A 72,089-nucleotide genomic window follows, 5' to 3' on the forward strand; every position below is an offset into this window, starting at 1 on the left:
ATAAATATTTACTCTATGCTGAGAGGATCAGGTCTTGCTTTGGCAACCTGAGAAAGGTTTCAGTGTATTTAGCTGGACGGTTTTTTCCATGTTTTGTTCAAAACTGTGGACTCCATAATAAAAGAAGCAGCAAAACAAGCACTCATTAAATTACTTAAATTATGCATGTCACAGCAATGAATAATAATTTGCTTGATAAATAGCAGAAAATATTATGTGGATTAAAATGATAAAGACAATTTCGGTAATAAGCTGGGAATAATATATAACTTGAGACACCAGCGAGCTGTCCTTCAGCCTAATTTGGCTTCCAGCTGTGGCCTATGTTTTGAGATGAAGCTATTTATTTTGAGTAATTTTCATAAAGACTCAGCCAAAGATGTAATGTAATGCCATTGCATAGCAGCTGATCTTTGAACTGCTCCAGAATAAAATACTATGCCATTTGCAATGATCTATAGTAGATGTTTCTTTCTATCACTTTTTTCCAGCTGCTTTAAGTGAAAATGTTTTCATGATCCAAATTAGGATCCCTTTTGCTAAATAATGATAAACATGGTTTTAAAAATAAGGAAACCCACAGACTGAAAAGTAATATGCCTTGTCCACTTCTTGTGTTTGTTTCAACTATCGTGTTTTGTCACGTTCAAGGACAGAGTGGAAGCACAACATATATATCTGTATGTATTTATGCATGTAGCCAAGAGTTTATTGATAGTATAATTGAAATCTTGACAGTCTCATTAAAGTATCATTAATCTACATATAATAGTTACAAAAATAAAGAATAATAATGCAGTTAAAATTATTATACACACTCTTTGTTTCTACCCTTTTTCTTCATGTTATGCTAAACTTCCTGGTGCTCCTCTGGGTCTTAAGGTTGATGGTTTCATGCTGATGTTGGCAGTGAGAGTGGGTTCAGCATCTGGAGTCCTTTGCTGGGAAGAATAATGTGTCCATGTTGATGGTTTCTTCTTCACTCTAGGATCCACACAAAGTTATTTTTATATGTTTACTAGCATACTTTTACACATACTTCTTTTTTGCTGCAGCAGCTCCAGGTTACATGTGAATTTGCTGTATAAAGCGGCTTTTACCAATATTAGACATAGAACAACTTCTTTTTACTTTTTGTTGCCCTTAAAACCAGTTTTGCCCAGCCCTATGTCTGTATTTCTTTAAATGACCTTGGGTGAGTTCTTTATAGCTGTGGGGTCACCAGTGCCAAGCCTGTGCCCCATCTCTTGTCACTGCATGCCTGTTCTCCTCTAGGCCCCATTATTTGTCTCTACTGCTGTCGTACCAGGTCTTTCTCTACACTGTGTGGTTAAGGTTAGGGTCACAAATACTTCATTCTTCACAGATTCCCTGCTTGTTGCTGCTATCTGTGTAAAAATACCGTTGTACCACACAAAGATACACAAAAATAAAACACATCAGCCATAGACACCTGGTCAGCTAGAGAAATTGCTGTTACAGTTAAACCAAATGAAAACAAAGCTGGAGGCAGGTCAAGAAAAGTTCAGACAGAGCAAGCCTAAAAAGCCTCCTTCCTGAAGTCTTCCAAATTTGCTACAAAGGTTGTGGCCTGTTACTAGCAGTGGCAATGCTGTATTACAGGGCTATCAGTTACAATTTCCACCAGAGAATATGCAGGTTTGCTGACCATTGACCATGATACGATTCAGTGATTCTGGAGCTCTGAGTCAGTTACAGTAAGTTCTAAAATTGCATTAGCTCTGGAAGTACAAGAGCTTTCACCTAGAATGTGAAGTACTAACACACCCTACATTAAAGACTAAGTTTGGAAAAGCTTCATCCACTGAGTTAGGGACTTGTATTGGCTGGATTTAAATGGCTGGATATAAATGCCCTTTGGTATTGCATCTGATTTCAAAAGGAACAGAAGTGACAAAATCTGTATATTTGGTACCTGGTCAAGAAAATGTGCCTTGATTTATATCTTCACAAGGCCATACGCATCTGGATATAGACCAGTGGAGGTACCAGAATTTTGTTCCATAGAATGACTGTAACAATTACCAGGGAGGTATCCACACCATTTCCTCTAAATAATGGCCCAAACATTCAGCCAGAATCATCTAAGAGCTAATAAATTTTGTTCACAGGCAAATGCAGTACTGTTTCTTCAGCAGCAGCCTGCAACTGCCCGTGCTGAGTCCCACATCAGGTACAGCCTAGGAGCCGTTGGAGGTGATTATTCTCTATCACTCAAGCAACTGGCATCTATATTACTGCACTGCCTAAGTGTTGACAGACCAGATCAAACACAATGGGAGTCACCAAGGTGGTTGGGGGCTGGAACACAGGCCCTGTGAGGAAAAAATGAGGGCCTGGGGCTAAATCAGCTTGGAACAGAGAGGGCTTTGGTGTGGGGGTGTTGGAGGCAACAACTTATTAGCAGCCTACCCATACCTCCACGGTTCATTACTGAGGTGCACTGTGGGACCACAACAGGCATTGGTCAGAGGGGTTCCTACTGGATAGAAGAGGGGTGGGGGTGGAAGGGGAGGCGGGTGGAATTTAGGATAACTAAGCAATGGAGCAGGTTGCCTAGAGAGCTTGTCGAGTCCATATTTTTATGTCTTCAAGACCTGGCTGGAAGAAGGCCTAAAGCACCATAGTCCAAATGCAAAGCTCACTCTTCTTTGAGCAGGAGGCTACACGGAAGCTCAGATAAATGCCTTCCAGCCTGGATGGTGTTGTGATTCTGGGACTATGATTTCTAGTTATGCTTTCCCTTGAAAGCATTGTTTATAATGGCTTCCTGTGGATGAATACCTGGCTCTGGTGGACACTTCCTTCATAGTATCATAGAATTGTTAAGGTTGGAGAAGACGCTTAAGATCATCGAGTCCAACCGGTAACCTATCACTGTCAAGTCCACCACTAAACTATATCCTCAAGCACCACATCTACCCTTTTTTTAAATACCTCCAGGGATGGAGACTCCACCACCTCCCTGGGCAGCCTGTTCCAGTGCTTGACAACCCTTTCAGTGAAGAAGTTTTTCCTAATATACAACCTAAACTTCCCCTGGCGCAGCTTGAGGCCATTTCCTCTTGTCCTATCACTTGTTACTAGGGAGAAGAGACTGACCCCTGCCTCGCTACAACCTCTTTTCAGGCAGTTGCAGAGAGTGATAAGGTCTCCCCTCAGACTCCTCTTCTCCAGGATAAACAACCCCAATTCCCTCAGTCGCTTCTCATAAGACCTGCTCTCCAGACCCTTCACCAGCTTCCTTGCCCTTCTCTGGACAAGCTCCAGCACCTCAGTGTCCTTCTTGTACTGAGGGGCCCAACAATGAACACAGGATTCGAGGTACGGCCTCACCAGTGCCGAGTACAGGGGCACGATCACCTCCCTGCTCCTGCTGCCCACACTACTTCTGATACAAACCAGGATGCCATTGGCCTTCTTGGCCACCTGGGCACACTGCTGGCTCGTGTTCAGCTGGCTGTCAACCAACAGCCCCAGGTCCTTTTCCACCAGGCACCTCTCCAGCCACTCCTCCCAAGCCTGTAGCACTGCATGGGGTTGCTGTGACCCAAGTGCAGGACCCGGCACTTGGCCTTGTTCAATCTCATACTGTTGGCTCCGGCCCAACGATCCAGCCTGTCCAGGTCCCCTGTAGGGCCTTCCTGCCCTCCAGCAGATCAACACTCCCACCCAGCTTGGTGTCATCTGCAGACTTACTGAGGGTGCACTCAATCTCCTTGTCCAGATCACTGATGAAGATATTGAACACGACTTCATTTAAAGTGGAAGAAATTTTCCTTAGCAAAAAAATTATATATTTATATACTTATATATATACTTTTTAATATATTTATATATATATATATATACACACATATATATACACTATACTGTTATATACACACATATATATACACTATACTGTTATATAAGTATAGTAACTATCTTAATGGACTCCTTGAGTTTCTTTTTTTCTGATGCGTAGAACTGGAGATTTCTGAGATATATTGGTAATTAGAGAGTTCTTTTGACCACTATATAAATGTTTAATATGTTGCCTTTTTAATTTTTTTTAAAATACATCTAATAGTACTCAACATTGCCATCTTATTCTGAAGTGTCATAAACTGTAAGATCAATGTCAGTGCCATTGAGTTGGTGAACTATAATGGTCCATCTAATGTGCATTATGGCCTATCAAACCAAGGTTGAGCTATTGAGTTTTTCAGCTAGTGGATCATTTCCTCAGTAGACCACAACTTCTTCAATGCAACAAAAAATTTAAAATATTGAACACGCTTGAAAGATTGTTATGAAATGAAATAACTCAGTTGTTCAGAAAACAACATAATGACCAAAGCAATCAGCCTGTAATGTGAACATTACAGATTAATCCTTTGCTAAATTGTTTTTTTTTAAGATGATATTTTTTAATTATTGAAGAAAAATTCTTAAGCACTTGACACTTTCATTATAAATAATAATTATTATTATTACTGCATACTTGGATTGAAATTGCTTCCCATGCTTCAGACAATGAAAATCAAATTTCTGCTTCAAGTATTTTTTTCCTGGCCTCTTCTAGTCTACTATCAAAATGTTCAGAAAGCCTCTACGACACTGCAGAGACATCTTCTAGGAGATATTCCCCACCTATTTATCTTGGTGTGGGGAACCTGGCAGAACTCCTTTGGAACTGAACACAGTTCCTGAGTTCACCATAGGAATCAGACACTGTGAAGGCCCTCCTTTCCCTTTGTCTCATTATTCTGAATAGTCCATCAAAACACAGAAAGAAGAAAAAAAGTGATAATTTCACTACCTTTTGCCAATTGTATTTATAGGTCATTACTGCAAAACCACAGTTCTGTGAATATCATAAGCGTATTATGTTCACCAGTTTTGCAGACCCTGTTGATACTGAGTGTCTTCACAAACATTTTTCTGCCTGAGTTACATATATCATAAAGGAGGTTTTAATTTAAGAAAAATACTATTACACTGTTAGCCATTATTGCTCAATGAAGAACATGGAAGGTCAAAGCATTGCTCTAATGCAAATGGAATAGTAAGGCACAGGATCTGATTCTGCCCCATGTTACACTAGGATGACTTGTTTGACACCAGTGGTACAAAAAATTAGAATAGTATTTAGGTGAAAGTATTCAAAATCTAATTACAGAGCACTCTAATGGTGTTAAGGAATCAAATCATTGCACTGCTAGAACAGTCCCAACTCTAATTTTTCTGCAAAGTGCCCATTATATAATTGGGTAACTGATGGATCCTATAGCATTCCATTTTCATTGTTCCACTCTGCTCAATTTTAAATGATACCAATGAAAGAAAATCTGCCTTAATTTCTGTAAAAATGCTTTACTTGTATTATTTTTTCAATAAATTTAATACTAGTTTTCAGTACTTTTTCATAATGAATTTACAGGGCCAGAATTTTCCTTGTATCTCTCTGTAATCTTGCAAGCCACCTCATGATCCAGTGAAGCCAGCAAAGATTCACTTTTCTCTGAATGTCAGTAAGACTGTAAACAGGACCTACAAGAACTCACAACCCATGGGGTCATAAAGCCTTCTTTTCTTTGCTTCAGTCCTGGAACAGAGTCTGTGCTGAAAGATCGCATGTGTCCTCTATCACTCCTGTGTCAAGCAGGCAGCTAAATGCTGCCTTTCTGCTCCTTTCCGTGCTATGGACTTGCATACACGGATGATGACCATAAAGTTTGTGTGAGGTGGGGTTGTCATGAGTACATTCTTTGAAATAAGAGGAATTTCACTGCCTAGTGGAAGGACTTGCTTTATTGGATAAGTTTTGCCCTGTTGAGTGGAAGCTCTAGTCAGGAGTGTTGGCAACTACCACATGACGCCAATGCTCCTGACTTCAGGATGCCCATGCTTTGTTCTTGACTTTGTTACTGATTTCCTTTGATATCTCAGGCACATAATTATGCAAACTTTCTAAATTAATTTAATTCTGCATGCTTTAATTCTCAGTTTTGAGTGTTGAAATTGAAATTAGTTAGGGTCTGATTTTCAAAGAGATCAAGAATCCATCACTTCCAAGATTAAAGTGAATTAACACAGCTGGCAAAACAAATCATTGGCAAAGACAGCGTATTGCCTGGGTTCCTAGGCAGTTAGTTCATTTCTGTTGAAGTGGTTTGCTACAAGCAGCAAGAGGTGGATGCTTGAAACTGAAATCTTCAGATCAAGAATTAAAAATGTAAGAAGAATAAAGAATAAACAGACAAAGTTTGCTGAACTCTTTGGGGAGGTAAGCATATAAGCTAACTGTGAAGGGTTGCACAAGGTTGTTGCCAAATGACTAGCAATAAAATAGGTGGTGACATTCAGTGCAGAGAAGTGTGACGTCATTCAAATCCAAGCAAAACATAGCCCAACATTCCTTGGATGGTGATGGGGTCAAAACTGTCTATTATATGCAGGGTTGAAATCTTTGAGTGATGACATAAAGTTTTATGAAAATATTTAGTTACAGTTAAAGAAAATAGAGTACTAAGTAATTTCAGCAAAAGAATCCAACCATACCACCATATATAGTACCTGCATCTCTAAGATCAGGTCGGTTCTGATATCTAGTTCAAAAGCATATAGAGAAGGTGAAAAGGCAAAGGATGGTTAATTGTGTGGAACAGATTCCAGAGGTGGAATGATGAAACCTTGTGATTCCGGTTCTGCTTGTGTGTGCAGGAAGAAGGATAGTGTAGAGGACTTTAAAATCATGAATACCATGAAGAATAAACAGTGACATGTTATCTACTTCCTTCTCTAATAGAAGAAATATTGGATATAAAATGTAACTATCAGACAGAAGGTTTAATCCACAAAAGATATTTCTTCACATTCTGAGTAGGTAAGCTGTAAAATACTTCACTGAGAGTTTTGATGGCTGCTAAAAGTTTACAGTTGTTCCAAAAGCCATTGAACAAACTCAAGGAAGAAAAATACATCAGGGACTATCAAATACAAACAAACACCTCTGACTTAGGGTCCTAATCACAAAGGCTAAACATATAAAATATTAGGGTTTTTTTAACTCTTATGCTTATGTATAGGTAGCTAGTATATAGTTATCACCAGAGAGAGAATACTGGACTTAGTGTAACTCAGTATTGGCATTTTTATTTTCAGGTAGGAGGGCAATATTTATTTCATTGTAGGTATATTTTATGTTCTTTCGTCTCTGGATCCTTTCATTTATATAAAAGTGAAACCATAGATTTGATTCAAAGGCCATAAAGGACAATATGCACTAACTGAATTTCCAGTCCACCTTAATTTCCAAAGAGAAGAAAGAGTGACAGAGGTTGAAGGTCAGGAAAAGACACATAGGGAATAGGGAACGACCTTACCTTACTTCACAAAGCTCAAAATATAGAAGTAGGAATGTTCATTTAAAGTTATAAAGTATGATAACTTAAAGGCTAATCTTAGGAACACATGATTTTTGGCATGATTTGGCACAAGACTGGCCAAGACCAGACCGACAGCATTATGTTAAATTGCTCATTATTAGGGTGTTACTCCACAGTTTTGATGAGAAAACAATGCACTCACACTGAAATCATAACTGAACTCCATAACAGGAAATAGCAACTGTAGTACATAAAGCAGACTTTTCATGGCAGACATCATGAAGAAAAATGCCTGCTGGCCTGTCAGCTTGATTTGAAAAGCCTTGGAAAGCAAGTATGCAGCATTTCCAGCTGTAACTAAGTCATCATAGTTACTGAAAGATTTCAGAAAGGCTTTGGTGAACTTCTGTACCTACATACTTTCTCCATTCCACCAACTCTACAGTCTTACATATCTGGTAATACTCTGGAGACAAGAGAGGTAAGAAGGACAAAAACTGAAACCTATATGAGATTTAAAAGGCAAAAATTACCACTCCTTGGTCCTGCCAATGACTCTGAAGCACATTTTTTAAGCTACACACAAAAGACTGCATACCTGACTCAACAATAGTTGCTATGAGCAAGGTTTAAAAATTAGTTTTGTTTGGGAGTTGACTTCAGTCTTCCACAAAGTGAAAAAGACATAGTAGTAACTGATGGTATTTGGTTTTCATGATAAGGTTCTCTAGCAGGAGGGTAGAGGGGTGGCTTCTGTGAGAAGCTGCTAGAAGCTTCATCTATGTCTGACAGAGCCAATGCCATCTGGTTCCAAGGTGGACCTGTCACTGGCCAAGGCTGAGCCCATCACCGATGGCGGTATCACCTCTGTGGTAACATATTTAAGGGAGGAGTGGGTGCAGGAAACCTGCATAGCAGCAGCCAGAGACAGGAATGAGCATATGTGAGAGGAACAGCTCTGCAGACACAAAGGCAGGGAAGAAGGAAGGGGAGGAGGTGCTCCAGGCTCCAGAGCGCAGATTCCCCTCCAGCCCATGGTGAAGACCATGGTGAGGCAGGCCCATGGAGGTTACCAGAGGAACAGATATCCACCTGCAGCCCACGGAGGGCCCCACACCAGAGCAGGTGGATGTGCCTGAAGGAGGCTGCGACCCCATGCTGGAGCAGGCTTCTGGCTCCTGCAGACCCATGGAGGGAGGATCCCATGCTGAAGCAGGTTTGCTGGCAGGACTTGTGACCCTGTGGGGGACCCACGCTGGAGCAGTCTGTTCCTGAAGGACAGCACACCGTGGGAGGGACCCACGCTGGAGCAGTTTGTGAAGAACTGCAGCCTGTGGGAAGGACACGTGTTGGAGGAGTTCATGGAGGACTGTATCCCCTGGGAGCGACCCCACGCTGGAGCAGGGGAAGGGTGTGAGGAGTCCTGCCCCTGAGCAGAAGGAGCAGCAGAGACATCGTGTGATGAACTGATTGCAACCCCCATTCCCTGTCTCCCTGCATCACTGAGGGGGAGGAGGTAGAGAAAATTGGGAGTGAAATTGAGCCTGGGAAGGACAGAGGGGTGGGGGAAGGTGTTTTAAGATTTTATTTTGTTTCTCATTATCCTACTCTGATTTGATTTGCAATAAATTAAACTAATTTTCCCAAGGAGAGTTTGTTTTGCCCACAGCCATAATTACTGAGTGATCTCCCTGTTCTTATCTCAATCCATGAACCTTTAGTTATATTTTCTCTTCTATGTCCAGCTGAGGAGGGGAGTGAAAGAGTGACTTTGGTGGGCACCTGGTGTCCAGCTGGGTTCAAACCACCACACTGATACTGTAGGCTGTGATTAAAGTGTCAGGGATCTGAAAACCCTAATGAAAAGTAAATGTTATTTTAAGGAGTTGGAGTTTCTTTCTGCACGAATCACCAAAACAGAATGTCACCTTGGTGGCAACTTAAAATCAATTCTATACAAGATGGAAAAGCAGATACTCTAGTAACAGTAATGCGTACACTGTGTAAGGAAAAATGAGGTAAAATTATCTCCTTTTCCACTGAGGAGGCATTAGTAATGAATAATAATATTCTTTTATTTTCTCTGACTTGCTGTTTCTTTTCCCCATCTGCAGAATAATCTTGGTATTTGGGGTTTTGGTAGTTCAAATGGGACAAAACATGACTTCATTGCTTGCCAAGAGCACTGTCTTTTAGCTAGGACTGTCAATGATTCTTTTTTTTTTGAAAATTTGGAAGCATAGGAAAGAACCTCCATGTGTAACTGCTCTATTTTGGCCCTTGAGTAAACAGAGTATAACTAATTCTAAAAATCATAAATAATACTAAACAGTTTGAATCTTCTGAGATGGAAAATTCTCTCTTTTCACTTAGATCCCACATGTCTATGTACTTTAGAGTCATGAATGTATTTGACTGTGAGGGATCCCTGTGTAGATGAGACCTATTATCTTTATTATTCAGATAAGGAACTGAGGTGGAGATTAAGGTCAGAGTTTCAAACTGCATTATTTGGGAGTTTGTTTCCTACTGAGTATTCTTTTACATACCAATCTGTCTTTCAAGCAAGAGCCTTAGGACAACCTTTTCCCACTCTGCTCCCAGTCATTTCAAAGACTTTAAAAACATTTTCTCACTTGTTCATGGCCAGAAATCTAGTGACAAAGTGAGAGGTCTGACCGTGATTTGTTGGCCCTCATGCTAAGACCTTCAAAGAGTTATCTTTTTTTTATCCCTGTATTTTTTTAAAACAAAACAAAAAAAAACATTTTAAAAGTTATATTTTATTCACATGTTAGTTTTAAAATAAAGAACCTGTGCTTGTATAAATAAACCAAATAACCATAACATCGTACTTCTTGTGCTCTATGACTTAAATGATGTTAATACCTCCTTCATCTGCAGCAGAATTTGATTAGTACTGGTGAATTCGTATGATACCACTTTCAAAGAACATCCATAGCACAGACATATGCCAGAGAAGTACAGATGTAAATGGTAATATATTATTTCTGTGGCAAGGTTAGCTGAAAGTATAACGTAATCAAAGCAGAATATATTCCAGTGTTCTCTGCAAAGTTTTTTCTAAGTGTTTAGAAATAAGCACTTTGCATGACAAAGTCCTTTTACAGGGATAACAATCACACAATCACAGGATCAGTTAAAATAATACCGTTTTCCTTGCTAATCAACAAATATACTGCTGGCATGTGTGATCCTATAAATCTTGTTTCAAGTCATGCTATCATTATAATTTTAAGACGTCATACTATATAATATTTTACTGCAGAAGATATTGTTGCTTTAGGGATGGCCATACGCGCAAAGATTTCCCGTGTGTTGTCATAAATATTCATTAAAAAGGTTGTTCAAGCACGTCTTGAAAACTCCAGGGAAAGTTCAGCTCTGTTTGCAAGTAATCCTTTTACCCACCCTTTCACTGCCCATACATCCATCCTTGTCGTATCTTTGCAAAAGTATGCACTTGAAGTAGAGTGAGAAGAAAGAATAATATTAGTAATATGGATTTTGAGAATAATTGTCTTTTCAGTTTTTCCTAATGAAAAACAGAAATGGCCAGTTTCAAAGCTGCCTTCTCAGCTGCTGATAAGATTAATGTACTGATTAACACCTTTTCCAAGTTGGATTGGAGGTGAAAGCAATTCCATTTGGCAAAACCTCATCCCATTTGCTGACATCTTCATTAACTTCACTGATAAGAAAACCATTTCACAATAAAAATTTCTCAGGGCTAGAGATTTTATCTTCACAACTTCACCTAACAATGTTAATTCTCTGTGTGAAACACACAGGTTCAATTGCCTTGATAATTTCACAGTGCCCTGTACCTTTTTTTTTTTGGTCAAAAGGTTGACATAAAAGAAACCAATTACTCCACACTCACTACAGAAGACTGATTTTCAAAAGGACATTTCACCTTTTAACAAAAAGAGAGAACAAAGATGTAGATAAAAGTGAATGGAAGGGTCATCAGACACAGAAAGTTAGTTGAAGTACATATTGAAAGAAATAATGCCACGTGATCATATTTGGAGCTGTTCCAATTGCTTCTGTTGTATACTATAATTTCACTGGTTGCCAAACAAATACAGGCACTCTGATTTCTCTATAGCATACCATTGCATTGTTAAGAAGACAAATGTTGTGTCCCTTGCTCAGGCACACTGAATTGCAGTTTTTAAGTCAACATTTGGCAACAGACTCTCTCCAGTTATTTAAAAAGGCATACTTACTACTGGAAATAATTGCTGAGTTTTTAAGTAACAGCTTGTAATAAAAGAAGACAGTTGTGAAGCTAGCTGAATGGGGAAACTCTTGTTTCAGCCACGTTGTACCCTTGTGAAAACCTTTTGCCATGTAGATTCTTATTCAGAATATGTATTCACACAGATAAATATGGCATATCATGTCAGAAAAGTTAGTCACATTTTCCACTAAAGCTCAGGTGTATAGCTCAGTGAAAAACAGTAAATATCTGCTTACTAGGATGTAGGCTTTTGTGATAGCAGGACAGTTTACAGTCTCTTTTTTCTTGTGCATTTGGAGTTACTGTATCAGTGGCATGACATAGTCTCAGTGTATGCAAATGCAAGCACATCTATGTTCTTACTTGTCTGAAAAATGAAATTTGATACGCTGATCTTACCAGGATGTGAACTGTGTTTCATGTAATTTTATGCCTTTTCAAAACCTACTTGAAATATTGTATCAGGATGAGGGAGAGTGTTCTCTTGCTCTTGCGCTGTATATACTCTCATAGAGTATTACAGTGGTAGATCAGCTAGTCCAGTGCATAAACTGCATGTGACAAAGCAGCTGAAGATAAAATTTCTAACTCTACAGAAATGTGTTTGTTCTTTAATTCTGTACGGTTACAATGAAACAATGCCATTCCTGCCATAATTCCATGGAAGTAATTGGTCTTACATTAGATCTGATCTAATATTCAAATTTTTGAAATCTGGTATCCAGTACCTGTGAACGCATTAATGCCACCAGTAAGTACCCTTCACAGCGATCTAGCAAGTCACCTGAGGTGCAGCATGGGTAATACCTAACAGTTATGCTTTCAGCCTCCAATTTCACAGGCCTGTATGGCACAAGATGGGGTACCCATAAGCAAGAACTTCTTTGTACGAGGAAGGTTGGCTACGTACTTTCTATTACACAGCAAGACTAGACTCTGTCAGATGTGACTCAATCCACAAACTGGATTTTGTGCTCCTATCTCACAGTGTCAGAAAGAAATTTCCTCTAATTTTGAGAACTTGGTCTTCACTTTTTTAATCTTCTTAGAAATTAATATCCAGGCTTTACCTTTTGTAACAGTTTTGCACATTCAAAATGCTATCCCAGTTTGCAAAAATAGAAGAGTTTCTTGTGCCACAGACATTACCTTTTAAACGCCTGTACTGGTACCATTTCACTTGTTCTAAATAAAAACACTCTGTCTTTATCATCCAGATAAAAACTGTCTATTGAAGAGTTACCACCAGCTACAGTGGTCCCTGTCTCCTAGGTAACCTTAGATACACTGACCTAAGCAAGTCATGGTCTAGCCTAGCGAAGCTTCTGGATACCATGGTTGTAGATATATTGACAAAACACATGGCTGGCAAAGCCGTAGGTTCCATGCAGTGGATGGAAATAAACTAAATCATTATATTGCCTGTTGGAAAACAAAAGAAGCTGAAAAGAGCTGAAACAGGAAAAACTGGAGAGCTGCTAGGGCACTGGGCCTTTTTCAGCTCTGCATTGACTGAGACCAGGCAATACTGCAACATTATATCCAAAAAGCTTTATTTATATGTTAACCCTGGCAGCAGTGTGCCTGAGCTGTTTGTGGAGACCCTAGCACACCAAGCCTCTAACTCCAAAATCTTTTTATTTTATAGGTGTGTTCTTTCTTGTTTCTTGTGTGCCTGACAGATATTACAGAACCTTTGCAGTTAACGCAACCATGCAGTTGTACAAACTTGCCTCTGCAGTGCCTGCTTCTGCTTTTTTCCCATTTATCCAAAAGAAACTTAGAAAAAATAAGACAGTCACATCTATCCACAACCTTAATCCTATCTCTCTTGCTTTTTTTAGTAAGCAGACGTTAAACACTTTTCATTTCAAAGGGCATTTCACACCTTCACGCAGGTATGGAGGCGGAGTGCCGTCTGTCTCCCAGCTGGAGAGAGAAGCCGAGCCTCTGGCCTTCACCCAGGGGCAGCAGGACTTTCAACTGCTCCACTGTTTTTCTGGGATCATGTATGTCATGATCTCATATAGATAGACCAAACAATATTTTAACAACAGAGTGGTATCATGCCTCTTCAAAGCCAGCTCTTAATGTATAGGCAGAGGACACACAAAAAAAGGAAGCCTTGGGAGCAGACACCGCAGTGGAGAATTTGCAATATTAGGGAAGGGTGGGGGGAAGGAGATAAAAGGAAAAGGAAATTAAAGAGAAAAGGAAAGGGGAAGCGAAAGGGGAGGGGAAGAAGAGGGAGAAGGGAGAAAGGGGAAAGCAGAACGGAAAATGGAGAAAGGAGAGAGGGGAAAGGGGAAGGGGAGGAAGAGGGAAGGGGAAAGGGAAGGGGAAGAGGCAGAGAAAGGGGAAGGCGGAAGGGGAAAGGGGGAGGGAAGAGAAGTGAGAAGTGAGGAGAACTGAAGTGAAGAGAAGTATATATTATCTAAGATATATTATATTATATTTTATATATATAATACTTCAGATTTATAATCTGTTTTAAATATATATAGATTTGTATACCACTAATACAGAGCACCAGGGTCTTCTCCATTACCAGTGCTGACAGCCAGGGTTTTAGTGAGGGTCCTCAGAAAGGAGCCACGAGCAGGATTCCAAAATCTGTTCATACCACTGAGAGTGGTTTTGAAATTAAAATAGTTGAATATACCTGATTCTAATACCAGTTTTATTTTGGAAGCCTGGCTAAAAGAGGACTGAATGGTAATTAGTTCTACTTTTATTTGTGAACCACAGTCCAAAGTATGGGGTGAAGGAGCTGAAAGGTACCATAAAGAAAATCTTTCTAAAGAAAAACAGAGGACAGAAATCTGGTGATGTCTTGATGACAGTAAAGGTAGCAAGTTACCTGTAAGAACAAATCCTTAATCCTGGAATAAAAAGCTTTACTGAGCAATGCAAGGCTTTTTTGGATAAAACAATATTTCGTAGCATGACTTTCAACTGTTCTTTTAATATATACAAAAGAGGCTTTGCAGAATGACCATAAAAGAGTAGGGAAGAACAGAAAAACATGTGTTTTAAAAGAGATATCAGTGGGATTATTTTCCAGTGAATAATTCAGTTTCTAAGTACTAGAAAGATGAGTGATGTGGTATTTTCCACCAGAAGTTTCATGTATTTTTCCACTATACAGTGATACATAAGAGAGCTATTGCAGTTAGTAATGTAGAATACACTCCTGCAAACCTGAGCTAATAGCCTGGAACCAGGAGCGCAGTGAATCAGAAAGTAATGTTCTTCATCCATGCCAGTGTGTCTCAGGGAAAATAAGTATTTTACATTTTTAATACTTTTGGTCTGATATGTTTCAGATTTGATATAGAATACAGGTCTTACGAATAACTGAATTCACAATAGTTTCACAGTATAAGCAATGACTATTCTCAATTTAAAGCCCAGATTTGAACATTGCTTAGCCTTAAACATATCATTACTTGAGAACAAGCTTAATACTGACAAAAGATGAAGCCAGAATTCCAGATGCAAATATGCTGGACAGAGCAGATTTTAAGAGACAGATGGGGAGACAAATTTGTGCATTATATGTACCTCTTGGTCTATATTTGAATAATTCTGATTCACAAAGTCATGACAAACAAATTTACAGAAGTCAATGCTGCACATTACTAAAAGCTGAATTTGGTGAACTGAGACCAATTATATCTTCTAGCTTGCATGATACTCATCAAATTAAAGAAGTATTTTTTCAAGCAGCACCCATAGAATTGCCTGTTTGTGAAAAATAAAATAAGACACTATGGTCATACCTGCTTTAAATGACTTATTTTTATAGGTAGTTTTCACCTTCTGTGAAAGTGACTTTTGGGTGTGGAATCAGTAATTCTGATACTAGAACTGGGGATCTCTGAGTGCAATTTCCTTAGAAACAGTGCTGAAGAATAAAGCTCTACATAACTCAGATCTATCCAGAATGCTATTAACTGATACATTCACTTTGAAATACTGTGAAAATATATGAAATTATTAAGGGAAGGGATTGACAGTGCAATGCTTTGTTGTTTTAAATTATGTGAAGATGACCCTGAGATGCAGAAAATAGCAATTTTTAGTTGTTATGACTGTATTGAACTAGAGTTTTACCCAAAGATTTGTGCAGCGTGGAGGATAACTACTGTAGTTAGAATCAGGTAGAAAAAGAAGTTGAAAGCAGTTGCTGACAACAGCAGCCACTTGTTAGCTGACTGGTTTAGAAAATTATTCCAGCCTGTTGCATTTTGTGGCAACTTGAAATGCAGAATTTGTGACAAAAATCTGACTTTAAACTTTTTTTTTTTTTTTGTGAGGAAGTAAGAAGTAACAAAGATGAGACATTGTGAGATGTTTCTATTGAGCTGTAGTAACATTTGCTCTTGAACAAGTCTGTTACTGGTGAGTTTGGGTTGCTACATCTTCATAAATGTACAAAAGTAGACAAATGGCCTAAGCACAGAAACAACAGTTTATAAAGAAGTACATATCAAAGTAGCAGTTCTTCATTGCTGCTAATTTCCCAAGACTGATTTTCTAGACCGAAGCTGATGGACATTAGATAAACTTCCTTATTTGAGAGATGCCTGATATTTTTCTTTAAAATACTGACCATACATACTTTTAAAACATATTTTCTTGTGTAGAATTCGACAAAATTATCAAATTATATGATCAGATCAGGGTTTTGCTTAGTTTAATTTTTTAAACAATTGAGTTTTAAAACTGAATGACCAACCCAGTCATTTTGTCTACTAAAATGCCAACAATAAATAGGAAGAATTAATGGAATAAATCCAGTGTATCTGTTTCTCTTATACAAGATGGATTAACTTTGATGTATCCTGGTTATTATGATTATTCACTGTGTATGTTCTCATGAATGAAAACAACAACAACACCACCACCAACAAAAAAACAACCCTCTTTCAACAGCACAGTTTGACTGAGTTTTGACTCTGGTTCTGTGATCCAGGACCGTTTTCCCTTCTGGTCAGAACTCCCTTTGTCTTTTCAGACTGGGTGTCTGTTATTACTGTTTCACTTCAGTGCAACAAGAAAAATAAATAGCAAAAGACAGTTTTTTAAAAAATATGTCAATTTTGCTTTCCATTATTTCTATCTTTATTAGACTGTTGTTTTCCTGGCCTGTAACTTCAGCTCTCATAAACTGGTGCAGCTCCAGTGGCTTCTATGCTGATTTACACCAGCTGGAGTGGAGATCACAGTGGAGATTACACCACTGATCTCGCACTGAGTAGGGGCACTACTAGAAGTGCAGAGTACTTCTCTGCTACCTCAGGCCATTTCTTGAATCCCCATTTAGTGACATTAAATATTTGTAGTTACTCTCTCTGTGTAACAGATACAGCAAATCTTCATGTATAAAAAAAGCTACATCAAACCTGGAAGATAAAACAATTCCATTTCAGTATTCCAATAAATCATTCTGACACCCTATGTTATGCAAATCAATAGATTGCAAAGTAAAATTCCTGGGTTATTTCGAAGTAAACTTCCTGAGTTTTAGAGAGAATAGCATTCATGATTCCAGTCTTCACAAAGCAAATGTTTTTCCACTCTACATATGATACATTTTTTCTGCAAAACTAAATCAATGGCACCACTCAAACAATAAAGTGACAATGTCAGTACATGCTAAATTTGAGATAAAAATCAGTAACTAAATGAAAGAGATACTGAGCTGCATAAGTACAGGAGAGATGTACCTTGGATCAAGATAACAAATGACAGCTAATGAGACTGACAATTAGAAAACTGAATTTCAGATGGAAGTACCTTGAAAGGAAAACTTATTTGGGATTTGGTGAACAAGAAAAGGAAGAGTAATCTGATAAAAGGAGCTGGAGAAAAATCAGCTTTTCAAGACAGGCTACAACTGATGATTAAGACTAGTGAAAAAGTTGCATCTCTTCAGACATTTCTGCAAGCAGGTGAGCCTGCAGCAGCATGAACACACTAAGAAGGAAATCTGGAAACACAGAAGGCCTAAAAATGTATTAGGATATTAGACAGGCTCAGATACTAAATCTGATCATTAAAAATAACATATAGAAGGCAACAGACTATGTCATCAATGCTTGCCGACTATTTTTTTCTAGAATCTTACTGAGATTCTCCAGTCCTCCCTAGAAGGGTTCTGAAAAGCAGATAAAAGTTCTGCATTTTACTAGGCTCTTACGAGGCAAGCCTTAGGAAAAGTACTGCAGGTTTGCAACAGTCCCAGCTTCCAAAGCCCTCCAGAAAACCTGTATGGAACTTTCAACCCCACCATCTTTAAACTCCAAACCCAAGCCGTGTGTCCCGCAGAAGGCATTCAAGCTTCAGAATGCAGAAAGATATTTACATTTATAGCTGAGTATAACTGGGGGTTTAACTTCTGCATTAGGGTACAAAGCTGATGATTAAAATGTACAAGCTCAAATTACAGAACAAGGTTGATGACTCAGTATGACTTCTTTCATAAATACACTTAGATAAAGACATCTAACAAAAAAAAAAATCTGCATGCATTAAATAAAGAAAGCGTAAGGGCTAAACAATAGGGTAAAAAGGCATTCTTAGCCCAGTGACTAAAAGTAACACAAGAAGTATTCAGAGGAGATTCTTACTATTTTTATTTCTGATGCAATACAATAGTTTCAGGAGTAATAGGTCATGCAATTTCTTTTCTTCTCTTTTCATTCCTGTTGTTGTTGGTGTTTGTCAGGTATAAACCTGACTTTATAAACCTAACACTCTCTCATAGATCATTATAAACCCTATGAGCACAGAACAACAGTCTAAACATGTTACATATGTTACATAAAAACAATTTAGAATCATAGAATGTCTCAAGTTAGAAAGAACCCATAAGGGTCATTGAGTCCAACTCCCTGCTCCTTCCAGGACTACCTAAAACTAAACCATATGACTAAGAGCATTGTCCAGACACTCCTTGAACTCTGACAGGCTTGGTGCCATGACCACTTCCCTGGGCACCCTGTTCCAGTGACCGACCACCCTCTCAGTGAGGAACCTTTTCCTCATGTCCAGTCTGAAGTTCCCTTGACGCAGTTTCATTCCATTTCCTCGTGTCCTTTTGCTGGTCACCTGAGAGAGGAGACCAGCACTGCCCGCTCTGCCCGCTGCCCCCCTTGAGGAAGGCATAGGCTGCGATGAAGGCACCCCTCGGCCTTCTCTTCTCCATGGTGAACAAACCAAGTGACTTCAGCTGCTCTTCATGTCTCGCCCTTGAGGCCTTTCACTGTCTTCGTCACCCTTTTGTGGACTTATTCTTATAGTTTGATGCCCTTCTTTAAAATAAAATAAAATAAAATAAAATAGAATAAAATAAAATAAAATAAAATAAAATAAAATAAAATAAAATAAAATAAAATAAAATAAAATAAAATAAAATAAAATAAAATAAAATAAACACAGTAACAAGTAACTAACTTTGTGCAGTAGACACAAGAAGTAATATCTTTCCACTGGTATTACTAACCTGTTGGAATGTGACTAGATAATTATTTCCTTTGTCCTTAGGGGAAAAAAAAAAGAATAAACACAGCCTGGTTTCTGAGTCCTGCTACAACAAAATGTCAAAGAAGTGTGTTTAATGTTCTAGAATCATTTCGGTAGGAAATCCTGTTCTCATGATAGGTCTGAGAGATAACCCAGGCTATGTTTAGAATAAATTTTATTACACTGATAACTCTATGCAGAATAATCCAGGTGTTTTTCTGGGCAACAAAACAGAACAGCATGGAAGTCTGTTACTTGTTTTTAAAAAAAAGTTTTACAGAAAAAAAGAAAGTCTTTTTTTTCTCTCATCTGGAAGGTGGAGCCATCAAAGAAAACTGGTTGCACTTTACAAGAAAAAAGAAAAAGAAAAGGAAATCTATTGATTCTAACTAACAGTGCCAGCTAGCTGTTCACACACACTTAAACTAGATATGAAGCCCTTATTCTTTGAACTGAAATTTCCCATGTTGATCAAAGGACCTATTTTGCAGTACCTGCAGTATTTACTTTTTGGCAGATCTAAGATGTCTACTACAGCCTTTCAACCCCTGTCTTCACATCTATATTATTGGTAGGGACTAAAAAGTTTATTGTGATACCCATTTGTGAGCTTTCTTCAAGGGGTTAGCTGCATAAATATGCCATTGCAGCAAAGCAAAATATAAAGCCAAAAGCTGCCGTTATTTAAGTTAGGAAGGGGCTGCCTAACCAGAGATAGTGAAAGAGAAAGAAAGAGAAAGATTGTGTGAATTTAGAAGCAGGGATAAACATAATCTTTCTAAATTTTAGGCTCTTCTGCACCCCTCTAAGATTCTGTTTACATAGCTGTAAAGGTTCCAGTAGCGAAGCAACTACCAAGAGAAAAAGAAGAGAAAATTCAGTACTACTTTCTAGGAACCAACAAGCCCTTTAAAGAGGTCAGACTAGAAAAGCTGCTGGTCCTGAGGGGCACTGGTGAGTTTCGAACGTAGGATAAAACAGACTGGGGATAAGTGCCTGCCTAATCAGCCAGATTGAGGTGAGGATTTGTTAAGGGAAATGGTCATTAATATTTATTACTTATGAAAAAAATGTTAAATTTTCTTTCCCTAGATTCTGTTTTTTCTATTCCCATTGATTTTGGTGTATTAGAAGAAAAAATGTGTTAGTCTGAGTGAAAATAACCCAGAGTCTAACTTTATAAAAAGAGGACATAAGCAATGTCTGGTTTGTGATGGGGAAAGAAGATTTAGACCAGCCTTGTAGGTGGGGCTACCCAACATTAACAGCAACAGTTTTAAAGTGCAACTGTAGCTCCTTCTACTGTGTAATTAAATTTGCTTCCAGTGCATGGGAAGACTGCAGAGGTGCTCGTAGTGAAAGCAAACAAAATGCTGTGATACCACTGTTGCAACTGATGGACATGGATAAAAGGACTTTTGTGTTTTTATTTTAATTTTTAATTTCTCTTTTAAATTGAGCTACTAACAGACACATAATGTTTATTTGAAAGGTGTGTTTGGGGTATTTTTTTATACTGTGAACTATCATTCCATACTTCCCCTACTATTCTGTACTCTATTGTCCTTCCAATACTATGGACTATCATTCCATAGTATATCCATCCACTGAATTCTTCTATAAATTTTTAGATTCTTTTAAATGTCACTACTAGAATTATTAGAAAGCAATGGAAAAGACACAGGTCTGCGATCAACAATACTGTTGAAATCTAGTATGAGGTCTTCGCAGTGTGTTCAAATGAGTTTTATACAAAATAATTGTTTTCAACATTTAAAGTATAACAAAGTGCTTATGGCAAAAATGTTTGTAGCAATCATATCCTAAAACATCTGAAAAAGTTAAGATTCAAACTTTGTATGAAAGCTGCTATGTTCTTTTATGGTAATATCTTCTTCATTTGCTCCACATCCCATACACCTTTTGCTTTGTTTCTATTTCTGTGTAACTTCTAATTACCTAGGGAAATACTTGGTATTCAGATGCTTTAAAGGAATAACTGAAATTTTCTTTCCAGTTCTTCGGGGGGGAAGGGGGGGGGAGGAGAAAGACACATCAGTGGCACTAAAATAATACATAAATCAGATTTTAAAACACTTGCAAACATACACAGACATACACCATAATCTGGTGAAAGGAAAAAGGTTTTTCTTATCTGTAACTTACCATAGGTATGCTGGTGCATAATTTTAAATATGCCATGGTAGCTTTATGAATTTGAGATCTGAATCCAGTATGTGAGATCAGCCTTGGTCTTTCGTGCAACTGACTTAGAAAATTCATCATCCCTTCTAATTGCTTAAATATAAATATTGCCATATTTGGCATATTCTGTCCTGTCCCCAACAAAACTGCAGATCCTTTTAGCTGCTTGGAATTTGGTATGCAAGTGATAGGATTACATTGTTTTGTCAAAGCTCTAAATAAGAGATTATTGTCATATTTTACATGTTACTACCCTTAAACATTCAAACTAACAGCGTATTAAAATAATCAGTAAAAGATAGAGCTCTAAGTATTTCAGTACCCATTCAGCCCTTGGGTGACTATTCTGGCAAGAAATATTTGCCCTGTGTGAGTCAGGAAAGTCTGTAGCTGGCTCTTCTTGTTGCATTTCCCATCAGCAATTAAGAACAGAGGGAATTACCAAGATACTGCTTCATTTGTGTACTGCTGCTGCTGCTGCTGCTGCTGCTGCTTGGATTATTCACAGCTGTGAAGGACATCGCAAGCAAGATCTAACAACAGACCAGAACAGTAAAAACTATTAATACATTGAAAAACTCTCATCACAAATTTTTGTGACTTTTATGTTTTAACTCAGAATGTATCCAACTCTAAGGGTATGAATAATCATAACCTTAAGCTCAGGTAAAGTCATATTTCTTTTCAGTTGTATTTAAATGCACACCAGTTCCTTGGCTCAAGAGGGACTGGATTATGGCTGTGCCTGGTATTATCAGCTAGTTAGTGCCTTTGTCAGTCAGGTCCTGTCTACTAAACAAACCTGTGAGAAACAAATGACAGGAAAATCCTCTTCCCTTCTTTATAACATTTTTTTAAAATAAGCATTAATGAGAAATAATTAGACCAGAATTAACATATGGTGCTCTTTTATGAAAGATAAAATGACTCTGTTGTTGTTGTACAATCATGCTGTGATACAGAATGAAAATACACTGTGGGCCATACTTTCAGGTTGGACCCTTTTGGTAACCTATTCACATTTTCCTGTTGGGGGAATATTACTGCTGTTAAAAAGAACTGCTCTTTCAAAACCCTTTAAAGCTATTTTTCTATCTGTAGTAAAATTTAGTGAAAGTTTTCACTGAATTACAGAGCAGTGGGACAAGAATGGAGGAAAGAAAAGTACCTTGTTAAAAACAGGACATGAAAGCATGGCACAAAATGTAAAGCCAAATCATTGATGCTTCACTATGCCAAAAATTTACCTGTTGTGGTAATTATATGAGTGGCTTTTTTCATGTGTTGGGAGCTTTGCTTTCCTTTCCTTTTGCTAAAGAAATATCCAGACTTTATTTACTACATAGTTCTGCATTTTGTATGTCATTCAGGTGCTGGTAGGTTTCATGAGAAGAATCCTCCTTGTTTTAACTGTTTTAAATTATGTCCAAGAACTTGCTATTATCCAAAAGGATTTACTGAAGACCACATGAGAAGAGGAAAAGAATGACAAGCCTTTCCTAAAATATGCCTGTTGGTGCTAACTCAAGACTGAGAATTTTTAAACTAGGTAAGCAAAAACTAATCTAGGCATTTAACCCAGTATCTTTTATACTGGGTGCTCTGACCATTAGATCCTGTTTTCTTTCACTACATATAAACTAGAATACAGACCCAATCCAGAAAAGTCTTCATGAATATTTTTGGTTTTTGAAAGAATCCCACTGAAATTAAACAAGTCTGTAAGATCTTTGTCAAACAGAAACCTTACTTCTTTCCTCTTCTTCCTCAATGAAATCATTAGAGACAAATCTCTGCTCCTTATAAGAAATAATAAATGAAAATTCCTCTATACCCTCAGAGATCATAGAATCAAATAGATCAATAATTTATTTCTAATAAAAAATGGCCAAGGGTTGTCTTGCCATGTTACTGAGCTGAACAGACCAAAAGGTGCATACATACTCATCTTAACAGTGAAACCAAAAGAACTATATCTTAAATAAAGCACAGAGGGCTTCTGGCGTTGTGAGCTTTATGAGGAAGAAGAGGGAAGAGCTTCTGTTATTTATAAGAGGGGAAAAATCAGCTGTTGAGTTTGATCGTGCAGTAGTAGTTCACTGTTCTTATCTTGTCTTTCTTAGTCAACAGCAACTGTTTTTCCTCAAAAAGTATTTTCCCTGTTTTACAGGTGGAACAACACAGACACAGGGAGATGAAGTGCCAGATCCTCAGTGGCATTTAGCCACCCAACTCCACTTGATAACTGCTGATCCCAAGCACCTAATGATGCTCAACATGTGGAATAAAATTAACTGCTGCATATCCCCTGACCAGTCAGCAGTAGAGGCAAGGACTGAAGCACAGACCATCCCAGACCATGATGCCATGCTGTGTCCCTGTAAATACTCTAGTTGTTCAAACAATGTGCATGGGCAGTGCCCCCACTCTTGGTGGTCCACATGGGCCAAAGGCATGTGGCAGCCCTCAGGGCTGGACTGATGGAGAACCCTCTTTGTGCAAACGTCAGGCATTAGCATCATGGCTTTATAAACTTGTTTGGTTGTTTGCAGTCCTAAATTCCTGTTGTGATATTGCCACAAAGGTCAGTAATTGTGGGCAGCAAGTGGCAAATTTCTATGCTGTTCTGTGGTGCCATTTGCACCCAGAGCAGTAGTTAAAACAAGTAGCTAAAGTTTTAGCTGTCTTAAGTTTAAAGCAGAAACATCTGCTAAAGGCACAGGCTGCTTGCTGGCTGGGTTGACCTCAGCAGAAGGAGAGGCTTCTGTGTTTTTCACGTCATTCTGACTGGTTTCATTAAAGTCAATGACAACAGCTACTAGACCCTTGAAGAAGTGAGAATGCAGGCACAAAATGAAGTAGAAGAAACTACATATTAGAAGAAATCTCTGAATCCTTCAGCAACCTAAAGAATATATGTAATTTCCCCACAACCACCCCCCACCCTTGAGTTTGTGTTTGGGAGTGCTTTTTGCTTTTTTTCCTGTTCCCCAAATTTACTGAGCTGCAGTACAGCCTAGAACTCAAAGTAAGAATTGTCACTTTGAGAATAGAGCTGATTTATCAGAAGGAGGGTTTTGCGTTCTGCACAGAATATCTGATGAGCTGAGTTTTTCTTCTTAACCATGTCTTACAGATTATTATCAGAAGCCATTAAAAAAAAAAAAAACCACAAAAAATCAAGGACATCCAAAAGGAAGCAATCAGTTTTTATGTTTTTATGGAATAGATTTTCCTGCAAATTGAAGGAAGAGGCATCTTCTCCACATTATTATTCTTCCTTGAAACAATTTTAACATTTAAATATACTGTGCTTTAGACTACTTCAGAGTAAACCCATCCAAACAAATAAAAAACTCTTAATACCAAAGCCCCCTCATAAAAATGGTTTGAAATACTGGAAAGAAAGACATATAGCAAATGCACTAAATGAACTGTTTTGTCCTTAATCCAGTTTGTGGTTTGTAGTGTGTGAAAACTGTTAAATATATCCTTTTAAATGTTCAATTGCAATCAAACCAGCTCAGTTTAATTCTCTTGAAGAGAGATATTTTTATTTATTGAAGTAAAAGAATAAAAACATTTACATTGCCAGAGCCAAGCCTGGCACAGTTTATTGGACAAAATGATAATACATGGAATAGATATTTAGAGAGTTCCAATATCTTGTTATATAAATATTTACAACAAATATAGGGTATTTTAAGTCAAAAATATGTGAAAAAAAATTAATTTAGATGTCTCAGATTTAATTCACTGAACTTTAAAGTACAAGTAATTTTGAAAATAAAATTATTTTCAATATTAAAAATATTTTTACTAACAATTAACCATTCTTATATCAATGCTTAACGCAGCTGTAGTATTTGCAAATCTCGTCTTACATTCTTATTGCAATTCATGTATGTGATTTAAATTTTAGTATTTACAATGGAAAGGGTGCTGGTAAAAGCAAATTTTAAAAGGCAATTCCTTACTTAACCTTTGATGTGGTATAACTTTTACACTGTTCAACACCAATGCAGCATTAACGTATACTAATATTAAGTAAGAATCAGACCATTTTCTTTTCCACTAAATCACTGTTAATTTTCAACACTATATCTTTTATCCATTTTACAATGAATTAATATTGTTCCTGTGCATGAGTAGAGGAAAAAACTGCACCTGCTAACATTCTCTGCATATTCTTCTGCCCAATGCACTAGTGCAACTGTTCTACTAGAGAGACATCTGACACTAACAATTTCTTTTTACTAAGAGGAATAGTAAGTGTAGTCTGTTATGATTTGCCCTTCACAGGAGATCGTGCACATACCAAGATGTGTTGCTCTAATATAATGAAAGAAAAAGATTAAGATAATTTTGAAATGAAAATTTTTTACCTTCTACAAAACAGCAATGGAAAAATACAGGGAAAGATTGCAATCTGAGTCAATGTTTACCTTCCTCCTGTAAGATATACCAGTGAAATCAATGGGCACGCTGACGAGAGTACTGCAGACTCCCTGCACCCCACTCGTGTTTGCCATCCGGAGCTGACAAATCCTGATCTGCAGTCAGCTGAAGCCTGCTGCTTTCTGTGAGAATGGTAAGTACGTTTTGGGACTACTGAGCCAAAGAAATTATAACATTTTAATGTGAGGTGGCTCATTTTATTTCGCATTTTGGAAGGGATCTGGTGAATTTTGCTCTTTCCTTTGCTGGAGGAGAAGCCTGGGGCCAAGTTAGTAACAATGATTACAATGATTTATTTTCAGCCCCATAGACATTGCAATTACTTTCTTCTACATTTCCCCCTCTTCATCCTCTGGCTATAAGTACTCCTCCAGATATTGCAGCTGAACACTAAAAGAAGACTTTGGCCTACTATAAGCACGGACAGTTTGCAAAGTTCTCTCTTCAGAAGCTGTCATTTTTCAGGATAAAAGAAAAAAGTAGTTCCTTGAGGCTAGCAATCACCCTTCACATGCAAATTTCAGGCAGAAAGCCAACCATAATTGAGAGTCCTTTAATGAGATGCTCAGCATGATTTCAGAAGCTCCACAGTCAGGGGCAGGCAGGCTGTCATTTTAGAAGACCTTTTGGATTTGTTTTTTTCACGCATAGAGATTGATATGCTGGAGGTGAAAAGCTGGACCGTAAAATAAAACCATTTTTGGAAACCTTGGACACAAGGAATCAGAAATTTACTGCTACTGTGTTAGAAACAGTCTCTTTGATACAGAGTCACACCTTTGAAATATCTCGTTTATTTTCAGAATTATCCTGAGATTTAATGGCAATGACATACCATAAAAACTGTTAGGGAATTCCTTGTGGGACAGCTGGAGACCTCAGGCACAGCCTAGGACAAAGGGCTGAGCAAAAACTGAATGAACCTTGAATAACCCAGAGAGGCATTGTTTCCTCAAGATAAATAACAATTCTCATGCCGCAGCTTCCTTTCTCAGTGGGTTTGTGAGATACAGCTTGTATACACAGCATACACAGCTGCTGTCTCTCTCCCACTTCACTCTGAGCAGTTAGGGGTCAGCAGAGGGATGGTTTTGCTTGTTTGCTTGCAGCACTCTACTCTAGGGAAAGATAAAAGGGCTGCCGCAGAGGCAGACTTTTTCCTACTTCTCTGGACCACTCAGGTAGCATGAGCAAAGGGGTCAGCAGGGCATTGATCTCCTTTCCACCCTCAGAGGGACGTGTAGGTCAGCTTGCGTTGCGTCTCACGGGGAGCAGTTTCACAGGAAGAAAGGAAAAGCCAGAGAATGCTACCAATGCTTTTGCTAATCCTAGATTACTGTATCACATCTAGGATTTATGACACTACCAGGAAATACTATGAAATAAATGACATATTTACTGTCCTATATGAATAGGATCCATCTACTAAATACAGTGTGGCTGTAAAGACTCCTTTGGCCATGTGTTATGACAACTCTTAGCCCCTGCCAACCCTTCTATCTTAAATAGCAGAAAGAAATTGCACAGTGTAGTGACTTGCTACAGAATTTTAAAATCTGTGTTAATCGTAATTTCGGTCACAATATTATGTTATTACTTTTATTTTAGGGAACCATGGAGGCTTAGCAGTAAGTATGTTGACATATTTTAGAAAAGGAAACGGCGATATAAGGATTTCTTAAAAAGATACTTGTTTGTCTATATTCATATCTGTGAAGGGCTAGTTACTGAAAAGTAACTAGTTCACAGTATTATGGACTGCTGTCTCTGTTGCTAGCTGCTTTTTTCAAACCAACAATATGTTTGTGGTTATAAACATTACAGCTGCAAGGAAACCCTTTCTTAAGCAGAGGTTGCAGTCAATATTAGGGCCATGAGATATGTGAAATGAGCAACTACAGACACTGCTGTCTTGGGGTACCAGACTGTAATTCTGGGAAATAATATCATCAATACAGGATTCATAAAGAAGTAGTACAAATAACTACAGTTTGGAGTCCATAATCATTTCTGTTCAGTTCAACCTAGCTACACTGCAGGAGTCTCCTTTGTTATAGCTGAGCAAATTTACATAGCACCCAGGAAGATCATGGCAATTTTTTGAAGTCTGAGTTGCATTTACATGCCTTCATTGAATAATATCAGTTATTCTTCCCCATCATGTCAATTACACAAAAAGATCTCTTTCTAAGTGTGTCTTATTCACTATAAGAAAAAATTCAAGAATTGTATAGCAGTTTTACAGCACCTTTGTTCCATAAAGACTGTGCATATTTTTAGTACTCTCAGTTGGTCAGGTTTCAGATCACCCCTCCAAAAAATTTGTATGTCCATATGAAGCTCAGTCTTTTTCTTTTTCCTTATCAAAATCTCCTGCCCCCAAAATTTCAAAAAAACACATACAGATAGACAGATGAAGAAAGAAATAAGACACTTATTTTTCAGACGTTTTAACTGAAGAAAAGTAATTTCAAAATCACCACCTCCAAGGGAAAATAGATACAGTATCCTGAATTGCTGAAACACAGGACTGTGAAGATATTGTTCTTTCATGACAGGTCCTTTACATTATAATTATTGGTCTATACTGGAGATAAGTAAAGAAAAAGAAAAGCTGGGAAGTTCTTGATATAAAATTATATTTACATTGAAATATACATATCCCTTAGAGACAGCAATTAATTGTAATGTTTTGTAATTTTTAATCGATTTGCAATTAAAGTAGAACTTTCGTACGATCTATGACACTTATACTGTTTTGCTAATGTTTTGAACTGCATTGATTCTGTGTTCTTATTGATAGCCTTGGAACTTTTAATTATTAATTTTATTTTTAATTAGTTCTTCTGTCCCACAGGTAGTAAAGGCATTTATAACTAGGGAGACTGTATAATCTTACAGTGATATTGTTATGTAGTATAGGGCTAAAATTAGTTGGGTTTTACTTCATAATAACATTTTAATCCTAATGTAAATTATTTGAGTCAGTCACATAAAAAGCCACAATACGAATACACATTGTAATTTCTGCAAATAACCTCAGTAGTATTTATTAGTGTTAGTATCTCAGAGCAAAAATAACATTAAAATGCTACAAACTGACAAATATATAGTGTAATACGAATAGTGGAGGATATGCTATAAATAATTCAACTAAGATTGTGTCGGGTACTGCATGAACCACGACAATAGAAAGCCTGCAGCATGTGTTTCCCAGCATGTACGCCTTGCCGGCTCCCCGGCCACCAGCAGGAGCTGGAGCGTGCCCTATCCCTCGGCACACCCTGGGGGCATCTGGGGTGCATGGGCAGGAATGGTGTGGCAGAAAGGGCTGGTGGCAGGGGTTGTGGGAATGCATTTACCCATGACCCGACTGTGTCCATATTGACTGCCTGAGCACCAGCACTGAGACCACAGTGCCTACCTGCCTGGAGTGCACTGTGATTTTTCAGAAAGCTGCAAGCAATTTTAATTAATTTCTGTGTCAAAGTTTGAAAGTAATGACACAGGAGAACTCAGCTTTTAAAGATGAATACACGTGGAGCAACTTGAGGCCCTTTCTTCTTGTCCTATCACTTGTTACTTGGGAGAAAAGACCAGCCTCCACCTCGCTACAACCTCCTTTCAGGTAGTTGTAGAGAGCGATAAGGTCCCCCCTCAGCCTCCTCTTCTCCAGGCTAAACAACCTCAGCTCCCTCAGCCACACTTCATAAGACCTGTGGTTTTACTTCTGGGATTCGTCAGTTTTACAGGATTAGTCCTGCAGTGTCATTGTGCTTAAGGCTTTTACTCTACCACTACAGAATGATGTGTCACCACAGCTGCTGTGTAGCTCTTGTTTGGTTTAGACAGGAGTCTGGAAGCATCAACTAGACAACTTGCAAGTATCTGAGGATAATTTTTTATTATTCTGAACAAAGACTTGCAGTTTCTTTTGCTGCACTCATTATTTAATACAGTTTCAAAGAAACAAAGGTCCTTGATTTTTGGCACTGTTAATTTTAACTGAAGAAGATACCAACAGCACTCACCCAAACTGACACCAGAAGAAAAAAAATCAGCTACTCTGACTGCCTGAAAGCAAAGAAGAAATGCCCTTATTTTCAAAGTTGCATTCAGTGCAATTGTACTAATAATGCGAACCAAAACCAAATTGATTTAGGAGAGAAACTACATTGTGACTTGTAATTTCCTACCACTTTGGAGTCAATCTTCAAAAATCTATGCCCAAACAGCATCCTTGCTGATGTGCTTTGATTTGCACATGACCTTTAATATTGCTGTGCTGGTCTTCCAGGGTAAAGTTTTTTTAAAAAAACAGGTGTCTAAAGTTTGATTTCTAAATCTATATTTATGTCCCTGAATTGACAGCTTGATTTTACAAAAGCCTTGAGCATCAAGCAGTTCCCATTGATTTCATAATGGAGCAGACGGTACAAGATCAATAGGTGCCTAAATACCTTCCAGCATCAGGGTGTGTCTAGTGGCTCTGGTAATGCTGTATCATGGTGACCAGTTATTTTGACTTGTCACTACACAGTATATCTGAGATTTCATTGTTATTGTACATCAGTGTGCAGCCTAATCCTGTGATTTCAGCAATAGCCAACAATATTGCAGGACCGATCCTTATTTCCACAATAATGAGTCTGAAGTAGATTAGTTAGACATTACAGAAATCAGATCACACAGGTGATGCTTTTGTAATGGTTATGAAAACTTTCCAGCAGAAAAGGCCACTGACAACTGAACTGCACACGTTCTGAAAGACAGAAATAATCACCTTCAAAACAAAACCAGAAGTTCATCCAAATACAGATTACTGTGCTGACAGGGGCGAGTATCCAGGCTATAAATGAAAAACCAACACAGGAATGAAGTTTGGTATGACACAGAAAATAGTCGAAGAAATTTTATAATCTTTTATAAATGACATGATCTTTTTTAAGACATAGTAAGGCTGTGGGAAGAATTGAATAAAAGAGAACGAAATAACTATATAAAGGAAAATATTAAAGTTTTTTTATATACTATATACATATCTATACTAAAACATACATATACACCTACGTGTATATGCATAAATATATACTAATTATGCCAATAACTCTCTTTTAAGATACAAATGTGTGTAGAGAATTGGTACAGAAATCAAGCACTGGAAACAAAGCTGCTGTTTAAAGCACGTGGTCCTCTGTTGAAGCAAAAAACAAACTCAGTCTGAAGGTTAGGTCTAAAGCAGTTTAGACGACACTTTAAAGGAGAAGTTAGGAGTCAGGAAGTGAACAGCCAAGGCTTTGTATGAGACTGAGAGCCCTCCCCATTCACAGCTGGGATCACGCCTTGCAGCTAGGGTGAAGCTTGACTATTAACATACTCACAGATGTGTTATATTGCTGCTTGCAGCAGAAAGCACCACATCTTTCTGTAAAGGAAACTATTTATTACACTTCTTTCATGTCCTTCTTCCTGTCTACTTAGACTTCACAAGAATTCTGAAAAAAATATGGCCATCTATAGCTGTTGCTGCTGTACAGGCTCAGCAACAGGGTAGATTCAGAGCAACTAATTCTGCTCTGTGTTGAACCCTTTCCATTTAAGAATCATATCCAATATCTCTTACTGACTCTTTATTTTGATACTGAAAATATTTTTTGTACTTGCACTGCTCACACGACCGCCACTAGGAAGTGTTAGTGGACCTCTTTATACAAGCATCAAGGTTAAGTCAAAATTACTTGAAAAATAATTAAATCATAGAGTCTGGGAATAGTTTTGCTTGGAAGGAATATTTAAAGGTCCTCTGTCCAATCTCCCTGCCATGAGCAGGGACATCTTTCACTAGATCAAAGCCCTGTGCAACCTGCCTTTGAACACTTCCAGTGATGGGCCATCCATAACTTCTCTGGACATCCTGTTCCAGTGTCTCACCACCCTCACCAAAAAAAATTTCATCCTTATATCCAGTCTAAATCTATCTTTCTGCAGTTTAAAACCATTGTCCCAGGACTTGTCACTACAGGCCCTGGTAAAAAGTCTCTCTCCATGTTGAGACTCCTTCTTTGCCACAAAACTTCTTCATCTTGTAAGGTACTTTTCCTGAAAGCAAGGTAGGAATAGGGCTCTTCTGAATATAGTACATTAATTCTGAACAATAAGTTTAAGAATTAGTTTTGTATGTAGGCAGAAGAAACTGCCACAAATTTTTTGCATTTGGTAGTCTGATTACCTTACATATACGGTTTCCTCCAAATACTGTTGCACACCATAGCAGACACTTCAGAAGGTCTTCTATGAAATTAAATGCTATGCAGTATCCCCATTTGGAAGATTGTGATGAAAATGTGAGGTCATTTATTGGTTTGGGCATTAAGGATTTTTAAGAGCCTGCAAAAAGCATAAGCCCCCGGGATGCCCAGTGATTAAAACCACTTTTTAAAATCTCATCCTTAACATAGTTCTTTAGCTCTTAGTCCTAGTCCAAATTGGTTGTCATTTCTAAATATTTTTAGTGGCATTTTCCCATGTTTGCACTTAAAGTACTTTATATAAATTGCCTTCTTGAATACCAACTCAAATTTGGGATTTGCCAAACTTGATCAATGTATTTTTTATGTGCAGAAGAATAAAGTTTATTAGGAACCTATACAAATGTATTTACAAAACTTCCACAGCCATGGTTTAGATTTGTATTTCCCATCATATAGTCACTAATTTTTTTCCAGGGGACACGACAATGTTTGAGACTTTGATCTTGGTCCATCCTTTGAGGAGGCAACTTCTTAAATAATGCAACTTGTGCAATCTCCCTGGCAAATGGCAAATTAATCAGTCTCTGAATCCTTGTTTTTTTGAAAACTTGCACATTTTTAAAGAAGATGGAGTAATTGTTTAGTGACTTGGTGTCATTGATTTTCATTATGGATGGTGTTGACTGGGTCTGTGTCAGGTCACCTGGGAGAGATAGCCTTTGCATAGCTAAACAAAATGGGGAAAGTACCACTTCTTATTCCATATTCACAAGGAAAGCTCCAGTCCTTGAAGTAAGTTTTGTGTGACCTTCTTGTTAAAACAACTTTTCCTTCTTAACCGTTTGAATAAATGAGAGAACTGCAATGTTGCATAGGCATGAAACAAAGGCCTGGATTTTACAGGCCAATAGTTTTCAATTAAGAAAATTTGATCAGAAGAAAAGTTTAAGACAATAGAGAAATTTTTTAATTGGCTAAATATAGGTAGTACTACTTGATTTCTCCATAAAAAACAACTGGAATAGAAATTAAAATATCCAATGAAAAGAAAAGCACTTATTTTAACACGTGTGGTAGTTTGCAGATTTTTACAAGTTTTTGAGAGTTATGTCATATTATAATGACTCAGTGAATTTCTCCAGAGGAAAATATGTCTTTTAAAGGTTTGTTGGCTGGCAGTGCTTTTTAGCTATCTGCCACAGCAAGTTCTCTCTCATAATGATAACTAGATGATGAGAGTTTGTGAGCTGTCACGCAGTTCAGCAAACAGAAAGAAATGGAGGTGTTCTAGAATGAGGTTTCTTGGTAAGTAGGACACTTCATTCTCCTCTCAACACTCTCAAGTGTGACAATTTACTTGTAAATATAGTAATCATAAACCATTGTTATTTACTCACCCTGCTTCTATAAATATGTCAATTAAAACCTTATCAAAAACAATCCTAGTTAAAGGCAAAGGAACATTGTTAATATACTGTTAGAGCATTTTGTGATAGCTGACATGTAATTTGAGACCACAAAGGTTTTTGATTCATTGAGCAAGCATTCCTCCCATAGAGGCTAATATGAAACTCTTTAGAAAGCTATTAAGCATCTCTTATACTTCCTGTGTTTACTCTAATAATAGCTTTGGGATGCATAATAACCACTTTTCATTCCCATCAGTCAGGTCAGAGGGGAGTAAAAGGGAGGAAGCTAATGAGTATGAGGTCCATGAAGAAAAAACTGGTGCATTTGCCAGTAATAAGTTGCATGGATTGTCTTTAGCAAGAAAATAATAGTTGTTTTTACATATAATCCTGTTGTGGTGGAGCAGTCATCTACTGCGAAAGGAAAGAAAAGGGCTATGTCTCAGCTCTTACTCACCCTTACACTATTTCCTCATGTGTAAAGTCCAGTAGGCATGCACCATATTATTTTCTATAGTGGGGTGTCAATAAATGTTGAAGTTCCTTCAGCTACATCTTCAGGTGATATACAAAAGTAGAAACCACACAGTTTACCCTAAAGTCTTTCCTGGAGCAAAAAGGCTGAGCTGGAGAAGTATCAAAATTGGCACTGTGTCCTCCTCTGGTACCCAGCAATGAAGCTTTGAGTTTTTCCATTTGAAATACTCCGTGAGTACTCTGGTGACATTTGTTAACTGTCAGTGATGTTACAACAACTTCCTCAAGGGGTGCAGCTGAGGGGGAGGTGCTGGTCTCCTCTCTCTGGTGACCAGCGATAGGACACGAGGAAATGGAATGAAGCTGCATCAGGGGAACTTCAGACTGGACATGAGGAAAAGGTTCCTCACTGAGAGGGTGACGAAACACTGGAACAGGCTCTCCAGGGAAGTGGTCACGGCACCAAGCCTGTCAGAGTTCAGGGAGTGTCTGGACAATGCTCTTAGTCATATGGTTTATTTCCAGGTAGTCCTACAAGGAGCAGGGAGTTGGACTTGATCCTTACGGGTCCCTTCCAACTTGAGACTTTTATGATGCTATGATTCTAAATTGTTTTACAAAACCCTAGGAAGCCCATAGGAAATGTTATCTTTCTCAGCAGATTCTCTGAACCTCCTGACACAATGTAGATAGAAAAGGGGATATACAACTTTCCTGTTTCCAGTTGTTCCACAAAACAGGGTAGTGCTGTTTTAGCAGAGCTGAAAGTACAGGCTATAGTCCATGGTAACCAGATGCAGTTGCCACTGCGGCCTCTTCTCTGTGCACATGAACATGACTGTCTCCACAAAGCTGGCATCCCTCCTGTGTTGCTCACACTAGGTTGGGTAATCACCAGGTCTGCAGCCAACCTACGAGAAATGTTTAAAGTGTCTGCCATGGAAAAAGTACCCCATTTAGACTTAACCACTAGAGGAGAGCAGTATTTTGGGTGTATAATATCCAACAGTCAATGTAAGGGAAAAATTATGTGGGTGGAAGAGGTAAGGATAAAGTTCCAAAGCTGCAGCTGCATGCAGAATGAAGAGAAACACTGAAAAATCCCTTAATCTAAATTGTACTATTTCCAAGAAGGAATAGTGTGCAAATCAATTATAATAATGTTATCTTTACCAATATTTGTACCTCCTTGAAATCAGTTAACTAGTTTAGCCATTTTTATATATCTGGCATTTTCAATGAATAAAGATAGAATTAAACATTCTTTCATGGTTTTACTTCCCAATGATCTCTAAAGCCTGTTCAGCTTAAAATTCCCAGAAAGAAATATGAAATCCTCTGATTCTGTTTTATTGGACAAAAAACATAGGCTTTTCTTTCTGAATATAAAAAGAAAAAAAATCAATATTCTCTCCAATATAAAAGGAAAATTATAGAGAACCCAATAACAGTTAAACATGATCCTAAAGTCCATAAACAGGGCTTCTTGCTGGAAAATCTTTTTCTATACTGATTTTTGTTGGTGTTGGGTTGTTTTTTTGGTTTTTTTTTTTGTTGTTGTTTTGGTTTTTTTTGTTTTTTTTTAATGAGAGTTGCTGGGTCATACACGAAAATTTATTATAATTATAGCATTCACGTCTCTGAATTAGGAATGTTTGATGTAACCACTGAAGTTTTATTTTTTATTTATTTATACAGATATATAGATATAATTTCTTATGGACCAACATGTGAAACCCTTCCAATTGCATCACACTTTAATCTATAGGTAGTGCCTTGGCTAAGGAGGGAATATTCCTTAGGTAAACTATTTCTTTAGTATCTAATATGGCAAAACATACTAAGCCATATAGCAGTGTCTAGGCAGTAAACCAGGAAGACTGCTTCTGTCTTCATCCACTTGCCAGTAAGACTTTTTTTAAAACAACCTTGCCAGTGAATCACACCAGAGCAATAATTGCCAGATGTGACATACTTACATCAGCTTGTGGACACACACTAGTACCTGAAGCAGAGATTGAGTTCATGGAATAATGTAGTTTTCAGATGTACAATGGGATCCTGTGATATCTGCAGTCTCAGATACATGAAATAGATGAGGGGACGGTGGAGGACAAAAATTAACTTACTCAGCCAGAGTACCTTTAGGTATCAATACCGAAGATGAGCAGTTGACATAAATATAACACTCATTAAAGAACCGGTACTACTACTCAAATTGTTTTCCCATTACAGAGTGAGACAACAAAACTTAAACAAAAACTATGAAAAACTGAAAAAAGGTCAGTTAATAAGATGAAGAACTTATTGTGGTATAAACTGTCAAGCAACTGAAAACTTTTCTAAAATATAGCAAGAAAAATGGAAGTACCGCATAATTATCTGTTCCTAGCCACCATTGTAACTGTAAGCATATGATGACTGAAAACGCAAGCAAAATTTTTTTTTAACTACTTTAGGTAAAGAAAGCAAACCAGTCTTTTAAGTTAAGCTGACCAAGTGAAAAGTTATCTTGTGAAAGAGAAATAGTGCCTCTATACCATATTTTTGAGCTAAGTTTAAACAGTATTTCATCTAATCAACTTCTCCTAAGCGCATCTCACTCATGCAAGGATTAAATATATTGCAATATAAAAACTGATTTCATTTATTGTAAGGCTAGATTCATAATATTTGTTCCCAGCTAAATGCTTCTTCACAAAATGGTGGCAGATTGACTATTCATACAAATTAATTCAGACGTGCCAGAAATAGTTTTGAAAAATCATCCTGACACCACTTAAAACTAAACCTCAAACATTATGCTCAATTGTTATGTGCATTTTTCTCTCATATCAGCTGACGTGAATTGAACATTACTGAAAAAAAGAACCATTATTTGGCAACAGATGAAGGTGGTTTGTGAAGCACTTGTAAGACACAGAGTCTATGGACATGCAGGGTATAAGAAAGAAACTAGGTAAGCTGTTTTGCCTCATTTAACACTATTTTTTAAAGGTTTTGATGCATGTGGGAAACTCATAAACTTACAGTTCTGAAAGATAAAAACAAAGCATTTCTTGCTCCTTCTTTTCCCTTAAGGAAGTGATAATCAAGAGATAGAGGAAAATATCACCCGGTTCCAGCCTTGTAGCAAAGCCTGGTTAAATCAGTCCAATATTTTATCACAAAAACAGCTTGGGAATTTGCCTAGGTATCTGGATTTTGTCCAGAAAAACTCGGAATCGTGCCTTGGACAAAAGTTTGCCAATACAATACAATTTAATGAAGAGTTGCATGGCTATGGATGCACTTCCAAAGAAGGGGGAAAAAATTCCCAGCAAATCCACTTTTGAATTCTCTGTTTCTGATGTGTCTAGTCAGTATTCAAGTTTTTTCAGTGTGTGATAATTGAGGTAAAAATACCAAGTAACCATGAACTACTCATGAACAGGCAGTTTTAGGAAAGTGATGTAACATAGATTGAATGTGAATATTTGTGTTTACAGGCATGGATCTCCATTAATATAACAAAATTCTTTAATCTATAAACTAGTGCCTCCATGTGAAAAAAAATATGTTCTCTGTTTTGTTACGTATGCTGAAGGAGGACATGTCAGTTAACAAAGAAAAACATGATGCAAAGAGAAAAATTATGCTTTCTCAAATTCCTCACCTTTCCACGCACAATTCCATTGGTTGCAAGAGCGATTTTGACTTTGAAAAATTAAGTAGATATAAGTGTTTTATGTGACAGCTCAGTATAAAATACCGCCATTTCACTATTTCTATACATGAGTTGAAGCATTACTCCAAGGGTCACTAAAGACGGAGGTGTCCCAATGCATCATATCTACAGAAAAACCTGTGCTAAATAATGATGCACAGTAAAGATTTAGTGGTTGCATTGTCAACATGTCTCCATTAAGTCACAGTTTCATTTGAGGATCAAATAGGGATTTAATGCACACTTGAAATGACAGCTTACTGTTTATCCTACTGCCACAATAATAATGAAAAATTTGCTTGGGGAGACTCAAAATGTTAGTGTAAGCAGAATTTCCACCTTGATCAAGAGACTGGACTAGTTGTCATCCCTTTTGACAAATTTTTCAACAATTCTGCTCAAAAATTATCATAAACATAACAAATCACAATGGAAGGTGATAATGTTTTAAATCCTTAGCACAGATAATTCTCAATAATATAATTCTTGAAATTATCTTCTTTTTCTCTTTTCATAATGTCTGTTGAGACTGAGATTTCTCAAATAAATTTTCATTCTATTAATTCTATATAACTTTTTAATAGGAATTCTGTGGTACATTTCAACATTTCAACAATGATTGATTAGCTAATGCAGTTATTTTTCATATATGGGATACTTTGCCACTGTGATTTACCACCTTTTTGTCATAGGACAAGTTAGAAGAATTCAGGAAATGTAATTGGAATCTTGGCCCTCCCCCCACCCCCAAAGAAAAAGAGAGGGAAAAAAGAGGAAAAAGAGAGAACAGTAGAGGAATTCAAATAGGAAACAGATAAGGAGAATTAGAGAATTTTAGAGAATTTTCAATACTTATCTTTCAAGCCTGCATAGACCTTTCCTTAGGCTGGATTATTATAAATATTAGGATATGCAGATAATTAATTCCTCTTTTCACTTTTACAATGATTGAACACAAACACAACTTTGTTAAGCTACAAAGATATGCAGTCATATTCTAGGTGAAATTTTTCCTGACAGCCCAAGCTGCCAGCAAATACATTGAAGGCATCAGATATGCTGAACTAAACCACTTCTTTAAGCAAGTGCTCTTTAATAGACCTTTGATGACCAGTTATGCAAGGAAATATTATCTCTCAGTGCTTGAAAAATGTAGAAACAGTGCAGGTTAAGTCTGTAAGAAATTGAATTCCTACTTTTCAAACATTGGGAAATACATTTTGATGTACTTGTTTGTGTATATGCGCTTTTTACTCATATATATTTTTTGAAGTGCAACAGTACCCTGGAACCTGGGAGTCTTTCTACTGACTTAACAACCCTATATCAACTGTAGATTAAGAGGTTTAATAAAGTTTCTGGACTGGAATTACAGTTATCCAATAGTGAAATAACTCTATTAGTTTCAAAGAAATGTAGACTCTTCAGCTCCGCTGGGGGAATGAAATAGCATAGTATCAGCTTGTTGATGGCATTCCCTTTCTGGAGAAGAAAAAAAAAAAAGGTGGATGAAGCCATTCTCAAAAATAGGGTATTTTAAATTTATTCTAAGGAGGAATAGCTGTCCCTGAGTAAATACAAAGGGCAGAAAATGGAAAGATTTAACCAAATTGCAATATATGGATCAAATATCTATACATTTGTAAGAATATTCTGATTTATGATAGCTAATTTCCCTTCCTCTAGGTACCTTGGTATGTTATCAACCCACCAAGTGAAGACTTTTGCACTAGGGCATATCAGCCATCCTGCAGACCAGTTTGCTGTCTGGGGGTGTAAGTTGTGACTGCAGTGAGTTCCACCCCAGCCTGTAACATCTACAGTGAAATTTGCCTCAACATCATTGTGATAAGTATCAACGGATCCACTGTCAACAGACTGCTAAGCTATTTAAAACCAGTGGTACATTACTATTTTCAGAAGTCAATTTTACTTCCTTAGGTCTGTTGTGATCTTTTTTTTCTGCACATTCTCTGAAAGAGGATCAAAAAAGCAGTCCTGATGGAACTATGGTCTCTGCTGATCAACTTTTGAATGACAAGGTTTTCCTATTTTTTAGATTTTTTCAGCAAGAAGGATGTAAGATTTGTGCAAGAGAGGGACTGTATGTATATTCTTACTTCCCTGGTACTTTTTACAACCCTTTTTAGATATGCTAGGATGCCTTTACCTGACTGCTGATTCGTGCTTGTAGATCTGATGAAGGACACTGACAGACACTGAGAAATATGAACTGAAAAAATCTATCAGAACCTAAAACAGGTTTAAATTAATTTGGACAAAAAATATAGCTGAGTATTTCTAAACCTTGTTTCCCCAATTTAAAATTAATAAAGGAATCTCAGTCTGTTTCCTTTATACAATTCACAGAAATTAGAGCTGGCTAAAGTTATCAAGTATCAAACTATCTAGTCATTAAATGAGTTTTGCTTTCATGCTGCCTCTTAAGAGATAAATCCACACCACCACTAACTAATCAAACTTCTCAGTACACAAGCAATTAATATTATTTTCATGAGACAATATCGAAATTTGATAGATATTTTGATATGTGTAGTGGGTTGTCTGTAGGACCAGATTTCAGCAAACAAAATTCTCAACACATTGGGTTTTTTTTTTTAGTTTTGTGGGTTTTTTTAAATATTTTTTTTAAAACTGTGAATATTATGTGACTAAAGGACCTTCCTTCATATTTCTCCCCCTTCCTTATTACTGTTCATTCACTGCCTTCCCTGTGATTAAAGGCAAAGGTAGAATTTGCAAGTATCTACGCGTGGTTTTTTTTTCCATCAGAAGTATGAAATACAAGGCTATGAATCACCTGGAAACATTTTCTTCATCCTCTAGGAAATCTTTTCTTGCTAACATTGTGAAGCCTGAATTGACCTGAGTCTTCTGCATTAATACTGTATGTTAGCTTCTAACAAGAAGATATAAATACCCAGAACTAGGCTAATTCCATGTATTTTTTATGCACATGGGAAATTGGAAGCATAATCTCATTACCTTACAGTGTTCCTCTCACTTTAATTTCAACACAGTGTTTTTATTTTCAATAACAGCAGAAACAGCATCTGCTGCTCTAGTTGTTCAATCTAGCCTCAAATGTGAGGTAAAGCAAGGATACTACATGACAAGAGTTAATTTTCTTTTACTGTCATACCCACCTCAGGGACATTATGTGACTAACATGCTCTGGAATGGAGCATGAGGATGGGTGACTGAATCTGATGTTATTTTTTTCTTTTTTTGCCTTCCTTTTTAAAAAATTCATTTAAAAATTCATACTGTCATGCAAGCCACCCAAGAACCTCAAGTATCCTTTTCTCATCATGCCACTTAGTTCAAGAAGGCCCAATTGCAGCTCCTGGGTGGATTGCCACTGATTGGAGCACATCTGTTTCAAACTTTTGAATGGTTTTCTTTATGTTTATACTTTCTTGGAGAATGTGACAATCAGGAATTTTTAAAAGTGGTTAAATTCTAAATCTGGAACTAAGCAACAGTGATGTGGAAAACAAGTGGAGATCAGCAAACACGCACTGCAAGGCTGCAATAGCTGGTTTCATATATGATTTTGGATTGAGAAGAGATTATAAACAGGAATGAACTGCAGGCACAAATACACTTGGTTTTCTCCTGGTCGGGAGAAGAATCAATATCATTTATTGTAACTATAACCATGAGTAATTTTATGACACGGTGACTTTGGGAAGAAAATAACTGCTGTGAGGAATTAAAAAAAAAATTCAGTAAATTAAAAAATCAGTACTAAGTCTCAGAACTTAATAGGAGTAAACCCTTGCAGTCAGAGATCATGACAGTACTGATAGGAGTTGTCAAAGTGGATCAGGTGTATTTAGTCAAAAGTTCATCCTCTGACAATTATCACTATTCCTCATTTCAGCCACAGATGTGCAAAGACTGGCATGATCAGGTCTCAGAGGTCAGGCACTATTTCAGCTTGATCTTTAACTCCTGAAGTTTGGGTCCAGTCCGGAAGTCTCAGGGTTATTATCCTCTGCTCCTTATTATACCTTGGCTGGCTCTCGTGATTGTTTTTTTTACACATATGCCTTGCTCTTCTATGGTAAAATCTTACTTTCCTTTGACTCATAGTAGCTCTACTGCAAATGTGCCCCACTGTCAGGCATGCTCAGCTACCAGTGGTCCTGACACTCTCTTCTGGGTCTTGGGCACCACCGTAAGCAAATACGTTTTAAGCATTCATTTTGTGTGTCTCTGACCTAAGAATGCTCTAGGATGTGAATGGTTAGCATATCAAGTCTGGTACACGTCCAAAAATTCCAGCTGTGATATCTCCACATACACTAGGATTTTTCCAGGCAGTTGGGCAGTTGCGGGGGGTAGGGAAGTAATTCAAGTAACAGGCTTAGATGCTTTAGCTTGAGCTACAGTTTCTCCCAACATCTTTTTATACAGGTTATATGCATTGGGGCTGAAGGGGCTGAAATCCATTCTCCATATCTTAAGAAAGATTCTAAGCTGAGGCCTTAGAGCCTCCAGTCTCGATATGCTTTGAACAAGAACTACAGAGTGATTCATGAAAAGTGCTTGAGAGCTTCACGCATTTTTCTGAAGAGCTAAAATTTCTCCAAATTAGGTCTCCTTCGTCTTCCTGGGAAACCAAAGTTGTGTCATCCTTCAAATCACTATTTCCCAAGACCTGGATAAATAAAGTAAAATATCGTAACTCTTTGGCAAATAAGAATAAGCTATTCCTGAAATCAGATTTTCAAATAATAGAAGTTACAGACAAGTATAGCCATTAAAGTTTGTACAAACATACATGAGAATTGAACACTGCAAATCAAAAGTTTAGGTATAAAATCCATTAAAAAAGAAAAGGAAAAAACCAGAAAGTAAACCAAAGTAGTGAGAGTTCTTTTTAATTTTTATTGCGGACTCCTTGGTATGTTGATTTACGTAAAAATCTTACGCAAACATTATCAAAACAACAGAAGTTGCTTGAAAAGATCAATTTTTTTTTTTATGGTATAAGACTAGCAGTTAAAGTCCTAAGTAGACAATGTATTGCTGATGAATATACTTTTGTATTTTTTAAAACTCAAAGCACAAATTCAAGGCTTTTATGAAACTAGCATCAGGCTTTCTGAAGTTCAGTATACAGTTTTCATAAGCATACAAACACATTTGAAAATAATTCTTTAAAATATTTTAATTGCCAAAAATCTTTGTTTTTAAGTATTGCCTACCCCAGCGTTTTTATTACCACTTTGTTTATATACATATATGAAAGATTCTATTTACCATTTTTTTCTCTTTGATTTCAAAATAAGCAAGAACCATGTAAGTAGGGAGATAACAGAACATAGCCAATATTCTGTTTGATCTGTTTAAAGAGACCAAACATTTTCTCAGAATCCACAGTATACTTGTCCTGGAAATAAAGGCATCTATGGGCTACAGGATGGAAAATGCTATTGTATTTCACATACCTATACCCAGTCTGAGCATGATTCCTGCATACTTTAAAAAAATTGTGCCACCTGTCTGGTGTTTTAACTTTATAATCTTCCATTTCTCTCTAGGAACTGACTTTTTCAGAAGAAAAGAAGGAAGCCTAAATCTGCATCCTGGTATATTGGATATTCTATCAGCTTCCCACCTTAATCCTTTTTTGTTTGCTCCCTTTTTTTTGTTTTGTGTCACTGAATGAAGCCAATCATTTAATCTGCTTTCCCACTTGCATGTACCTGTCAAGCCTGGCTCAGCTGCTTTGGTGTGTACACTTTCAAGTCTGCTAGTCTGAATCAAAGAAAGCTGGTCATATTTGGCTATACACAAGCGACTGCAACCTTCCTCACTCTGCAGAACAGCATGAAAACTTCCAAGAAGGGTAGCCCCTCTCCAGAGGTCTCTTACCTAAGGTATTTTTCTGCCCCTGTCCAACATAAGTACCTAGGTCTGAAGAATGAGGCTTGACTCTTTCTCCACAGTAGTCAGCTCTGCTTTTCAAGACCACTCTTGAAGACCTTTGAGCTGGTTTCTGTCAACCCCAAAATCGAATGCATGTACTATGAGGAGTCATTAAGGACTCTGGGTTTGTTTAGTGTGGAGAAAAGGAGGCTGAGGGGTGACCTCATTGCTCTCTACAGCTTCCTGAGGAGGGGAAGTGGAGAGGGAGGTGCTGAGCTCTTCTCCCTGGGATCCAGTGTCAGGATGCGTGGGAATGGCTCAAAGCTGCGTTAGGGGAAGTTCAGACTTGACATTAGGAAGCATTTCTTTACAGAGAGGGTGGTCAAACACTGGAAGAGGCTTCCTAGAAAGGTGGTTGATGCCCCAAGCCTGGCAGTATTTAAGAGACATTTATACAATGTCCTTAATAACATGCTTTAACTTTTGGTCACCCCTGAAGTGGTAAGGCAGTTGGACTAGGTAACATAGTTATAGGTTCCTTCCAACTGAAATATTCTATTCTGTTCTGTTCTCTTCTCTTCTATCCTATTTTGATTGACTGAAGTAGCATCAGACCCTTCTGCGTGGAAGGACCATGACGAATTCCTGTTCCTTTTCCCTGGAAAAATCCCCTTTGGTCCCAGTAGGCTTTGCATAATTCCTTATTTTTTTAGTGTCTTCTAAAATCAAGGAAATATCAATAAGTTCAAGTGTGTGTTGTGCTGCCAGTGCTTGTGCATTCACCCACATGCCATCTCAGCCTGAATACTCAGCTTTTAGTACTCTAGCCAGAGCTGTCCACACAGAAACTGGATATCTTTAGTCTTCCCTCCCCTACCTCAGCAGATATCAGTAAAAAGGAGTCCTTTCAATAACTTTTCATACTTTTTCAGGTCCAGGTTATATCCTCACCAAATCATCTGTCCCCAAAACCTGGACTTTCCCAGACACCTATATGTTGCATGATCCCACAGTGCATGCAACTATTCTTTCTGGCTGAAAATAAATATGCGTTCTTCAGAGAACAGTTTGCCAAGTACATTTATGACATTGAAACAGAAGTTAAGAGCATCACAGTGAACCAATGTATTTTCAAATTGTTTGAATTGATAATTTGAAAAAAAAAAGTCATTGGCAATCAAGATGACATTGGCATAAATGGCTCCTTATATGCAAATTGGACACTGCAGTGTACTGATAAGTAGAAACCCTTAATTTAGCAATTGTGTTTAATTTTAAAAATAGTATTTCAGAATTACAATGCTAATTGTATGAATTAAAAGATTATATCAGCAAATATATTTCTGTTGCATTCATTTATTGGTAAAACAAAGAACTGAGTTAAGCTAAATTACATTCTTCCCAATTTTTCTATAAACTTCCAAGTAGTCAGCACTTATCAAAATTTAACTCCCCTGCTTGGAATATGAGGTGTTTTGCTACTTCATCAAAGAACAGTGCCAAATAGCTGTGTACCTGAGGTTCAGAGAACAGTAACTTTATAAGAAGAAGGTAGAAAAAGCTCCATAAAGACCCTCTCACATTTTCACTGTGCTTGTCACTGTGTTCCTGAAGTATAAGATCAAGCTCCAGGAAAATCTATAAATGTCATGAATTCCAGTGTGAGAGCTGTAAGTGAATTTTCAGCCTTAGTCTCCTTTTAAAACAAGCAGTTATGTGGCTTTCTAGGTGGTATTTGTATATTGTAGTCATAATGAATTACTTTTTCCAGAAGAAGGAGTCACCCTTTCTCAAATACATAATTCACAGCACATGCAGGGAATGAGACAATAAACTTTGATAAAAAATGTAACTCTGTGGACCACAAGCAACTTTGTTATTAACTTGAGCAGGAATAGGATTTCACTCCGTTTTACGTAGCCTATTAACCCTTCATTACGGTAAAGCAACTTTTTTCAAGTTCAAAGGATATGGAAATTCTACTTTAAAATTTTTGCCTTCCTTCAGTATTTTTTAAACCATGGTTCTTGTTTCCCATGGAGACTTCAGCTACTCCAGACTAGGATTAATATATTCTAGTAAGAAAGAAAAGGTTTTTTCATTCACAAAAATAAGTCCTAATAGAAGTTTTCATAATGACCAGCCATAAGTTTGCCCCTGGTATAGACCACTCTGTGCTAACCTTTTTGGAAGTACATCACTAGGAAGAGACATTTTTTACACTGGTAGATTCTTCACGCAGAGATTACCCATTTGATACAATGGCCCATTCTACTACATAAAATATTTCTATTGATCTACATTTTTCAAGTCATATTGTGGAAATAAATAGCTGCTTACAGTAATAACTATTATGTATGAAGCCTGTCACTTTGATAACCACTGTTATTTCTTCATGGGTTTACTGTAGGTTATTTTCAACATAAGCTAGGCCTGCAATTAAATTTTTTGCTTGTTGCACTATAAGGATAACCTGACTGTCCTGCAAGAAAAAAATATTTAGACCTGAGTCTTTGTCCTGAGCATGATATTTCTCTAGTACTACTGCGTATTTCTTAAGGTAGCTTCACCATGAATCAAAGGAACCCACTCTGCAGAGCAAAATCTCTTGTAGTCTGAGATGTTTGGGCGCCACTCTCTCTTAGATGCCAAAGAAGGCAAGTGAGGACTTCATCATATCCTGGAGATTGTGTATTTCAGCATGGCTTTTTGATGCTGATCTGCTACCAGCTTCAGACACAGCCTGGGATCATTAGTCATCATGATGAGAAAAGAAGTGGAGATTTACAGAAATAAAAAAGTGGACCCATACTTCATGCTGCCGATGGAAAAGAAATTTGTTTTGCACTTGAGATCTCAAAATGTACTTCCAGAGGCAACTCTTCTGACAAATTTTAAATATCTTTTAACCCAACTTCTACAGGGAGATTTTTCTTTCTATGTAGGGCTTTCTTCACAACATTAAAAAGGCATGAGCTAACAAAGTATAACTGGAAAAATCCACATATGAAAATGACCAGGCAGCCTACCCTGGGGGCTAGACTACAACATGTAGTCACAGCTGTGACTCAGACATACTGAACGGCTCAGGGGAAGACTTGAAGTGTTGGGACTGCTTAGCAATGAACTGTTATCTAGTATTTTGAAAGACAGTAAAAATATGTAATTATTTATTTCTTTGGATTAACAGCTGGCAACAGTTTGCTGTCATCTTTACATCTGAACCTTTTGCTGTGACACCCACAGAGTTTATGTACTGTACTTTGTTTCTCTTTGTAGTACTGTGCTTGCTGTAAGGATCCCTGTATATTCAGAGATGTGTAGACTCAAGCACAACGAGTCACAAGTCTAAAAGCAGTGAAGTACAGACAATGTAAAGAAACAGATTTCTTAACAATTCAGGAAATGAATCAGGATGAACCTTGAATTTTTACATTGATAGAGTCTCTGACCGTTCCTACAGTAAACTGTGACAATAAAAAATATGAATATGTTAGAGAACCCTTAGAATCATTAATTTCTGTGACATTACGAAGTGTTATTTACCGATGCCTAAACTAGAAATTAAGCCAGTAGACAAGAAAACATCATTACAATAATAAGATTGATTGTACAAGCATGATTTTTTAATATTGTTTCTATTTTCCAGAGAAAAATAAATTATGCAGACAGTGCAACAATGAAGAGTTATTGTTATATATCACTAATTTCAGACCCTCAATCAAATATGTCGTGCTGACTAGAAATCTGCTGAGGCAAGTGTAATCACCACTCCCAGGTAACTGAAAAACTAAATGTATTGCAAAAATAAAGGAAAGTCTCTGCGTTGATATAAGTCAAAGCTGGTCAGTTCAAGTTAATGTACGCTAGTTAGTGATTTGTCCCATAGATATTTTGGGCCAAATACAGTCTTCAATTTTGAGTTGACATACATGCAATCACTACTGAGTCAATGAAGTTATATGGGATATCAGCCAAAGCAGAATTGACTCCTAGAAAAAGACTGCCTAAAAATGATTATCAAGCAGTACACATTTAGTTAGTAACAACTTTTGTACTCCAGATCCATTTTAAAGATCTAATATTTAGTCAATAAAAGTTATTTCTAACTATTTTATTTTGTACATCGCAGTGAATTTCTAGAAGCTACCACAAAATTATGTTGTAATGAATAGGAAACATATTTGTGACTCTAACCTGCTCTTACACTTTCTAAGCAAAGCTGAATAGAAGATAGCAGAACAGATGCTTATCCATTTATTTCTGCTCAACAGTGATAGATATACCAGCTCTTTCTTCTGCTAGAATTTCTGCGTACATCTGCTACAGCAAGAGCTTGCATGAAGACAGTTATGGGGATACATCTTGTTTAATCTACTGCTTTCTTAACCAGAAGTTGCTATATATTTGAACATTTTTTCTGTAAGGGTAAATACGTAAGACACATCTAAATCTTCTCTTTTAAGTCTGACACTTTTGTTTCAAATATATCTGCGGCAGTGAGTTCATTGTCTTATACTTGTTTTAACCTGTTGCCTTTTGAATTTATTTGTCTTCCAGCAAATCAGTTCTGTGTTTATTAATACTTGCATACAATAGATTTTAGCATTTTTCAGACAATCTCCATCTACTCTCCCATCTACTAACAATCTGATCCAAACCCCAGAACGGAGACAGTCTGATGCACTGTGATTCAGTATGCATGTGAATGTGTGTGTTAGTTTTCATACAAATGAACTGCATTTAGAGATCATCCCTTAAAGGGAAAGTAATATGTGTATAAAATGCACAAGTGCGTTTCTATTATTGCAAATTTGTATTTTACTTTTAAAAACAAGACAGCAAACTGACATAGCAATTTATAATACTTTAGATTATAAAACAGCAAGTAATCTTGGGCATAACTCAACAAAACCTTTTAGAACCTAAACATATACCTCTTCGGCAAAGGACTTTGTGATATTACGAAGTTAAGCACATACCAAGATTTTTGCTGGGAACAACTGTTTAATGCCAGAAGAGGTGAAAAAAGGCTTTGAGGTTTTATTGGTTTACTTCAGGTTTCTGTGAGGAAGGAGAAGTTGTGCACAAGAGAAGATACAATTTAAAGCCTATTTCTAGACCCTTACGTGGTTTTGTATGTTTGTTATTGCTTTGTTTCGTTTTTGCATTTAAAACAAAAAAGGACAAGCAGAAGCAGAAATTAACCTAGCAGGATCTTGCTGTGTGCCCTTTCAGGGTAATAGTATACACAAATTTATAGATAGTGAAAATCTCAGCAGTTTTTCAGCTTTGCAATGTCAGGATGAATCAAATGTATCAACAGAGTTTTGTCAGAAGCAGAAGCCAGGCTTTATGGGAAGATTGATGTGGTCAGCATTATGCATTGTAATCAAGCCATGAGTCAATACAGATTAAATATTGACAGAGGTACTTTGACTAGTCTGAGGCTAGAACAAATTCCTGAAACCTTCAGGAAGCATTATTATTATACCAATGAATGTATGGTAATAACACTGCTAATGTTATGCATTGTACAGTGGTGGACACTAAAGATGCATTTTCATGTGGAAAAGAAAAAAGAAAAAGAAAAGAAAAAAGGCCTGAGGCTGAAGAAGAAAACTGATATTGGATTTAGCAGCAGCATTAGAGAGAGGTTTTTAATGAGGTGATTCATACACCATTAACCCATCATAAGGCAAGAGAGAAAGTAGTGGCTTGGAAATGTATTGAGAAGTGAACATACCTTAGTTATGTTTGTATGGGACCACATAAGTGACCAGTAAAATGATGACAAGACTGTTAATAGGGGAGATTTTACAGGGAGTAAGAAATGGTTTGCTCATATGTGTATCAGTACTTACAGCAAAAAGTGTGAAGGTTGAAGTTTTAACTTCAAGCTCTGTCCTGAACCTTTCCACATCATGTGAATGTCATTATTTTAATGCTATACTTCAGTCATTATTTCCAGTGAAATGTCTCTGGATTCTGCATAAAATAAAATTCACAAAAGTGTACATATATTTTTTCTAAAGATAAAATGACTTGAAAAATTTATCACAAATGACACAGTGTTACCCCTGAATTTGGGCAATATGCAGCAGAAGTATAACTATTTCTTTTTTTTCTTTTGGTCCATTAAGGACACTACAAGTGAATTCAGAATAGCGTAGCACTTACATTATCTTCAAATTATTACAGAATAGCAAATGTATTTGAATTTGGACTAGATTGTGATGAAGTGTAACAATATGTAAGACCATTTGTTTGCAGAATATATTGTACAACCCTGCAATGTAACACAGACTGCATGACTACAGACTGAGTGTCGAAGTAAGAAGGGATGATGAATATTGTAGTGACAAGTTCTGCAAAATTTCCACCACAGTAGCCACATTTTCAGAAGATTAATTTCCTATTTGCAAACTAGAGTATCTCTTCATGTCTACTTCTGCATTAAATCTAACCAGTGCATTTCAGGTTTGCCTTTATGCGACAACTACAGACCTGTAACATGGCTTTCACCTCCTGAAAACAATGAAAGGTTTAGGACCTCAGCCTAACATTCAAGAATACAACTCAGTAACAATACATTAGGTTATTAAATTGCAATTACTTTGGGGTGAGTTTATTATGCAGGTTAAAACTTTGACAGCAAGAAGCTAACACTGACACTTTTATAAGGAAGAATTAACAGATAAATACAACTATTAAATCTACATTGTAGGATTTTTTTTTCAAGAGCAATATAGAAGATGGTGCTTGAATAACAATGAAGGTGCAGGCAGGAATATAATAAAACCTCATACTCCAAAGTTAAAACTTTCAGGATGTCCTTAAAATCAAGTAGCTTGTATTGACTCCTCAGTACAAAGCAAGAACAAATTCTCACCCCTAGCTCAGAGTTTGCCGAAGTAGCACAAATTTTTGTTGATTTCCATTCCACCTCTACTGTTATTTAAGGGTAGCTGTTGGGATACATTTAGTAAACAGGTTAAGTGTTACATGTCTGTTGCTCTCAAGGACTACATTTATTACAGTAAGGTCTACAATGCACTTGTACATAGAACTTACTTTCTTGAAAGCCATATATAAAAATTTACAATATCTGCAAACACTGAAGTTCAGAGAACTGTCTGTATTCATGGTAAGCCATGCATGGTACACATTTAACTCTACCTAATCATCCAGGATTAGTTCTCATTGGCACAGCAGCACAGACACTCTGGAATCTGTCATGAGTGACATAGCCACAAGGTTTGGTGTTCCACTGAGCTGGAGTCACAGACAGCAGCTTTTCCAAGTGGCATAGTATTTTTGTTCTCGTTCATATGTAGCTTCTTGCAAAGCAAAGAATAAATTAAAATTTTTCATCGGCTATCACATGCTTTCTGCTTTCTGTGTACTATTTCACCCTGTTGCTGATTGATAAGCAAGACTTCATATCAAAGTTTTCTGCAGCAAACTGGACTTGCAGAGCTTTAGATCCATCTTTTTCTCTCTCTTTCATTCTTCTCTAATATGCAACTTCTGTTGGTCTATATAGTTTATATAAATATATTATTTAAAGCTTGAATCTGTGCAAATCAGACTTTAAACTACAGGCCCTATATTTTTGCAGAAAAAGGATACAATTGTTAAGAATGCATGGTCTTCCACACTTTTGACTGCTTCTCTCAAATCTGAATTGCTCAATTCAGAAAACCAGAACAAATTCCACAGGTAACCTAATTTGCGCTAGCTAGTAATGGTCACAGAAGGATCATATTAGGAAAACATAACGAAAATATTTTGCTTTAGATTAACATCGGCTATATTAATGACATGTGCATGTAAAGGAAATCGGCTGACCACCACCACACCTCCCACCTAAAAAAAAATTTCAAAACCATGAATGAACTAGAGAAAAGTTTGACAGAAATCTTCCCCTCCTGAGGAAGCTTGACCATACAGATACCATGCCTTCAGGATTCTGGGGTGGCTGGAAAAACTCTTGAAAAACACTATAAGCATAATACTTCATCACATAGGAGTTTAGGAGTAAAATTATTTTGCTCTGTTTCAAAGTAGGTTCCTTCCAAGTCTCATTACAATTAAGAAAAAGTGGCTAAGAAGGGTTGTTGTTCAGTAATAATTTTTTTTATGTCCTGCTGACCCATTATCCCCTAATTCAGGTCCAAAGACCACTTTCAATAGTGAAAGCTGAAGGATAACCAGAGCAGAAGAGCATGAAGGTCATTACATGTCATGTAACCATGAAGGTAAATGTCACTGTTTATCTTGTGAACTCCATCTTGGCTTTCTCATTGCTCTGTTAGTCAGTGCTAGAAGGCAGAACCTCTTTGAACGAAAGCATTCAGACATTCATTTAAGAGAATATTTCCTTCCCAGAGGCAAGTATTTTGTGCAGTGTAAACTTTAGAAGTTATAAGCCATATGCAAACAAGCTGTGCCAGAAAGAACAAGAAAAGTTGTGATTGCAGAATGTAAAGTGACTCTTACCTCAGTCAAGAGTCCAGAAAAAATAGAAAGGTGTCTATTATGTCTTACTTGTCATCCTTAATTTTCCATAAAATCCACAGCAAGTGCTTCCTATCCCCCCAGACACACCGGGGCACATGAGAAAACACTATTTCTGATACTTCATTGGAGAAAAATCTCTGCACTGCTCTTCCATGAATGCAGTTTTGTACTTTTAACTGATGAACCTACAAGAGAATAAGACCTGTAATCAATACTTCAGTGTGATAATAGTGAAGCAGCCTCTATTTACACTATGCCCAACACCCTTGAAGCTAGCTCCACCATGGTGCTCTGCAGCTCCTGGGTACCATGCATCCATTTGGCAGTAACACTGAGAACTGTTGTTCAGCTGCTCATACCACCACCAGTACCTCATCCTGCATCATGTTGACCCATGTAAGGACACATGTAAGGACTCTCAGTTTATTTGCTGCTGGGAACCCAGGAGTTGTTAGAAGTCTTGTATATACTCAAGCACCCACTGTACGCATAGGAACTCTTTGGCCTCAGAGAAGAAGGAGCCTGAATATTGTTATTCATAATAATATTAATAATGTTATTATTAATAATAATAGAATATTTTTATTACTAGACCCTGCATGCAATTTTGTCCAACTGTACAGCTTTAAAATAGGGCCTTGTTAGAAAATTTTTAACATGATGAAGATACTGCACATCTATGCTGTCAACACTGTGTACAGAAATCAAGAAAGGAGATTGCTTACACAGCCATTTAGGGATTCTCACAAAGGGGTCACCACCCCTTTTTCATACCACCACCACTCTTTGTCATACTGTAGCATTAAAAACATAATGAATTCTTTACCATATGATAGTATCATGCATACTTTACTAATAATTTATAAAGGTTCCTACTGGCTTGTCAGTAAGAACTCTTAGAATCTGTAACCTAAATTAATAACACTTTTCTCATTTTGTATGTACATAAGCAAAGAACAGATTGAATATATCTAAGTTTAAAAAAGATTTCTTCCAGTGTAACATTTTGACTCACTATATTATTACTGTTGCTGAGTTATCATGAAGAAAGGATTGGGTTTGGATTCTTTGGGTTGGGTTGCTTTTTTTTAATTCTCACAAAATACTCTGAGGAAACTCTGCATGTTAATGAAATGTAAATGCTTTCACTTATTAAAGAAGAAATACTCTGAGCCATCAGAAGGATCACTCTTCTAAATGAAACATGGATAATTGCGTTAGAGTGGGTTATGTTCAGCTGAGTTCTGCAGAAGATTTTATTGAGTTAGCTGCGTATTTTTTCAGCTCAAGAGAATGGGTACAATTCACTAGAGAAAAATCTCATGATAGGTTTGTTTTAGACACAAACATTTGTTTTGAATAAATAACTGCAAATCCCTGTCCTAAAGATGTGTTACTGATGCACTGATAGTATTGGGCTTATCTTGTTATCACCAGGGCTTATGGATTTTTCTGAGGTTCATGGGTTTATGTATACATCTGTTCCCACAATGTCATCATATATAGCAAGAGTAAGAGATGAGATACTAAAATATGCAACAAACATTCAGATTCATAAACCCCCAGAAATGATTCCAAATACGTAATAAATTTCCTTATTAGGTAAAGCTCTTTTGGGAAGGTTTTTGTCCAAGATATAAAGTGTATTTTTAACTAATCATGTTAGATCCCTTTACTGTCAGGCAAAATGTAAACTAGATTCCCAACTCTGATGACTAGTAGATGGTGAAGAAAATGTATTTAGAAAGTAACCAGTCACTAGTCCAGCCAGGAAAAAACAAACCGTTGCGCTTATTACCAGTAACATGTAATTGATATTTAGATAGAAAGAGGAAGGGGGTCTTTTGCAAGACAAAAGTTGTGAGTCTATTAAGTGCTGAAAGGCAGCCAAAGAGGGGACTTGGGCATCAGAGCACCATCTCCTTCCCCTCTTGCCCTCTCATGTCAGAGTCTGAGGCTGTCTGTAATGAAAGCTGAGCTTACTTCATTTTTGCTAATGTACAATAGAATGTAATTTTCTTTGAGAGATACATTAATCTGCTTATCGCTGTGAAATGCTACACATACCATTACAGGAAGACAATTGCATTTACACTGGACTGAATAATAGGCCAAGGTGTCCAGCAATGAATAACTGATCATAGTTTATTATACTCCAAAATAATTTCAAGCAGCTTTTTTAGTCTTTAGCAGAATTTAGGAGCATTTTTATTGCATGTGGTTTGCTCATCAGACAAGCCAAGCTTATGATACTTCATGCCTACAATAATTTGTAATAGTTTACTACTTAATAGCTTCCTGCATATACACATTTTAGTACATAAGAAGTAGTCTGCAAATAAAATATACTTGACATTATTATTTGGTTGTGCAACTCTACTGATGACCCCTTAAGACACCAGATAAAGTACCTAGAATCTGTCACTGGAGAACATTTCCTGGTCTCCTTAGGTGCTAAAAAAGGATCTATTTTCTGAATATATCTAATACACAACAATAATTTCTTTTATATATTTTGTGTCTGAACACATACAGGAATAAGTGTGAACAAGAAAACGCTATGCCCTTACTCTGTTTCTCAGCATAGCTGAGGAAGGCCCCCAGTCCCAACCCTGCTGTGGGAATGTTGGTTAAACATGTTGCTTTTTTCTTGCACTGCTTCTAACATCAGAGAAGAGTTAGGCTTAGCTCAACAAAGCAGGCAAAGCAGGCAGTCTGAGAAACATGGTGTGTGAAATACCTCTGCCCCTTGTGAGAAGGGTAGGTTTTTTCCTAGGGGAGACTTGCAAAACTCTACGTGGAGAAGAGGTGCAAAAATCCTATTAATGAGATTTCTAGTCAGGCTTACCTAACCTTCAGCAATTTGAAAAGACACCTTCTCAATGACCAATGAACAGTATGTTTAGGCTTCACTTAGTAGATCAACTGTCTAAAGAAAGGTAGCTACAGTTATGTATAAAGTTAAGATGATTTACAAGAATTCCTAAGCTGCTATGATTTGGTACAAAAAAATTAAGTGAAAACTCAACGGAAAGGAGTCCTAGATTAGCCTGTCTCCTTAAAAAGAGTGAACGCTTAGCACTGAAACCTGCATGGAGAGGAACAGTGAACAGTTTCTGAACTGGAGAGGCTTTTGGGGCTTTTAAAAAGGGCAGTAGTTGGGAAATACTTTCCTTTAGCCTTGAAACTCAGCTATCATATATGTTGGCCAATTCTTTCAAGATCACATTTGCCACTGACCCCTCAAGGAAGACCACAATCATTTACAAGCTGCTAAGAAGTAACGAACAGAGCTGAAATGTAAAGCAGTGAGTGGAGCTGAGATAGGGAGATGGGCAGGTAAATGTACAAAACACACCAGTGAGATCTTGCTTATCCAATGCCTTGCTTATCCTTGCTTATCCAGCTTCCATCATTTTGGTCAGGATATGTGATTATGACTCTGAACATGTCCTTCCCATAGTCAAGACCTGAACCTCTCCCAGATCTACTTTTTCACGCTGAGCAACTAATCCTGAAGGGCAATATATGACAAGAAATGAGCAATCATCTCATGAGCCATCAGCACCGTTGCCAAGGCATCCTAGTGGGTTGGTGAAATCATCTAAATATATTTTGTCCCAAAATTCTCTTTTTTCCCCTTTTATCTCTGTAACAGTTTTGTCTGGTCTCCTGGTTTCAGCTGGGATAGAGTTAAATTTCTTCGTAGTAGCTAGTATGGGACTATGTTTTGGATATTTGCTGGAAAGAGCGGTGATAACGTGGAGATGTTTTAGTTGTTGCTAAGTAGCGCTTATGCTGGTCAAGGACTTTTTCAGCTCCCCGCGCTCTGCCGGGTGCACAAGGGGCTGGGAGGGGCCACAGCCGGGACAGCTGACCCCAACTGACCAATGGGATATTCCATACCACATGACGTCATGCTCAGTATATAAAGCTGGGGGAAGAAGAAGGAAGGAGGGACATTTTGGAGTGGTGGCGTTTGTCTTCCCAAGTAACTGTTACGCGTGATGGAGCCCTGCTTTCCTGGAGACGGCTGAGCACCTGCCTGCCCATGGGACGGAGTGAATGAATTCCTTGTTTTGCTTTGCTTCCGCGCGCAGTTTCTGCTTTACCTATTAAACTGTCTTTATCTCAAACCATGAGTTAGCTCACTTTTACTCTTCTGATTCTCTCCCCCGTCCTACCAGGAGGGAGTGAGCAAGTGACTGTGTGGTGCTTGGTTGCTGGCTGGGGCTAAACCAGGACATCTGGTTTAAGCCCTTAGTATCTTTCCTTGTAGGTGGGGAAAGCATTATTCATTATGAGACACCAAAACATATTTTCTTCTGTTTCTGAGTGAAGCTCGGGTCGATGTCTATTTCTACATTTGCTTTTAGTTCAACCTTTCTTCTTGTCTAATACTGCTTTGAAGTGACAACTTAATGAGAATTCTACTTGTAGACCATTCAATGCCAATACAACTGCAATATATATGTATATATTTTTAATTCCATATGTTTGTAAAACAATTCCTTAGTTTGAACATGCTTGCAAGAACTCTGTAGAGGTGTCACCTATTAGGCCGCACTTCTCTGTGTATTTTAATGCATGCAATACCCACAGGGACTAAAGCATTGTACACAGGAGGCAACTGTCATTACTTAGTCTTATTACTGGTGAAATTGAAGCACATATTTGCCCTAAATCATGCAGAAAGCAACAAAAACATAAACAGAGCTTATGCTTGTCATATAGTAAGTGTCTCTTTCTTCTCAGAGTCCTTTAAAGTTATATTTGAGGGATTGTTTATCCTTCTTTTTGTTCTTTTTTTTTTTTTAGTTTGACTAAGTATTTTTTGTGATGTTTTGCTTGATGACCTTTATTTTGTTTGAAGAGGTATAGTGGAATTGTTTGTTTTGAGACTTTTCATTAGCTTATTGTATTTATACGCCATAATTATTAAAAGTGTTCATGTTAATGAAAAGATGAAATGTACAAGTTGTGTAATTTTGATCTTCCGGGAAGTAAAGTTATTTTTAGCTTAGTGCCTGGATCCATAATATCTTTGATTTTGTGTTTTTTTTTAACCAATCACTGTGCACCCAGGGTTTTGCCGTTAGCAGACCCAAATGATCAGATGGAGTGCTAAGTTCAAGATAAAATCTTTCAAGATCCTGACTAATCAGCCTTTGTGGATTTGTAGAATCTATTGCATTTCCATATGTTGCTACAAAGATTGCTTCTGGCAGCAAGGCAGGATAATTTCCTTCGAAGGTCACCTATTATAATAAATGCGGCAATAACGGTGCAATGGCAGTATACTCAGAGCACAATTCATACATCTCTTCTACTATTCAGCTTCAAAGCTTCTAGTTCTTCTCAGATGTCATCAAAGAACCTCTCTGAAGTTAATGACAATGCTCAAGTTATATTGTTTCTCTTTGAATAGGCCAAAGCTTTTCCAAAGATATCCAGCAGATGTTCCTTCATTGTTGCATTACTTTCTGCAAAGTCCCTAAGATAATTTTTGAGGCTTTGGTTTGAATATACCCACTCTTGTTACATTTAGAAGAGTTAATCAAAATATGGTAACTCCTTTAATGGAATATACGTAAAAATTTACACCTGGGCCAAGTATTCAGTGATTCTGTTTTTCTCAGATCTTTTTCTGATGCACATTTATTTTAATGGTTTTCACTTTTTGTATACCGATAAGAAATACCAGTAATTCATCCAGAATATTAGACAAGCTCTGTGATAGTTGCCTCCTTCTTCAAAAGAAAATTTAAATACATAAGTCTTATTTTGATTACCTCTGAAACTAAAATGATCACATTTATTCACAAGACCTGAATTTAAATGCAATTTAATATAGCTTCTGTTCAGAAGTGGAACAGCAAAGCAGTAATGAATTTGTTGACTCACTTTGCCATCATGTACTCACCTTCATTCTTTCCCTGTTGCTTATTTTATCCTACATACTTTCAGCCTTAATCTGAATGCTGTCCCAGGAAGTTTTGCCTTTGCAATGGACTGCTGCAGTTACCACAGCTTCAGGAAATGTTTAAACAAAAAACTGAATGAGGCAGAACTTTAACAAAGTTTTATTGCCAAAAAGGTTCTTAAGGAAAAACTAGCCCTGCACCAGAACCTGAAACGTGTTGAATTTGTGGCTTACATGATTTAAAAATTCAGACGAGAGAAAAGAATTTGTCGTTTGGATTGTGAGTTTATTTAAGCTCTAAACTCAAAAGACAATGATAGACCCCCTGTAAGTAAATATCAAACAAATTATTTAAAGCCTTGTTAAGTATGTTTAATTGCTTTTGAAATCTCTATTTATGGTCATAGTTTTGCCTTAGTCAATAGCCTTTTCTTCCTTATCTCATTTGCCCTTGGAGTACTGTTATGACAGAGGTTGGAACAGGATCAAGGCACATATTTATACTGCTATGCATACTCTTTGTGGAGCTGTCACTGCCACGATACACTCCAGATATAAGGAATGAATTCTCAGCATGTCTCAGCTCATGCAGCTCTCTGTATTTGGTACTTGTTCCATGTAAAGAAGGATAGTGTAAGGTGTAGGTGCTGTTAACTTCATTAATTAGCTTCATGATACTGCTTTACTGTAGATATTTTTGAAATCTCAGAAGCTATTACATTTTTGGAAAACCAAACACTTCATAAATATCTTTCCTTTATCCTCTCTGATTCTCAGATCGTTCAGGGAAAATGAGAACATCTAATGTATCAGATTGGACTAATTTTAGAATAAAGTAATTGCCATACAATAACACACACAATTACAGTTGTCTCTGTTGTCTCACACTAAAAACCTATTGATTTATGATGAACTCTGAATACACAGAAAAGTATCCTCAAATATATTTAAAGTGAAGAAATTATCTACCCATATTTTTTCCCCATTTCTATTAATTTGTTACTCTGTTTGTTTGGTTTTTTTTTTTTTCCTGTTTTATTAGTTTGTTTGCAGGGATATGATGGCAAATATTTATTTTTCAAAAGTTGAATGCACTTACTAAGCAAGTCCTTGGTAGACAAATACCAAGAGAAACTTCTCCTTATTGGAATTGTTTTAAGGTTACTTGAGCCATTGCATTTTAAAATAATTTCTTTCTTCATAGGACTCAGGTAGGCTTTACTGGCATAGACTGTTGTGAACACTGTGCAAAACCTAATAGAAGTCTCATTTCTATTAATCCTTTTTGTTTCAGAAGGAATGCAGATAAAGATAAAGCATGTACGTTCTTCAGTCACTTGACAAGGTCACAGTGCTATACATGCTGAAACATTCACGGAAATCAATTTCACTTTTGTATGTTTGTGAATTATTTTTTTCTCACTGTTTCCACATCACTTGAGAATAATATATTTCCTCTGAATTACTTTCAACATAGTAATACTTGACAGCATCATTGTCTAAATCCACTTTGGCATCAGTGTGAGGCAGTGAAAACCATCTATACCCATGCTGAGGACAGAGCACTCAAGCAAAAACATGAGGTGGTCTGGGTTGAGGGAGAAGGACTTTCTGCGTATTTCAAGGAGTTATAAAAGTCAAACAAAACTCAGCTACCTGGGTGGCTCAGTTACCTGATAATCAGTTGTACTGAGGATTGATTTACAAATCTTTTTGCACATTATAAACAGTTTGTCAGGCATGTCACTGAAAGCTCTGTGACCATTTATGGGGTAACTAAAAACATTAAGCACTACTGCCAGTCTTACGGAGAAAAAAGACTCTCATGCAACCAGCGGAACGGCATTTTGTGACAGTACTTTTAAGGTCATGTTTGAGCTGTCTATTTCTACTGAGTCATGCACATTGTACAACAGCTAGGATATTCTGTACTGGATAATAAGAAAAGGTCAGAAAATCCCCATCTCCACCTAAGGTGGCATTACTTATAAATTCCTGGCTGTAGGGGTTTATCCTGAATAGCTTAGGTTTGGTAAGGTGGTGTACACTTTTTGATTGCCTTTAGGTCAAGGGAGTGCATCATCTAAACCTGAGTCTGAATCAAATGCACTCCTTATTGCAAATGACAACATGACTTAAAATTGAACCTACAACACACTGATGACCTGTACTCAGTCACCTAAACTGACTCACCTAACCTAAGTGATGGTGTGGGAATCAGAAAGAGTAACTGTTTAAGGTGACTTCCACTTACATACTGCTTTTCTAGTTTCACTCAGTAAAGGACAACTTAGATGGTCATATTTCAGCTTGAATCTTGGAATTCCTAAAAGTTAAATATATTCTGTACTACAAAAAAAAAAAGAGGTCATCTTTGAGGGAAACATTATTGCAGGCAAAAAAATACCCTCCACTTTGAGTTACATACATCTGACATTTGTAATGTTTGGAACCAGAGGAATCTATGTACTTCAGGAAACCTGATATCCATCACAGATGCTGCAAACTGCATTAAGTGAAATATGTTACAAGATCAAGCCTTCATCATGAAAATTATAATGCAACTGAAAAAAAAAAACCCACCGCATAAAGATCCTCCTGCAAGTCTTATGCTCTCTAAGGTGTTTTGGTCCCTGTATAACAGTCCAATTTCCCTTGAAATCCTAAAGAGATCTTAGGCTCTTGAATGCCTTGGAGGATCTGGGTGCAAACCAACAATAAATATGAAAGATTTTTAAATTCTTTATAAAGAATTGTCAAGCAGTGAAAGAATGTGTGAAGAAAAGTAAAGATCTGGTTTTCCTTGCCTTTGGGAACTTTTTTGGTTATTGATTTTCCTTTTCTTAGGCTGTATTTTTGTCTTCAGTTGTCTTTCTCCTGCTCTTTGAACTCTTTCCTTCAGCTTTGTCCTTCCTTGTTTTCTTGCTGCGTTGAAAACCAGTAGCTTCGATTATAATTTTCCTGAGGTGTTCTAGCACTACATTCTCCACTGTATATGCCAGCCACAAAGCATGTTAAAACAAGACAATACCAAACTCTTCCATATAGCTATACCCTACTAAAATTGTCTTTAGGAGCTGGACATTAACCAGTACAGCTCAGTTATAAACAAGGCAAGCTTTCAACCAGTAATAATCTTGCCTGCTTTGTAGGATTCCTTTTTGATACGCTCTGTAGTTTTAATCTGGCATTTATTCTATTTTTACTTCCTATTTTCTTTCCCACAGAGTTTAGTATTCTGTGTCTGATCCTTGATTTTATTTTCGCATTTGCTAATTTGTGATTTGCCCCAAAATTTCTTTAGTTATGTGAAGAAAGAAATATATATCCTTTTTTTCTCTTGTGACCTTGGTTTCCTTCAGTTTCAGAGTTGGAATCATCTTCTCTATGAGACCTAATTTCTCACATAGTGGATAGTAATTACTTGTTTTCAACCAGTGAAAAAAAAAAAGCTTCTATGTAAAAAATGTGGTCACTCGCTTTCTGAAATCTTCCTTTTCCTCTATTCTTTCTTGCATAATTAAATTGTGTCTGTGCTATGTATTTTGGTAATGCTAGATACAAATGAAGTAACAATATCTCCATCTCTCTGTTGTCAGTGGACTCTCCTTAAACTAGAGATTGTTGCTGCTCTAACACTTGACATGACATCTGTTGATAAAAGCTGCGATAGCATTACTTGAGGCATGTTCCCTTCCACGTCTGCTGTGTGTGGTTGTGACATCTCTTCTTGTACAGCAGGAAGACCTAATAAGATGTTTGAAAAAATCAAGTTTCCTGTAAGCACATGCACTAAAGGAACTTGTCCAAAGCACTGAGTCATCACCTGCTGCCTGGGCCAATGCTGCCAGCAGTCTGGTGGAGACTGTTCCTGCCATCATCCATGATTCAGCAGTTTGGCTGCAATGCTGTACAAACATCTAGTGCCAAATCAAGCTTCCCTCCACCAACACCCTTATTGCGGCTATATGTCTGATGCAGGTTCTTCTCATTGTCTTTTCATCAGCAGGGTGGCAAAACTGAGTGTACAGCCAGAATATTTCCCATTTGGCCTTTCCTGTTATTTCAGTGGGAATGTTTAAATAATTCTCCAAATCAAGACAAACTGGAGCAGATCAAGTGATGGAGCTGTCCCATTTATAAGGAAAAGAAGATTTTCGTAGTCTGAAAAGACCTAATTTTAGGTTCTTTAGTACACACACAAATAAAAAGGCGTTGCTTTTTTAAAGATTACAAAGAACTGGCCGTGAAAAACTTCACAGCTTGATTTCTATTCTGACCACATATAAAGCTGTACATATACACTGACTGTAAAGACATTAAATGGCTGGAATGGAAGACAGAATTGGCACTCCTTTAGGAATGGATTAACAAGAAACAGACAATTCTGAGGTGCAGTGCTGTGCAACTCTTTCCCAGCACAGTGCATCAGTACCAAACGGCAACAAAAGACATAGATTACCAATTGCTGTCTTTTCATCAGTTAAGAGATAATTCTGGCAAATGTCAAGCTGTCTTATTAACACAGAAGGTGCAGAGGGCACATCTGTGGTATTAAAGCCCTCTTGAAATTAATCTATTTTTACCCTATGCTGTGCCCTAATCATACATTACTTTCATTACAGTTGCACAGATATAATTTATGGATGTAAATTCATATTAATTCAAACCTGCCTACTTTTTCAAATAGTAGGTAGATGTGCTTGAGAATAGATGTTTATTGGTCCCACATATAATATAAAGCAGCAGGATCACAAATATAGCAAAAATAAGTGGAAAAGAAAGTAATATAATTTATACATAATGCCTAATTTAATGTACAAATGAGAACTGGGAGAGAGAAGGGGAAAAGCCTTTCAGGCAAATAAAAATAATTAAAAAGGACTCTTCTAAAAAATCTTTGTTGTGGGTAGTTTATCTGAAACCTGCACACCTACACTAAAACCTCAGTCTCTTTTATAACAGCAAGTGACAACTTTATGAAAGATGTTTTTGTAAATTGGTCTATGTAATATTGCTTAACAAAACAGCCAATAAGAAATTGGGCTGCTGTGTCAACAACAACATCACAGAAATGTATACCAGCCATCAATGTGGGTGCTTGCCAGAAAACGCTCTAAACACTTGCTTTCAGTAGGATGTTAATAGAGACACAAAATTTGGCATCCCACAACCCTGGTGAGATTCTTGCTATCAGTGTGTTAGGCTAAATGCTGACTATCTCTGAATGTGCAATAGGCCTGAGTATATCTGTTAAAACCTTTTAGATAATTCAGCAAAGAAAATCTCAAATACCTGTAAATACAGTGTTTCAACTCTCTGAGATTTCTTTCAGTTTTTACTGCTGGATTTTCACAATTTTCACCACAGTCCATTGCCTTTTCTTACTCTGTCCCATCTATTTTTGTACTCTATGTCCTTAAATGTATTTGCTTATGCTGTACTAACCAGGGAAGGACGTAAGGATGTCTGCACTCCTTGCCAGATCATAAGTGTACATACATATGTCATCAATATACTAAAGCACATAATTTCAAGAATCAGAGGAAAAGGAACTGAACTCTGCTATAATAGTCTAATACAGGGTGCCACTGCAGGGATTTTTCCAGAAGTGGCAAAACTCTTAGAAGACCACTGAGCTTCTCCAATTTATATTGATAGAGATTTGGGTCCAGAGATTTAAAATGTAGACAGCTGTGAATGGCAGAGTGCAATGGTGAAGATGAACTAAAATAGTTTCAAGTAACCTTCTGGACAAAACACAAAACTACAATTAAGTGAACTGGGATTTTTCTCTGGGTAGGTAGAAAATCCTACATTATACCTAAACTCTGCCGTCTTTAGGAGGTCCTTCAAAACAAAAACTACCTGATCACTACCATTTCAAATTTCTTATGCTTATACATAGACTACATATAACAGGGGCACCTTAAATTTTATCTGGCATATATACTCCTGCTCTATCTTGGTGGCATGGTTCTCCCTTCCAGACTGAACAGCTGGGAGTTTCTTCCCAGCTGCAAGACACACAGCTGCAATATCCCCATTTAGGAGGCCATCAGACACAATGGGGAAAAGCTGAGTATGAGAGAAGCAGGAAAAACTTCCCTTTGAGACTGACCTTCATGTTGGCATCTCAGGGAGGCAGAACCCAGTATTTACCTGTTCCTTTGAGGCCTGCTGCATGAGGCAAGGAGAGGATCCAGCACTTAGGCTTGGCCTGACCTTTTCTTTCTGCTTAGTCCAAAAGAAACTGCTGTTTTGGACTTAGCCTTCCTAATTTCAGCTTTCTTTTCTGTAGGCTGAATATGGCACAGTGGTCAAAACTCACAGTTTTGGTGTGCTGCTTTTTTCATAACACCTGGCACGGGTTAGCAGCAGTCTTTGACACTGTGTTCAGTTTTGTGAGGTACTGGTCTGGGGGCTTGGCTCAGCTTTACTTGCTGCAATACTCAGCAACAGGATGTCTAAAGCTAAGACATGCAACATACAAACAAAATGGTGATGTTGCAGAATAACAGTACTGGCAAGATTCCGGTTGAACTGACAAAACTGTACATGAGGCTTGAAGAAAACCAACAGAGTAAGAGCAGTCTAGGAATTTCAAAGATCAGACCTTCCAAGGACTACTTGAAACTGATCTGATGGAGGCCAGCACTGTCCTACCTGACCGATGGCTGCCCAGCCACTAGAAGCTTGTCCGGTTCCTTCAGCAGGAATAGTGAACATACTCATGTTTCGCCACCTAGCATGCTCCACATAGCTGCCTTTTATGTCTATTAAACTTCAGATAATTAGTAACATAAATTGCATATAACCCTGCCTTCAGAGTCTCCCTGCAGAGCAAATGACGACCAGTTACAAATTAGCTGATAGAGGAAGGGGTGAACTGTGCATGGCTACTCTGTCTATTTGAGAAGAGAAATCAAATGCCTCATTCCAAGAATTTATCCTAACCTGTCCCAGATCCTACCCTGGAAAAAATTCTTGTTATCCTGTAGTTCATGACAGGACCATTGAAATTACTTAAATGTTTAACTAAAGCAAAGAAATTAAATCAACTCTTTTTAAAGTCTTAATAAAAATAGAATAGGTCTATTTTCATTCATTGATTTATTTTTCATGTTTTATGGTCTATGACAGAATTTTCCTCAGGTTTTTACCAGGGCAAAACTTAAAATGGCCTGTATTAACATAATGAACATTATAGGCTCCTGAATTCACAAACTCATTAGGTGAATCATATGCTGGAATATCTCCAATGTCTCCAAAATCTACGTCAAGGGAACACCTAAATAATAGTTTACCAATTTACAAACTAATTACAAGAAAATCAAGCTCATTAAAAAACGGAGAACTGTTCAAAAACTTGCTGGGATTGAGTTAATTTTCTCCATATCAGCTTATAGGGTGCTATGTTTTGGGTTTCTGAAGAAAACAATGTTGATAACACACCCATGTTCTAGCTATTGCTGAACAGTGTTTGCACAACATTGAGGTCTTCTCTGACCCTCGCACTTCCCCCCCTGTGAGCAAGCTTGGGGTACACAAGGCACTGGGAGGGGACACAGCTGGGACAGCTGAACCAGACTAACCAAAGGGATATCCTATACCATATAATGTCATGTTTAACAATAAAAGCTGCAGAAAGAGGAGAAAGAGGGGACATTAGAAGTTATGTCATTTGTATTCCCAAGTAACCATTGCGTATGATGAAGCCCTGCTTATGAGTTTTTGCAGTTTTATCCTCTTGATTCTCTCCCTCACCTCCCTGGGGAGGAGTGAGCTGCAGTGTGGGGCTCAGATGCCAGCTGGGGTTAAACCACAACACTTGTTGGAGATGAACAGCACCACTGAGTGTGCTGCTGGACAGATCTGACAAAGCAGTTAAGCTCTCAGGTCTTGTTTAAAGTATTGGATTCCCAGTAAAATGATGACTGAACAAAGTGGATTCGACATAGTCACAGGCTCAAAATACCTAGACCTCTACCTTGTTGAGTCTGCTTAGTTCAGCAGAGTTCCAAACCAGCTATCTTATGTAGCACTAAAAGACAAAATTTGTTGGGTGTAGAAAAGACAAATGTTTCGTTACTTTTGTACTGAAGAAACCTATTATTATTAAGGTGGCTTGCTGTAGCAATAAGGAGTAACTTGAGTTAGCTGATGGAAGACTACATAGATGATCATAGAGGTCTTTTCCAACCTTAATGACTCTGTGATTCTATAGGACATATAATGACAGTTACATTCTGTCTGGTTATTTTATTGGCAAGACATGTATTATATAGATATTGTCTGAAAGGAAATTCTGCCTCAGAATATCTGGATATGTTGTAAGAAAAAAATGTGCCAGAGCCCAGTCTGAAATCCTTTTTCAGTCCTATTAGATGGTGACCAAACCCAAAATCAGAATCAAAACTCATGACCAGAAGTTATCTAGCAACGGAGGAAAAAAAAATCGTGATAGAAATTTTGCAAGTTCAATCACCTCTACTTGCAGCATGAGATGGAAAGAAATAGTGACTAAATCATAGTCTCATGACTTTAGCTGAGAAACACTGTAGAGTGCAAAGGACAAAAATCTATTGGTAATGTAACTCTGTGCCCTATATTTACAAATAGAACGTCCTGAAATAATTTGATATTAAACATCAGAAAGGAAAGAAAGCAAACTATGACTATTTAAAGACAAAATTTCCAACAGCCATAATATTAGAAAGACGAAATTCTGGTCTTCAGAGCCAATCCCTTCTCTGAACATCTGACTTGAATAATTCATTAAAAACAAAGGCTTAAATGTTAGGATCTGTGGACTGCTTCTCAAATAAATAATGTTTTTCCACTTCCATTTTCTACTATGGAGAGGTTTTTGACCTTCAAAACCACACTATTCTTTAAAAAAACTTAGAAAAATTTACTAAACTGAAGGAATATAAACTAATCACTCCAGAAAATGTGTTTACTTGCTTTGATATTTCCTCACACATCTGCCTTGTGCTACTGTATCTCAGTCCCCTGCTGATCATAACAGTATTTTGAAACATTTAAGAATATCTTATTAACTGAAATTGTTAGAAATAAATGCTCATGGGTGATTTGGGAGATGCTATTCTTGGGATAACCTTGGCTGGTACGCTCTCTACATTTCTGCAAATGTAGGTGATAAGTGATAAAAGACTTAGCTAAGCTTTTGTGGCTTGGAATTCAGAAAAGATTCTCAAGAATTATATTAATAAACTTTAATCTTACATCTACAACCAAAAAGCCTAATAATGAGCCAGATTGTCTATAGAGTTAATATACTACTAATCTTTATTGACAATTAATTATGTAATTAAAAAAATATCTAGACTGTAGTGGAACAATCTTATCTGATGCAATATTCAACAGAAGGAGATAACTGTGGAAGAGACAATCATTATTTAGAATTTCCAATGTCCAGCCTGTGACTTTTCCTTTTCTACTAGAAGCTATACTGTATACAGTTTTGGAAATTTGTCATGTCTATTTACATAGCAAGATCACCAAACAAAATACTTTGTCTACAACTTTACTTATAAAGTACCAAACACAGCTACTTCCTTTACTTTATATAGGCAGTAAAAAGACTTTTAAAATGTTGTTCCTTTCTCTGGTAAAATAAAAACCACAAATTCCAGGGCAGAAAACATAGACTTTTAATAGCATCAGTGTTGGATGAAGACACAGTAAAACTTTAAAACCATGCTTGGCTTTGGAAGTAGCAAACAATGTAAATCTTAATCCAGATGGCAGCAGTTATTTAAAAGTTCAATATAAGTTATTTAAAAAGAGGGAAGAAACCAAACTAGGTAAAGCAGACAGCCAGAAACAGGATTAGTAAGAGTAAATCATATAGTAAACCCATGCTAGCAATGGAGACCATCGTGTGACTTTGCTTTAGCTCGTTAATGGCTTTGTCATTACTGTAGTATTATATCAGGCCACTGAGTAGAAAATGGAAATGCTGTTTTATGGGCAAAATTACTGATAACCCATGCAGTTGCATCTCCTGTGAGAGTGACAAATTCAGACACTAATACCCACTGGTTTCAGCTGGCATACACCACAACAAAAAAAAAGCCTCCCAGCCTCTTTGGGGTTTCTGACAGGATTTGCCATATGGGACCCTGAGGCAGAAGCAAAGCTGCCACTGGGATGATATTGGTGGCACCACCTGCCATTAACCACCAGCAGTGATTTCTGCTATGCAGCGAAGGAGGGAAAACACTTCTCTGCAGTGAGAATGATGGGAAAATCATGTCATGTTAGACTGAACAAAAGATACAGACTATTGTCGCCACCCCACAGTCAGACAATGCCAGTCTCCTACAGCATTTTCTTACTGACAACCCAACGTCTGGTGAAGCAGGAACCATAAGCAGCCTTACTGGGGTAAGAATAGCCCCCTCCCCTTGCAGGGACTGCTTGCAAGCACAGCCCTGAGGTATATGTGCCTCCATCTCCAGCAGACAACTGTCAAAAGCTACTTAAGAAAATAAATATAGGTTTTATAACAGCAGCCTATATGGACACATCTAAGAAGGGCTTGTTATAAACAGCTACACAGCACGCAGCATCTCTGCTGTTCTGTACATCCCTGCAGGTGTCCCCTTCCACCTGGGCAGTTCTGCCACTTGACCAAGCTACTCCTGGGCCTGTCAGCTAGCTGCTCCTGCACACATCACCTCCAATGCCAGCAGCACCTTTCCTCCCTTGGATTCCCTCCAACACTCCCAGCAGAAAGCACAAGGGATACCCCAAACCCCATAGATCAGGCACACCCAGTCACTCTTTCAGAAGGACATCCCAGTCTGTTATCACTCTGTAGATGCACTGGAGTGAACACACTGTGCTTCATGCCAGGGTTCCTGGGCAGTGTCAGGGCAGTTATTTTGTGCTGCATTTTCTTTCTGTCTGATCCAGTAAGTCTGAATCAGTGTATAAAGTCACATGCAGCTCCTATACTCTAGTATGGCTTGACTAATATTGCTGAAGACAGAGAGGTCCTTGGACTTAAATTGTACTTTTAAATGCACCAACTTCGTTCAAAAAACAAGGCAAGTGACATAAACTTTTTTCAAATACCAGAGTACAGGAATTTGCATTAGTGTATACGTACATGTGCATCTCTACATATGTATGAATAGAACTGAAATTTCAAGGCATTTACCATATTAACCCTGAATAACAGTTTATTTGCTCCCACAGTTTACAAAAATCCATGCTCCTTGAATGAAAGGGTTATTTTTTCACAGTTCATTGAAGAAGGAATAAGGACTGTCATTGGAACCTGGTTAAGAAAGAGTTGATCTGCTTGTATTGTTTCTTAGTCATTTGCAACCCTACTTCAAACATTACATATTGCTTGAATATGAACATGTCATACACAGCCTCCAAGAAGAGTGTTTGGTACTCTGGTTTAGATATTTTTCTGGATTGCAAAGGCTTCCTGTAATAACTTGTTAGATGTCAACAAAAGTCTAAACATTCCTGATAGAGGTCTGTGTATGTCTCTTATACTACCTCACCAACTATACTTCCTATTCTACAACAGTGATTGATGTAAAAGGTCTACTGAACACATTCACTGTAATCTATAAAAAAATAACTTTGTCACTTAAGAGGTAGGACAGACCTTCCAGAAGGATAAATCAGCCCATTAACATGAGCTAAGGACTTGACTCAGAGTATCATATAGATGATGTGTCCTGTATTCTACTAATGGTCTACTGTTTGTAAATATCCAGGGAAAAATAGTCTTATCTAATAAAAGAGGGCAATAAAATCTTCTGAAAAACCATTTATCAGCACTAACTGCCTCCATCACATCAAAGAAATGTTCCCAAGTTACCCAACAGTCACTCAGAGTATGACAAACAGAACTAAAATTGCTGTATTTAACATTATTTTGCTTCCTTAGGAGAATATTGCAAAGACAAACTGGACATCTATTATAATAGCTGTGTCACTGTAATAACAAATACTCTAAAGGGGTAAAATAGCTACTGGAACTTTTGGGGACATTTCTGCAAGGAGTCAACCAGGCAGTCTGTTTAATTTCCGTTTCCCAACAGTCTCATTTTGTAGCAGATGTCCAACAATTTATACATAAAGTCTCAGGTAGAAATCACTGTATTAACTGAATCTATCACTACAGCATCTGGCTACAACATCTTCAGAGATGTGAGTACAATCAATTCATGTGATGTAAGAAAGAACCATTAAGTGAGAAGTGGTTAGGATTTGTCCAAGATCATACATGACTCACCCTGTGTTTCTCCTTTTCTAATCCAGTACTTAACTGCAAGAGTCCTGTATCACTTACTCAGGTACATCAGATGGACAATAACGGTAAGTCTGTAGTGATAGATCATTGACATTTCTATGACAACATTTTGTAATTCTATTCCATTTTTACTGCTATAAATAGTATTTTGCAAATGGAATATGCCTCTTAGTAGAATGACCTTTTTCTCTGGGTGTGATATAAAAATATGTGGTATGTACTGCTTGGTGTATCTCTCTTATCTCAGACATGTGCAGTTTGAAAGCCTCAAGTGATTTTAAGCCTCTTTACTTTTAAAGCATGAAAATATTTCCAAGGTTAAAAATGATGCAGAAAGTGGCTGCTAAACAAATTAATTTCCATTGTAACCTGTTATTTCCAAGTCACCCAAAACATTCACCTTTTTAATGACATTTTCCATATTCCATCTCTGCCTAAAGGTGAACACTTTAGGAACAGTTGAATACAAACTCACCCACTCTCTGCGAAAAAATATCTGGTCTTTGTTTTTGTTTTTTTATTCTTTATTCCTACCTCCTGGACCACCTGCATTATTCTACCACAATATACAATGCCTTCTCTGCTTTTCAAGAACACCACAAAACAAGTAGCTTTATGGTTTTGCTCTCAAAAATGAAAATTAATAAATTAATGCAATTTGATCTGGAGGAATGTCATAAATAATCATAATTATTTATTATTCATAATAATATTTGTCTTTAAAAAAGAAAATTATTGTGCATGTTAATTTCAAACTTGGTCCGCCATCTTTGTAAAGTTGTTCTTGGCTGCATGTTGGCTGATTAAAGGATCAGGAGCACAAGCAGTTTTTTCTTCTATCCTTCTAGTTGCAGGAAATAATGTTGAAAGTCACAGGAAGATCCAGCTGGTCATACCTGGGTCTGAGACTGGTGTCACTGGCAGAATTTGGGATTTTTTGATCAGGGGTTGGTCTACATGACACCAGGACTGCTGGCAGGAGATGAGGTGCACCTTTCTCAAAGGGAGAAAAGGAACTTTGTGCAAGTGTTAGCAAGAGCCGTTGAAAGAGTTTTAAACTAGATTTGAAGGAACAAAGGGATAAAACCAGCCTCACTAGAGATAAGCCATGGGGCGGCACACCGGTGTTTGAGGAACGGTGCGCTAATGAGGTTCCTCATTCTGCTCCACAATGTGCTGAGGACACACAGCACATTTGAAATATCCCTGTACTAATGCATGAGGCACGCTAGCCATCTCAGTGGGGGTAGGGGATGGAGATACACCTGGCAGCAAAGTCACAAGGGTTGCTGATGTGTTAGAAACCACAGAAGTGCCTGAGAAGAGTAACATAGGAATTAGGGTTTCTCCTCAAAAAAAAAAAAAGTGGCAGATCAATGGCCCAAATGAAAAACATTGACACCAATGCATGAAGCATGGACAACAAACAGGAGGAGCTGGAAGGCATTGTGCAGCAGGAAAATTACAGTGTAATTGCAGTCATGGAAACATGGTGGGATGACACACAGCTGGAGTGCTGCAATGGGTGGCTATAAGCATTGCTGCTACCTTGGAATTCTGGAGGACAGACTCCAGCCTGTTTAGGGGCCTTGTTGTCGGAGTCCCTTGGGAGGCAGTCCTGAAGGGCAGAGGAGTTCAGGAAGGCTGGACATACTTCAAGAAGAAAGTCTTAAAGGCACAAGAGTTGTCTGTCCCCATGTGCCAAAAGAAAAGCCAGCAGGGAAGAAGACCAGCCTGG

At 37.5% G+C, this 72,089-nt stretch overlaps 1 long non-coding RNA gene across 1 annotated transcript; it reads left to right on the top strand.

Moving 5' to 3' along the window:
* Positions 1-25,885: 25,885 nt before the first annotated feature.
* On the top strand, positions 25,886-57,154 carry LOC142049988 (uncharacterized). The gene is made up of 3 exons (XR_012657875.1): positions 25,886-25,987; positions 51,773-51,859; positions 55,585-57,154. It is a non-coding gene; the product is annotated as an uncharacterized LOC142049988 (long non-coding RNA).
* The last annotated feature ends 14,935 nt before the right edge of the window (positions 57,155-72,089 follow it).

Source organism: Phalacrocorax aristotelis, chromosome Z (assembly GCF_949628215.1).
Source record: "Phalacrocorax aristotelis chromosome Z, bGulAri2.1, whole genome shotgun sequence".
Classification (NCBI taxonomy): domain Eukaryota; kingdom Metazoa; phylum Chordata; class Aves; order Suliformes; family Phalacrocoracidae; genus Phalacrocorax; species Phalacrocorax aristotelis.